Genomic DNA, 72089 nt, shown 5'->3' with positions numbered 1-72089 from the left:
TTTTCTTTTTTTTAACATTTCCATAAGAGAATTTTTTATCAGAATCAACTTCTATATTAGTTATAGTGCTGTATTAGTTATAGTATTTAAGAGCTTGGAGTGGACCATGAAGTCTTGATGTGAATTAGACTTCCATCCCATTGTTAGTTATTGTAATGATAAGTTGCTTTCTTTAGCTTCTTAGTGCCTGTTCTCTCAACTCCTTTGGGAAAGTCCTGTACAGACGATCCTCACTTGATACACAATAAGCACTTAGAATTTACCTGGCATATGAAAAGACACCCATAATATTAACAACATTGGTAGTGAAATACCATTCTTCCTATTGTCATTTTTAGTATCATGACAGTAGTCGTAATTTGTCTCAAATGGCTCCAGTCAGTTCTAATATAGATTTTGGATATTTCTACATAAAATGATTGTGTAAGAATGGTCAAGAAGCTGGGCGCCAGTGGCTCACACCTATAATCCTAGCTACTCAGGAGGCTGAGATCTGAGGATCGTGGTTCAAAGCCAGCCAGAGCAGGAAAGTCCACAAAACTCTTATCTCCAATAAACCACCAGAAAACCAGAAGTAGCACTGTAGCTCAAGTGGTAGAAGAGTGCTCGCCTTGAGCTGAAGAGCTGAGGGACAGCACTCATGCCTGACAAAAAAAATAATAATTCAAGAGTATAATTATCAAAAAAATCAAGGAAGTATTATCAAATACCAAAATCGATTTTTCCAACAGAAAGCTCTAAAAAAGAAGACCCTCATTTTAAGAAAGGTGCATTGGAAAGGCAGGGATCAGAACTTACACTAAAGTAACTTCTGTTCTTGATGCTAATCTTGCTAATATTAGGACCTGACAACTGTGTGAATTTAAATGAAGCCCACTCAGAATTTATTTAAGTGTTCTCATTATCAAATAGCAATCATTACACCTGTGAAATTAAACCTCCCTGCAATTATACATTGTAGGGAGCAGGTGAAAATATCTAATATGTATCTATATGTGTACAATATATATATATCTATATGTGTACAATAACATTAATTTTTACTATTAAAGTTTGCCTAATAAAAGGAAAATCCTATTATATATAAGGTCAGCCCAGGTGTTCATGTAGTGAATAAAGACAGGGAATCCAAAAGCTTTGATTATTCACTGCACAAGCTGGTTGAGTCAAGGCACAAAGACTTGATAACCTTTATCTATAAAGCTGTCCTGGTGATCTGTGACCCATAAATCAGTCAATTAGATTAAGGGTAAGAAAGTGCTTTTAAAAAAAGGAAGTGTTAACATAAAACATTTTTATAATCATTGCTTACACTATTCAAAAATACTAGTTTTAGCAATTGTTGCTAAACCTTAGAGATATAGAAATACATATCTATCGATAAGCTTATATATAATAAATATATAATATAATGAGCTTATAGATGTATAGACATATCTTGGAGAAACATCATCTCAAAGATAAATTGACCCTCAGTAGGCACTATGTTGAAAATGAACTATACAACTTGTGGGCAGGGATGAGAGGGGAAAACTGGGTGAGAGTAAAGGAAGGGGTGACATTGTGCAAAAAGAAACATTCTCCTTACCTGATTTAATGAAACTTAACCCCACTGTATACCACCTTTATAATAACTATTTTAAAATTTAAAAGATAAATTGTCCTACCAAATGACTCATTTGGACTGCAGTTGTAATGGAGTGAATTTACTACCTTACATCTATCCTTTGATTTACAAAATATTGCTTTCTTTACTCAGCATGGATGTGATAGTGGACACCATCAGTTTTGGGGGAAAATGTCTGTACTACTTTTTAGAAGCTTTCACTTTTAAGATAATTCCACCAAAAAGAAAGGATGTTGCTGGAGAGATTGTCCTTATAACAGGAGGTGGAAGTGGACTTGGGAGACAATTGGCCATCCATTTTGCCACCTTGAGAGCCATTATAGTTCTTTGGGACATTAATGAAGAAGGCAATAAGGAGACGTGTAGACTGATCAAAGAAATGAGTAATGTGAAAGTCTTTGCCTATACCTGTGACTGTAGCAAAAGGCAAGAGGTCTACCAAGTTGCTGCTCAGGTAAGCTGACTCGTGTTCAATGCCCCAAAATGCTGCATCTACTATTCACTTTTACAAAAATAGGCTGTCAGAAGATTCCCCCAACATCTTTGTGTGTCTTCATCTTGATTTTGCATGTCAGAAATCATGTCCTCTAAGCTAGGCACCAGTGATTCATCTGTATAATTTTATAATTAGTATATTATATGTTTTATTCATATTATATATTTATAATATAATGTTTATAATTTTAGTTACTCGGGAGGTTAACATCTGAGGATTACAGTTTGAAGCCAACCCAGGCAGGAAAGACCATGAGAATCTTATCTCCAAGTAACCACCAAAAATCCAGAAGTGAAGCTATGGCTCAAGTGGTAGAACACAGCATTGAGCAAAAAAGCTTAAGGGATAGTGCCCAGGCCCTGACTTCAATCTCCAGTATCAGCAAAGAGAGAGAAAAGGAAGAAAGGGAAGAAGGAAGGAAGGAAGGAAGGAAGGAAGGAAGGAAGGAAGGAAGGAAGGAAGGAAGGAAGGAAGGAAAAAGAGAGAGAAAGAAAGAAAGAAAGAAAAAGAAAGAAAGAAAGAAAGAAAGAAAGAAAGAAAGAAAGAAAGAAAGAAAGAAAGAAAGAAAGAAAGAAAGAAAGAAAGAAAACAGAGTCATGACAATAACATCATCATCAAATTCTGAAAATAGAGTGTGAAGCATAGGGTAAAAGCAATTAACTCTGTGTGTGTGTGTGTGTGTGTGTGTGTGTGTGTGTGTGTGTGTGTGTGTGTGTGTGTGTGTGTGTGTGTGTGTGTGTGTGTGTGTGTGTGTACCCATCCTCGGGTTTGAACTCAAGGCCTGAGCACTGACATCGAGCTGTTTTGCTCAAGGCTAACACTGTACCATTTGAACCACAGCTCCATTTCTGGCTTTTTGCTTTTTGGTGGTTAATTTGGGATAAGAGTCTCACAGACTTTCCTGCCCAGGCTGGCTTCAATTTGTGATCCTCAGATCTCAGCCTCCTGTATAGCTAGGATTACAGGCATGAGTCACTGGTGCCCAGTAATTAGCCCATTTTTAAGCCAAGTTTCCTATTAGGTTTGATCCACTGACACCTGTTAATTTCATACTAAATACTGATAAATTCTCTAAGACTAATAGCTAAGGTTGTGTAGTAAGGTACTCTACCATCCCTGAGTAAAAGCTTCAGGGGAGCATTTCAGATACAAATCGTGTGAAGAGTGTGCCTTATGCAGATCAAGAGACAGGGCCAGGACAGAACCTTCCTGCTTTGCTTTACTCACAGTCGCCTGGGAGAGCATGGTGCAGCAAGCAGGGCCACAAAGGGAGGCACAGAGCAGGCCATGCGCCACACCTCGTGTGGGCACCACAGGAAAGAACACTTGGTGCACAAACTGGTTTGTAGTTAATGTGAATAATTCCAGAAAGTTCTAGTATTTAGAGACTATCCTTGGTTTCTGGTAGCTGATAACATTGGAGGTCATACAGCAAGCCAGAGTATAAGAACCCCTTATTATGTTCTGCATGTCTGAACCCAAATAGAATCGGGGTGGGGGGAAGGGAAGTGATTTAGGAAAGTTCGTATCTAAATGCACCACCTCAACTGATTGAACGTTTGCCTCACTTCTGGCCAGGTGAGAGAAGAAGTTGGCAATGTGACCATACTCATTAACAATGCTGGCATTGTAACAGGGAAGAACTTCCTGGACATACCGGATGACATGATCGAAAAATCTTTTGCAGTCAATGCCCTCTCTCATTTCTGGGTAAATCTTTCTTGTTTGCTTTTCTGTGAGTATGAAAAATCCCATGCATTTCTATAAACAGTGTGTCTATATACCAACTGGTGAATTTCCTACCATTAGATTGTTGGGTTCTCATTCTAGATAAGTATCACCCCGCCACACCGAATTTGACTTTTCCTTGTCTTTCCCTATTCCAAATTTGCAAGGAAGTATCTCTTTTCTACCCATTCCACTTTGCTCCCAAGACTTTTATTAGGCTAGTACAGAAATCTTCCTGCACTAATGCAACTTGAAATGTCCCAGCAATTGTACACAAGTGGTTTAACATAGCCATGGGTGAAACAGGAATTTCTGCAAAAGGGGGGCTTATTTTTAGAATGGTGGTGGTCTGAGTACATGCTAACAACATAGGCAAGAAGGAAAGGAAGGTGGGAGAAAAAATAACCAGTGTTTATTGGGTGCGGGCTCTCTATCTGCACTTATAGCCATAGTACTATTTTTATTCTCATGCTACAAATAAAGTAACTAAGGTCCCGAGTATCTAAATGAATTTCTCAAGATCAAGCACCTGCTAAATGGTGTTATAAAGTATTATAAAGGGAAGAAGGGAGAAAGGAAAAATACTTTGCAGAAGGGAAATTAGTAGTATGTCTCAGGAGTGACCCCCTGAGGTGTGGAATGGCTACAGCACTGTTCATTCGATACAGAATCCCTTTGTGCAACTTCTTAAAGATCATTTTTAATTACAAAATAACTAAAAATAATAATAAGAAAATAACAATAATAACAAAGAGAACTGACTTTGACAATGGAAATGTTCTCTATCTGGCTCTGTACACACTTAATTCTCCCAAGGGCCTGATTAAACCCCAGAGCCCTTTCTCACAAGCCGTTCTGTCTCTGACAAGTTTTGTTTTATTTTGTTTTGTTTTTTGGGGGGTCTGGTCGTGGGGCCTGAACTCTGGGCCAGGGTGCTGTCCCTCAGCTCTTCAGCTCAAGGCTAGTGCTCTACCACTTGAGCCACAGCACCACTTCTGGCTTTTTCTTTTTGCTTATGTGGTGCTGAGGAATTGAACCCAGGGCCTCATGCATACAAGGCAAGCGCTCTACCACTGAGACACCTTCCCATCCCCACTCTGACAAGTTTTGTTTCTCTTGCTTCACACAGGAGTTTCTGCACATTTGTCAGGCCTTGCAGAAATCACTGGTCTACTTTTATAATGTGTGTTGATTCAGTTGTTGGTTTTGAATCATTTACACAGTTAACACTAAAACACTATATCAGTAAACACATACAAGCTTTCTTAGTCTATGTTAGCACATTTAGAGACATGCTTCTGAGTGACTCAGAGTCAGGGAATTGACTCCTATCTGAAAATTGTGGAAAGAATCTCAATTCACTACTAGAATTGGGGAGACTAGAGGTTGGAGGCATGGCTCAGATGTTAGAATGCCAACCAATGAGAAAACACATTAGATACCAAGTTCCTGTCTCTCTTAGACAAAACAAAACAAAACAGTATTGGGAGAAGTTGTATTTTTTTCTAAGCTAGTAAAGCAAACTCAGGAAATATGTCTGCACAGGTTTTGCTTGGAGTACTTCTAGTGAGAAATTTTCTTCTCTCAAATCCTCTATAGTGCCTGGCCTGCCAAGCAATGGCCTCTCTTACTAACCATGAGTCAGAAGAAAGGGCAGTGAGCTACAGAACAGGTTGGATTCAGTTCCCTTGGGAAATAGCTCATAGCTATTAGTTCCACCTGTAAACTATAACCGTTGTTCTTCAAGAGTGGGCTTATCATATATTTATTCTGTTAAATGTGATATACCAGTACTGTGGTTGCTCTCTGAAGCTCTTTAATTATATCCTGGGCAAAAGAAGACCTGTTCTTGCCATTCAAAAATACTTGTATTTCAGTTTGCATAAGTATATCTTACTAAAGAATTAGAAATAGATCAAGAAGAAATACAAAGGCTTTCTCATATATTCATTAAATAGCAGAACATCAACCATATTTAAGTGACTCTCGATGATTCTGTAATCCAGCCCTACAGCGTTTACCGACAATAACTAAAAATAACAATAATGACCAAGAGAACTGACTTTGCCCATGGAAATGTTCTCTATCTGGCTCTATGCACATTCAATCCTCCCAAGATCCTCAGAGCCCTTTCTCACAAGCGGTTCTGTCTCTGACAAGTCTTGTTTTTCTTGTTTCACACAGAAGTTTCTCCACATTTGTCAGGCCTTGCAGAGTCACTGGCCTACTTTTATAATCAATTAAATCAATTGCAAAGTGATAACACTTAAACAGGTCATTGTACCTGTACTGTTGTATTGTACCTGTATTATTTCCAAACTAATACAACTGTTGGCAGAGCATTAGCATTGTACTGTACATGATAGTCATGTAAAGGTAATTTAAAATACATAATGATCTTGGAGTTGAGAAAATCCATAGAGGCACAGTCAAAGGTGATGAATGACTTTTATTTGGCCGGCCGGTAACTGCCTTGCCCTGGGCTAAGATCAGAACTAAGAGCAGCAACACCTCCAACAGGGCAGGTTTTATAAAGACCAGAAGCACATGCACGTGGTGGTTTACAGAAGCTCAAAGATCATTAGGGGTAGGGATATTCTTCAGCTGATGGTCAGGACCAGATGGACAACATAGAGATCTGAGACTGGGGGTGGGGGTTGACAAATGGAAAACAAATATACAGGAGGACAGATGCAGCTTCTATGCAAATAATCATCAGGTTGTTTCAAAGACTTAGGTATCCTTGGATTTTGGTATGGGGAGAGGTATCCTAGAATCAATCCCCTCTCTGATATCAAGAAATGACTATATAATCAATTATCTTCTATTCAGTCCTGCTTGAGGTATGCTTTTATGTAGCCATTTTCTTATCACATAAATGTCATCTCATACTGGAAAATCCACACCAGTGAGTCCACTCCTAGCACAACCCAAGCCATAATACAATTTCAAGTGTGTCCATTCGTGTCTTTTTAAAACATGGGGTCAGGCAAATGAGGAAAGCCAGAGACTTCTTACTGCTACTTCAATATCTTACAATGTCAGATTAAAGAAAGCAGAGTGTTTTAGGGTGTACGATATTATTTTATGAGGATTTTGGCCAATTACTTCAATGACAACACTGACAAATCATCTGAGCCTTTCTATCCATCCACACAAATATCTAATGAAATATCTACATTAATACATTTAGCAAGGAAAAGGCCAAATTTCCTCAGGGGAGGTCCTAAAATAAGGCTAATTAAGAAATATGGAGAAACCAAAACCACTTCATCATTTCTAGCATCCTTATTCCTACTAATGTCCACATTGTGAATGTTAAGTGAAGGCATTAGCTTGGATAGTTCATAGCTCCAAATAGGACTGGGAATGTGGCTTAGTGGTAGAGTGCTAGCATGCATGAAGCCCTGGGTTCAATTCCACAGTACCACATAAACAGAAGTCGTGCTGTGGCTCAAGTGGTAGAGTGCTAGCCTTGAGCAAAAGAAGCTCAGGGATAATACCCAGGCCCAGAAAAGGAAGGAGGAGGAGGAGGAGGAGGAGGAGGAGGAGGAGGAGGAGGAGGAGGAGGAGGAGGAGGAGGAGGAGGAGGAGGAGGAGGAGGAGGAGGAGGAGGAGGAGGAGGAGGAGGAGGAGGAGGAGGAGGAGGAGGAGGAGGAGCAGGAGGAGGAGGAGGAGCAGGAGGAGGAGGAGAACCCAAAATAAAGTTGGGTGCTGGTAGCTTTTGCCTGAAATGCTAGGTATTCAAAAGGTTGAGATCCAGAAAAGCCATGAAACTCTTATCTCCAACTAACCACTAAAAAGCTGGAAGTGGAGCTGTGGCTCAGAGTGGTAGAGCACTAACCTTGAATGAAAAAGCTCAGAGACAGCATGCAGGCCCTGAGTTCAAGCCCCATAACTGACAAGAAAAAAAGAAAATGGTCAGCATCCAAGCAGAAATTCAGCCATTTGCTCCACATTTATAGAGCAAGGGTGATGAAGACAAGATAATTTGGATGGTAAAGATGCTATTCTTTAATCAAGTGGATGCTCTCTATAGGTGAAATGCTGACATTGTTTAGGTTGTAAATGTCTTAGAAATTGATGATGATCATTGTCAAACTTTTACATCAGAATGACATAGTTGACAACATGATGATATGAAACATTTTGGTTTTATAATCATTGGAAAGGAATGGTGAAATTAGTGGGTATAATTCTTGCCTTTACTTTATCTTTTCTGTTAAGCCAAAAAGTACATACTTATCTAGTGTTCTGCATGTTTTCATGGTCATTAATGCCTAGACCCTAATCATTGCTATTCAAAGTCACATTGTTGCAGAGAGATAGATCACCTTCAGAAAAATTTATTGGAAAATGTTCTATTTTGATTTTTTTTTTAAAGTCTTGTAAATAGCTCTTCCTCATTGAAAGGATTTGATAACTATGAACAAGGTTTAGAAAAAAGAACTTGGTATTAGGGGAGAAAGAATGGAAATTTTTCCTGAGATTACAAATGAGCATGCAATTACCAGGGCCAGGGAAGCTTCCACTAAAACTCAGTTATCTCGAGCACTGTATCCCATTCCATTAACCCAGATAGGTGAGGAGCAAATCCTCATTATGTAAACTCTATCAGATAAGAGCAGTTAAATTTTCATAAAAATTTCAGAAACGAGCTCTTGGTATTAGAAAAATTAAATGCGAAGATTTTTTTAGTCAACCATAAATATAAAAAGAGTATGTCTTTTAGACTTACAAGGCCTTCCTCCCTGCCATGATTGAGGCTAACCATGGTCACTTGGTCTGCATTTCAAGCCTAGCAGGAACAATTGGACTTAATGGATTATCAGGTGAGTACTTCATTCGACGTGCTTTTGCTTTTACTCTGTCGACAGTACCCAGAAATTAGGACTGTTTAAAGATAGAGAAAAGCTCTTCCTGAACCAAGGAGAACATTTAGCTCTATTTATACATTTAGCCCTATTTATAACATTTAGCTCTTTCTATAGCCCTATCTATAATAGCAATGTAAGGAAAGATATTTCCCTCTTTTAGCAAGAGAAGAATTTATCTATTGATTCCCTGTTCTTGTGTTAAGGAGGAATGAAAAGATTTCTGCCTTCTCATTTGGTATATCAAAGGGAGATATAAGCATGGGAATTTGGCCAACATGAATGACTTAAAAAATTTTTTTTCTTGGTTGTGGGCTTGAACTCTGGGCCTGGGCTCTGTCCCTCAGCTCTTCAGCTCAAGGATAGCACTCTGCCACTTGAGCCACAGAACCACTTCCAGTTTTCTGTGGTTTATTGGAGATAAGAGTATCACAGACTTTTCTGCCCAGGCTGGCTTTGAACTGTGATCCTCAGATCTCAGCCTCCTGAGTAGATAAGATTACAGACATAAGCCACCAGTGCCCTGCTAAAAGAAAAGATTTTTAAAAATAATTCCCAAAAGAAGATCTTCACTAGCCATACAACAGACAAGGGCCTCATATCTAAAATATACTTAGAATTCAAAAAATTAAATCCTCCAACAACAAATCCTCAAAGAAACAACTGCCTGATTAATAAGTGGACTAAAGACTTAAAGAGAGTCTTCTCTGAAGAGGAAAGAAGAAATATTCAACTTCTCTGGCCATAAAAGAAATGCAAATCAAAACAACATTGAGATTCTACCTCATGCAGTTAGAATGTCTATAATCAAGAAATCTAATAACAACAGATACTGGAAGGGATGTGGCCAAAAGGGAACCCTACTACACTATTGGTAGGAGTGTAAACTTGTTCAACCACTCTGGAAAGCAGTATGGAGGTTCCTCAAAAGACTCCACAGAGAGCTCCCCTATGACCCAGCAATCCCACTTCTGGGCATTTACCTTACCCAAATGACCACAAACAAGTCCATACTAAAGCTACCAGTACAGCTATGTTTATTGCATGATTATTCACCATAGTTAAGATTTGGAACCAACACAGATGCCCCTCAGTAGATGAATGGATCAAGGAAATGTGATACACACACACACACACACACACACACACACACACACACACACACACACACACACACACACACACACACACACACACACACACACACAATGGAATTCTATGCCTCCATCAGAAAGAATGACACTGCCCCATTTGTTAGGAAATGGAAAGTCTTGGAAAAAAAATCATATTAAGTGAAGTAAGCCAGACCCAAAGAAACATAGGTCCCATGGTTTCCTTTATTTGCAATAACTAGCATAAGTCTAAGATAATCTTATCAGATGAGCAGAATAGCTCAATAGCTACATACATATGACCATATAAGTGAAATGAACTCTAAGACATGAACACAAGAGGTTTGTTGTTGTTGTTTAATGTACTATGTGTTGTTTCTTTGGTGTGTTCTTCCCCCTATGGTTTATCTCCTATTGTCACTGTATTTGATTTGGGTACTCTGGGTATTGTATATATATATATATATGAATTAGGGAAGGGAAGGGGAACAATAAAATGGTGAGACAAAGGACAAAGGGGGAACCAATACAACAGCAATATACACGAGACAATATGTTGGAAATGATCTATCCAACTTGGTAGGAGGGATTGAGGGGGAGGGAAAGTGGAAGAAAAATGAGGGCTAGAGTAACAAGTTTGATGAGAAGTATACTTTTTACCTTACTTGTGTAACTGTAACCCTTCTGGTTTTTTTTTTTGTGTTTTTTTTTTGTCGGTCGTGGGGCTTGAACTCTGGGCCTGGGCGCTGTCCCTCAGCTCTTCAGCTCAAGGCGAGCGCTCTACCACTTGAGCTACAGCACCACTTCCACTGTAACCCTTCTGTACATCACCTTGACAATAAAAAAATAAATTTAAAAAATCCCCAAAATTAACTTATGAAGCTCTCTACTTTGTTTCAGATTATTGCTCTCTACTTTGTTTCAGATTATTGTGCAACTAAATTTGCAGCCTTTGGTTTTGCTGAGTCTCTCTTCTTTGAATTAGATCTGATCAAGAAAACTAACATTAAAACCACCATTATTTGTCCTTTTCTTATCAACACTGGAATGTTTGATGGCTGTGTATCCAAGTAAGTAAATTCTTTCTGTAATCTTTGCTTCTAATACTTTTCCAATAAATTCCAATTGTCATCTGGTAATTTTGGAGGCTTGAAATATGAACAGTAAGAACAAATAAAACAAATAAAAACAAATTATATATGAGACAGGTGTTGGGGCACATGCCCATAATCCCCACTGAGGCCAGAGGATCTTTAGTTCAAGGCCAACCTTGGATGTGATTGAAAATTCCAGGCCAGCTGGAGTTACATTGTACAACCTAACTCAAAAGAACCAAATTTTTTTTCAATGCAAATGAAGTTAACAAATGTATTTAGTTTTAAAATAATATAATTATGAAGTTTTGTGCTAAAAATATACCTGAAATGCTAATCTAGACAAAGAAAACTTTTTCAAATACTTAGCATTGTGGAGCTGATCATTTTTTTTTCTTGTGGAGTTTGACCTCAGGGCCTGGGCACTGTCCCTGAGCTTCTTACTTCAAGGCTACCTACCACTTCAAGGCACTCTACCACTTTGAGCCACAGTTCCACTTCTAGTTTTTGAGTGGTTGATTGGAGATAAAAGTCTAACGGGGAGTTTTCTGCCAGGGCTGGCTTTGAACTGCAATCTTCAGATCTCAGCCTCTTGCATAGCTAGAATTACAGACATGAACCACCAGCACCCAGAAAGCTGATCTTTTCTTTACTGAAAAGCAGCACAATATCACCAAAGATAAAATATTTTAACACTAATCTACAAAAGGGAAGTATTACAAAGTGATACTTTATGTGTGTTAAGTTTTTCTAGAAAAGTTTAAAATAAAGTATAAATGAAGTATGAGTGTTTTTACAAAAACTAGAATATATCTTTAGTAGAATGGGAACTTCTTTGTACAACTACTTAAAGATAATAAAAAATGAAAAAGAAGAGAATATCAAAAAGTATATATTTAATAGGAAGATTGGTGTGATTATTTCAATGGTTAGAAAATGACCTGACATGAACCAAGACATGTATCAACCACATCTGTAGGAAAGAGTGACAACCAACAAGAAAGCTGGCAAAAGACTATGAGGCTTTAGAGTCCACTGAAGCTTTGAAATAAAACAAATGTCCAAAAATATTTTGAGGGCATATAGAGGGGAAATTTTTCTACCAAAGAGATTATCTGGGTTGTCTAGATGCTGACCCAGGTAAAAATTTATAATCATTTAAAATCTCTGGAGATTTAGGGCCTGGGAAGGTGGCTTAGTGGAAGAGTGCTTGCCTTGTATTCATGAGGCCCTGGGTTCGGTTCCTCAGCACCACATAAGCAGAATGAGCCAGAAGTGGCACTATGGCTCAGGTGGTAGAGCGGTAGCTTTGAGCTGAAGAGCTGAGGGACAGTGCCCAGGCCCAGAGTTCAGGCCCCATGACAGACAAAAACAAAAACAAAAAACAAAACAAAAACCTCTGGAGATTTATCAATGAGTATGCTAAAATCAAGAACCCTTATCCAACAAAACCTTTGGGAACTCAGTAAGCATACTGGGAGGCCATGGCATTTGAACTCAGTATTGTACCCATGCCTTGTGGGACAGCTGTTTCAATGAACAGTTGGTGTTCCACTTCCTTCAGCTTTCACAGGTGGAAGACCCACTCTGAAGCTTGATAGTAGGTAAGCACTGGAAGATCCCATATTCAGTAGCTACATGTAGAAGAAGGCCTATACTGAGTAAGTACCATGATCCATAGAATGCTGCCTCTCATCCAATTCCCACTGGGCAGGGGAGATCTGGAGAGGGGCCACTGGTAAATAGCTCAATTCTTTTTCCCAGAACAGATTGTAGATATAAAATCTGAAGCTAACTCAGCAGTCACATATCTGGTCCTGGCTCCCCAAGCTTCCTAAGTTAAAAGATGAATTATAAGTTAGGAAGTTAATACCAACAGCGGCCCAGCCTCTGAACTCTGAAAACCTATCCAACATGGTGATGACAGCTAGATGGCAGCACTAGTTCCTAACATCCTGCACCTAGGTTCATATCTGTACTAAAAGGGTCAATTGATTCCTTTGTGACTTGTTTCCAAACCTCTCTTCACATTAATGTTGCTACTAGTGAAAGAGATGATTGGAGTGCTAGATACTCTGTGTAACTGTCATTGTCTTTCCAGTCCCCGATAGACCAATAAATGAAACACTCATCAGTGTCCTCTAGAAGGTACTTGACCAATTTGCCTTTGAAATGACAAAGCATGATGTGTGGCTTTTTGTAAAACTATTGTGAACCAAAAGTTGACAAATGTTCCAAAGTTCAGAATTTTAAAAAAATAAATCTAGATATATTCACAGAAAGCTAGTAACCAGTATGACTAGCATATGTCCATGCTACTCAGAATCACTTGTAAATAGTCTGCTTTTAAAGGTTGGCATGCTTAGTTTTCTGTGAACTAAAATGTGCTCATGTGTACATGTGCACACATGCACATACATATTAGCAGAAGGGATTTATTTTATTTTGGGTAAAAATTGAATCTATTTTTCTTTTTTATAACTTTTTATTGAGATTAAGTGATTACATAAATTTCACAAATTTCACAGTATTGTGAGATAGTGATACTTAGTTAAAGTCACAAACACATTCTAACCTTCACGAGGCAAATTGTCATTATTGTGGTCTACAAAGTTTGTGAAGTCTATGAGCTTTGACAATACAACTATTTCTACCATATCAGGTGATATTGTACATTTCTTTCCTTTTGCTTAGTGTCAGCTGTTCCCTCTATCCCTCTCATTCCCTCCCTCTCATTGCTGCCTTTGAGTTGCTTAGTTCATTTTCATCAATGTCCAGTGCAGCTCACGGGCCCCTCTGTTGTATGTTTTCCCCTGTGTCCCTCTGATTCTGTGTCCTCCTCCTTGCTTCCCTCAGATGTGCGCATGTGTGTGTGTATTTCTGTGTGTGTGTGTGTGTATATATATATATATATACACCATATATAAATATATGTACATATATATATATATATATACACCATATATGTGGTCCACAACATGAGGTCATTTAGTAATGATACGAAAAGATGAGTGGAGGTCCTTTGTTTCTCCAGTCCTGTTTATTTTGTCATACTTCCTTGCATTTTGGATTTAACATCCACATATCAGAGAGACCATGTACCATTTGTCTCTTTGCTCTAGGCTTACCTCACTCAGAATGATTTTTTCTAGTTCCATCCATTTCCCTGCAAATGTTATTATTTCGTCCTTTCTAATGGCTGCATAATACTCCATTGTATATAGGTACCACAATTTTTGGATCCATTCATCTGTAGTGGGGCATCTGGGTTGTTTCCATATCATGGCTATTGTGAACATTGCTGCAATGAACATGGAGGTGCATGTGTCCTTGTGTTCCTGTTGCTCATGGTAGATGCCTAGGAGTGGTATGGCTGGGTCATGGGGGGGTCTATATTTAGCTTTCTGAGGTACTTCCAGACTGCTTTCCAAAGTAGTTGTATTTGTGTACATTCCCACCAGGAGTGCAATAGGGTTCCTCTTTCTCCACATCCCCTCCAGCATTTGTCTTTGGCTGAATTTAGGATGTGGGCCATTCTGACCGGGGTAAGGTGGTATCTCAGGGTTGTTTTCATTTGCATTTCCTTTACAGCCAGGGAGGATGAACATTTCCTCATGTGTTTCTTTGCCATTTTTTATCTCTTCTGAGAAGTCTCTCTTTAGTTCCCTTGCCCATTTAGTAATTGGTTTGTTAGGTTTGGAGGGATTAATTTCTTGAGTTCCCTGTATATAGTAGATATTAGGCCTTTATCTGTTATATTGCTTGTGAATATTTTTTCCCAATTAGTTGGCTGTCTTTCTAGTTTGGTTGCTATGTCTTTATCTGTGCAGAAACTTTTTATTTTAAGGTAGTACCATTTGTTGAGTCTCTCTCCAATTTGTTGTGACAAGAAGTTCCTGCCTGTGTCTATAAGTTCAAGTGTCTCTCCTACTCTGTCCTGCAGTAGTTTCAGAGTTTCAGGTTTGATGTTAAGGTTTTTAATCCATTCTGAGTTGATGTTAGTGCATGGTGACAAGCTGGGGTCCACTTTTCGTTTTCTGCATGTGGCTGCCCAATTTTCAACCAGTAGTTGAAGAGGCTGTGCTTCTTCCACTGTATGTCTTCAGCTCCTTTGTCAAATATCAGCTGACTATATTATTTTATTTCTGGATCTTCTAACCTATTCAAATGGTCTTTGGGTCTGTTTTTGTGCCAGTACCAAGCTGTCTTTGTTATAATAGCTCTATAGTAGAGTTTGAAGTCCAGCATCAAGATCCCTCCCGTGTTGTCTTTTTTGCCTAGAATTTATTTTGGCTATTCTAGGTCTTTTGTTGTTTCATATGAATTTTTAGATTGTTTTCCTCTATTTCAGTAAAGTACATCATTGGGATTTTAATGGGAATTGCACTGAATTTTTATATCAATTTTCGGCAGTATGGCCATTTTCACTATATTAATTCTGCTTATCCAAGAATATGGAAGGTCTTTCCATTTCCTGGCATCCTCTATGATTTCTTTCTTTAGGCTTTTATAGTTCATTAAATAGTTCCTTTATATCTTTGGTTAGGTTAATTCCTAGATTTTTTTTGAGGTTATTGTGAATGGGGTTGTTTCCTTGATTTCTCTTTCTGCTTGTACATTGTTGGTGTACAGAAAGGTAACTGATTTTTGTGGGTTAATTTTGTATCCTGCTATTTTGCCAAAGTGATTTATAAGTACTAAGAGTTTGGGGGTAGAGTTTTTGGGATCATTGAGGTATAATATCATGTCATCTGCAAAAAGAGATAGTTTAATTTCTTCTTTCCCAATGCGGATCCCTATAATGTCTTTTTCTTGCCTTATTGTTTGGGCTAAGGATTCCAGAACTATATTGAAGAAGAGTGAAGACAGTGGGTATCCTTGCCTTGTTTCTGTTTTTAGGTAAACTAGGGATTTATTTTAATATCCCCCACCACTACCTCTGGCCTTCTTACTGTCTATTGCTCCCTTTTCCTGTTTTCAGTGTTGTTGAACTGAAAACTGGACTACTGTAAATACTGTGTTTATGCTAAATGCATAAGAGTTGATATAAGTAGTAGTGAACAAAGGAATAAATAGTAGGCCGTGGGTGTGTACCTCCTGTAACTAAGTCAGGTCTAACTGCAGTTGCTGACTCCTGGGGACAACTCTCGTTCTGTGGTGTCCATGAGCAGATAGCAGTACTGGAGTATATGTGGACCATTCAGAAAGATGAAAGGAAAGGGAAGGAGAAAGAAAGAAAAAGGGGAAGGGGTAGAGGAAAGGGAAGCAAAAGAAGGAAAGGAAAAGAAAGGAAAGGAAAGGAAAAGAAAAGAAAAGAAAGGGATTTGAGCTGCTACGTATAAGCAGAGGTGGTCTATTCTTTATTTATTTTTGTGGTGATAATGGTGGTACTTACAATAATACAAACATGCTCTTCCTTGAACTCAATTGAAAATAAGAGAATGCACTGAGTGAGCAAGACCAGTGGAGAATATTTAATGACTGTACTTTGTAAATGACATGCCAGTAGTGTTGAAAGTTGTATTTTTTAAAGATAAATATTCATTTTATGCCTCAACAAATAAAAAAAATAAAAGTGTGAATGTGGATGAGGTAGTCAGAGAAGAGTTGTCACCCTCATAATACAGGTGGCAGTCAAAGTCAGTCTCAGAGACAGGCATCTCTCATTCCTTGCCCTGGCCACTGAGTTTACTCATATCAGACCAGAAAACAGACTATTGGGGAAAAAAATAGTGCCACCAGTTAGCAACCTGGGCAGGAAGGGCTAGGGGTGAGGGTAGGGCACAGGGGAGGCTTAAAGCCTAGATATGATATGACAAGGAACAAATAACATAGATTATACCATAAATAAATACAGAATGGAAAACTAGAGAAAAAATCAATAAATCTAAAAGCTAGTTCTTTGAAAAGACTGACAAAATTAATGAAGCTTCAGGTAGAATGACAAACAAGAAAAGAAAAAGAAAACACTCAAACTAGTAAAATCAAGAATAAAAGGACAGCTATGTGCATATGACCATAGAAGATGATGCTAAGCAAAATGAACACCAAGATAGGGACACAAGAAGTTTTATCTTTGTTGCTGTTATTTTTAATGTAATTATAATATACTATGTGCTTTTTTTGTTTCTTTTGTATGTTCTTCCCCCATGGCATAATCCCTGTTGCCACTGTATTTGATTCCAGTGTCCTGCAACTTGTGTATACATTTTTCTAATTTGAGGAGGGGAAGGGAAATAAAATGCTGAAATAAGGATACAGGTTGACCCATTATAACAATGAGATGTACAAAACACTATGTTGAAAATGAACTTTACAGCTTTGGAGGAGTATGAAGGGAGAGAGAAGTTGGAGAGGTAGAGAGGGAAGGGATGATAGGGGAAAAACAAAGGAGGGGGTAACAATGCTCGATAGGAAATGTACTCATTACCTTACTCATGTAGCTGTAACCCCTTTGCACAGTATCTTTACAATTAAAAATATATTTAAAAAAGAATAAAAGGACATTAATACTGTTCTGCAAAAAAAACTAACCATAAGAAATATGAATGCTCATTTGCCAATAAACTTGACTTTGATCAAATGGAAAAATTCCTAGTGACATAGACCTGAGTTTAACTACTTACAAAGGAAATCATGGATAGAAGTGAAATATTCAATCAGTAACCTAAAAACTTCACACACAGGGCTGAGAAGATGGCTCAGTGGTAGGGTGCTTGCCTGGCATGCATGAGGCCCTGAGTTTGATTCCTCAGCACCACATAAGCAGAAAAAAACAAAAGTGGTGCTGTGGCTCAAGTGGTAGAGCACTAGCCTTGAGCTGAAGAGCTGAAGGACAGTGCCCACGCCCAGAGTTCAAGCCCCACGACCGACCAAAAAAAATCACACACAAAATCTCCTCATCCCTACAGCTTCCTAAGAAATTCTATCCAACATCTGAAAAGGGATTAAATATCAATTTTTTGAAAAATTCCCAAAACAAGATGACTGAATACTTCCCAACTTTCTTGTTGAATACAATTACTACCTTGATATTAAAACCAGAAAAAAAAATCACAAGGGGAATGTAAAACACAGAACTACTAATTTTGGTTCAATTTACAGCTGCATATTACAATTAAATACCTATGTATGACAATCAATGCTCATGATGACACTTTTATAATGTAATTTTTGTCATTCCAGGTATCCTCTCCTGTTACCTATACTGGAACCTAAGTATGTAGCCCAAAAGATTATTGATGCTATTTTACAGGAAAAAGTATACTGCACTTTACCCAAATCTGCAAGTTTCATATTGTATCTTAAACAGTAAGTTAATTATGACTAATATCCTTTAGGTTAGTTGTGAACAAATTGTCCAGTCACTGCTATTCTTTGATCCAGAAAGTAATTTGCTGCTTTTTTTAAAAGGATAGGAAGGAGAACTTTAATAGTACAAGCACAATTTATTGGCATATTAATAGCTGTGCTGTTTACTTAAAAACTTGGCAAACTTTAGCAACTATTTAGACCTTGCAGAGAAAGGCCTTGCTAATCCAACACAGAAACAAAACAAATAGCACAAATAGTTTGGAAGGTTTGGGGTTATATGTTGTTGTTTAGGCACTATTTCTTGTTTTATTGACTTTGTGTGGGTTTTACTTTAGTCTTGCTTAAGGGGGGAAGGTGTATTGTTTTGATTTGGAGGATTGTGCTGTGTGATCAATCACTTGTGCTGACATCAACCTCACTATGGGCATAGGCAGGCTTCAAACTCATGATTCTCTGCATTAGCCTCCCAAGTGCTGTGATTACAGGCATGATCCACCACACAAGGCTCTTTTGGATTTTAAGAGATTACATAATTTTATTAATACAATTTTGTTTTAAAACCAAAAAAACCTAAAGGTCTAAGTGTTTCTGGAAAAAAAATACTAAACGTAGTAAAAAATTCAGTATTTCAGGCTAGGTGCTGGTGGTTTATACCTGTAATCCTAGCTACTCAGGAAGCTGAGATCTGAGGATCAGTATCTGAAGCCAGTCCAGATAGGGAAAGCTATGAGATGAAACTCTTCTTCCCAATTAATCACCAGAAAACTGGAAGTGGAGCTGTGCCTCAAAGTGGTAGAAGACTAGCCTTAAGCAAAAGAGTTCAGGGGCAGCACCCAGGCTCTGAGTTCAAGCCCCATGACTGAAAAAAATTCAACATTTTATTTAACTTCCTAAAACCCCATGCAATGAGATCTAGGGCACTAGAGGATCGATTCTGCCAAGGTTCACATTTAAATTTATGGAGTACCTACTGTGTCCCAGCTACTGCACTAAAAGCCTCACGTGAATTATATTACATTAAGAAAAACCAATATCTAAAAAAGAATTTTTGCATGGATAAACAGCTAAAATATGCTGGAATAAAGTTTCAAACCTGCTTACAGAGCTGATACTTTGAACATTAGCATATTATGCCTTCCCTTACCCAAAATGCTTAGGGCCAGAAGTGTTCTGGATTTCAGGTTTCTTCAGACTTGGTATTATTTTGCATATCATTTACATAATGACAACATGGTATTACATAATGTTTACATATGAAATTCATTTGTTTCCCATACACCTCACATGCCTACACTGGAAGCAATATCATATACTCTGTTCTGTTCAGTCCCACCTGCATTTTGGTTGTGACTTATCACCTGAGATTAGGTGTGGAATTTTCCACCTGTGACATCATGTAGATATTTTAAAAGTTCCAGAACAATTGGCATTATATTATTGGCAAACACTGTGCTTTCTTTACTATGTACAACTACCCAGAATTCCATCCAGCTGTAGCTGGCCTGATTTCTCAGGTAGGACAAAGGCCCTCACTGCATGAACCCATCACACCTGTTCCTGCTTTTCTTATCACTCAGGACACAGGTAACTAGCCAGTTTGCTTGCTTCCTGGGGGCAGAATGGATTTTTCTGAATGTCTCCTGCTCCCTGTTGCTGCCTAGAATAGGACTTAACAGATAACAAGCATGGAAAACATGTTTGCCAAGTTGGATTGAAGAAAACAGGGCTGAAGTAAGCAGAAATGATCAGCAACCATAGCCTCTACCTCAGGAACTGATGTAAAATGATTCCAAACATCAGGTGCACATTGAAATAGTCAAGACCACATTTAAAACTACGGGTTGGAATTGCTTCCTTATTACTAACCTATATATAATCATATATATATATATATATATATATATATATAATCTTAATTGGTCTGGTTTTCTTACTAGTTTTCACTACTGTTCTTAGTCTATACATTAAAATATATGGAGTAAATCAGAGGTCAATTAGACTGTTAACGACCAAGATAATAGGCATTAGGTTTGAGCACCATGTTGCCCTCCGCTGCAACACAGTAGCACTCTCTGTGATACTTTGCCTTAAGTAACACACAGTGCAGATCACCAGTGTGGAAGTTGCACTCCACCTCTAAGAAGCCATCACTTTGACTGCTCAGAGGATCATAACTTTTTTCTGTTTTTCTCTAGAATAATGGCTCCGAAAATGACAGTTGCCATGGTTAAGTACCTTGGTGGGGAGACTATCATGGCTTCTTTCAAAGGGCGAATGAAACCAAATACACTTCCACCTGAAACTGAGGAGAAACATCAGTAGCTCAAGCCTCAAAAGTGCTAATCAAATAAAAATACTAGATGATAGACTATTTGGAATTCCTCCTGACATTTAAAGCACTGCAGTATATACAGAATTGCTGAAGCCAGATGTTGGTAGTTCACACCTGCAATCCTAGCAACTCAGGAGGTTAAGATCTGAAGATCATTGTTCAAAGCCAGCCCAGACAGCAAAGTCTGTGAGATTCTTATCTCCAATTAACCACCAGAAAACCAGAAATGGTGCTGTGGCTCCAATGATAGAGTACTAGCCTTGAGCAAAAAGGGTCCAGAGATAGTGCCCAGCCCTGAGTCCAAGCCCCATAACAGACAAAAAAAATAATTGCTTAAGCTTTCAAAATTGTCAGTCTGCCAGTCTGCCATACCTGCTGGCACTTGCCTATAATCCCAGCAACTCAGGTGGAAGACAGAAGGATCACTGCCAAAGGTGAGCCTGGGTACAAACATGAAACTGTAGCTGACAATTCACTAAGGATGGAGAATTGCGTAATAAAGTGGTAGAGCATTTGCATAAAGCCCTGGGTCCAAGCTCCAGTTCTGCCCTCCACCCTCCCACCTACACCCTTTCCCCCAAAAAATAAGGACCAACCTTACTTCCAGGTGACAGTGTACACTAGTTACTACTTTCTCTTTTTTCTTATATTTTTTATGTTTTTTATTGTAAAAATACAGAGGGGTTACAGTTACATGAGTAAGGTCATGAGTACATTTCCTATTGAGCATTGTTACCTCCTCCTTTGCTTTTCCCCTACCATCTCTTCCCTCCCACCTCCCCAACTCCCCCCCCCAAAGTTGTAATGTTTGATTTCAACGTGGTGTCTTGTACATCTCATTGTTACAATGGTTCAACCTGTATCCTTATTTCAGCATTTTGTTATTTCCCTTCCCCTCCCTAAATTAGAAAAATGTATATACAAGATGCAGGGCACTGACATCTAATACAGTGAAAATAGGGGTTATACCATAGGGGAAGAACATAGAAGAGAAGCAAAAAAAAATCACATAGTACATTTTAAATATGTTTAAAAAAAATAGCAAGAAAGAAAAAAAACCCTGTGTCCCTATCTTGGGGTTCATTTTACTTAACATCATCTTATATGGTCATATATACATAGCTTTTGACTTTTTCTGCTTGTCCTAGACTTATACTAGTTATTGTGAATAGAGGAAACCATAGGACCTATGTTTCTTTGGGCCTGGCTTACTTGACTCAGTATAATTTTTTCCAAGTCTTTCCATTTCCTAACAAATGGGGCAATGTCATTCTTTCTGATGGAGGCATGGAATTCCATTGTATAAATATACCACATTTTTTGATCCACTCATCTACTGAGGGCATCTGGATTGGTTCCATATCTTAGCTATGGTAAATAATGCTGTGATAAACACAGTTGTGCTGGTAGCTTTAGTATAGCCTTATTTGTGATCATTTGGGTAAATGTCCAAAAGTGGGATTGCTGGGTCATAAGGAAGGTCTATGTGAAGTCTTTTTTTTTTTTTTGCTTTCTTTTTTTTCTTCTATTTTTTATTGTGAAAATACTGTACAGAGGGGTTACAATTACATGAGCAAGATAATGAGTACATTTCTCATCAAGCATTGTAGGCTCCTCCTTTGTTTCCCCTTCCCATCCCATCCTCCCTCTGCCCCCCCATGCAACTATCCCCCCCCAAAGTTGTAAAGTTCGTTTTCGACATAACGACTTGTACATCTCATTGTTGCAATGGGTCCACCTGTATCCCTATTTAAACGATTTGTTTTTCCCTTCCCCTCCACAAATTATACCAGCATCAAATACAGTGAAAGCAGGGGTTATACTGTGGGGGAGGGACATACAAAGCAACAAAGAAATAATCTTATAAATGTGTTAGAAACAATCATATGAAAGAAAAAACATTTGAATACATATCTTAGGGTTCATTTCCCTAAAATCAACTTATCTGACCTTTTCTGCTTGACTCAGACATATACTAGATATTGCAAATAAGGGAAACCATGGGAACCTATGTTTCTTTGGATCTGACTTACTTCACTTAATATAATTTTTTCCAAGTCTTTCCATTTCCTAACAAATGGGGCAAGGTCATTCTTTCTGATGGAGGCATAGAATTCCATTGTGTATATATACCACATTTTCTTGATCCATTCATCTACTGAGGGGCATCTGGGTTGGTTCCATATCTTAGCTATGGTAAATAATGCTGCAATAAGCATAGCTGTGCTGGTAGCTTTAGTGTGGTCTTGTTTGTGAACATTTGGGTAAATGCCCAAAAGTGGGATTGCTGGGTCATAGGGGGGCTCTATGTGGAGTCTTTTGAGGAACCTCCATACTGCTTTCCAAAGTGGTTGAACAAGTTTATGCTCCCACCAATACAGTAGGGTTCCCTTTTGGCCACATCCCTTCCAGCTCTGTTGTTATTAGATTTCTTGATTATAGACATTCTAACTGGGGTGAGGTGGAATCTCAATGTTGTTTTGATTTGCATTTCTCTTATGGCCAGAAAAGTTGAGCATTTCTTCATGTGTCTATAACCATTCTTATTTGCTCTTCAGAGAAGCTTTTTTAAGTCTTTAGCCCACTTATTAATGGGGTAGTTGTTTCTTTGAGGATTTGTTGTTGGGAGATTTAGTTTTTGAGTTCTAAGTATATTTTAGATATGAGACTCTTTTTTTGGGCGGGGGGGGGGGTCCAGTCGTGGGGCCTGAACTCTGGGTCTGTGTGCTGTCCTTCAGCTCTTCAGCTCAAGGCTAGCGCTCTACCACTTGAGCCACAGTGCTACTTCCAGCTTTTTCTGCTTATGTGGTGCTGAGGAATCGAACTCAGGGCCTCATGCATGCAAGGCAAGCACTCTCCCACTGAGCCACCTTCCCAGCCCCTAGATATGGGACTCTTGTCTGTTGTATTCTTTTTGTTTTTTAGACATAGGGTCTATATAGCAAGGCTGGCCTTGAATTTGCAATCTTCCTGCCTCTGTCTCCCAAGAACTGGGATTATAGATGTATGCCACCTTAGCAGATCATATTGACATTTATCTAAACACCTAAATTATCCAAGTTTCTTCTCTCGTTATTTGGAGTTTGAACTGAGGGCCTCCTCTTTGCCAAGCAAGGACTACACAACTTAAGCCAGACTCCCAACCCTTGATGCTTCTGTTACTTTTCAAAAAGGCCCTCATTTTTATGCCAAGACCCCCTTGGATAATGATCCTTGTATTTGTATTTACCTCATAGTTGGGATGGCAGGTTCACACCACTGTATCTAGCTGTGTGTGTGTGTGTGTGTGTGTGTGTGTGTGTATGCAAATGCACACATGTGCATGTGCATTCCTGGGCCTTTAATTCAAGACCTATGTGCTATTCCTGGGGGTGTTTTTGCTCAAGGCTAGCACACTCTACCACTTGAGGCTCTGTTTCCGGCATTTTGGTGAGTAATTGGAGATAAGAGTTTCATGGACTTTTCTGCCCAAGCTGACTTCAAACTATGATCCTCAGATCTTAGTTTCCTGAGAAGCAAGTGTTAAGTGGGACTTCAATCATGAGATACAGAGAAGCTATGTTTTGAGAGGGTGAATTGGGACTCTTGGAAAGCCAGAAACTAAAAGTGGACTCCTGTCCCAAATACCTGCAGCCCAGAAAGTTGCTTGTACAAAACATTTTTTTATTAGTAAGTTTTTTGTGAAAATACCATACAGAGGGGTTACAATTACATGAGCAAGGTAATAAGTACATTTCTTATCAAGAATTGTTGCCTCCTCCTTTGTTTTCCCCTACCATCCCTGCCCTCCGATCTCTGCGACTACATTCCCCCAAAACCCCACCCCCGCCACCAAAGTTGTAAAATTTGTTTTTAACATAGCATTTTGTACATCTCATTGTTGCGATGGGTCCATCTGTATCCCTATTTAAACAATTTGTTTTTAAAGGCAAAAAACACACGTTTGGGGTGGGTCCTAAACCCAACGAAAGCATTAAGCAAAGCAAACCATATAAGAGAACCATGAAGAGAAGGCATTCTCTGTAGCAAAACTTTCCTGGGGAAAGTCCAGCATGTCACATATGCAATTCAAAGAATGGCCTGCCTTACAACTAGGCTTTTCAGAACTGGGTGAAAAGTCCTACCACCCAGCAAGGCACCAGCACGGCTATGAGGACAAGGCAGGTTACTTAGACAGAGTATCCTTGTTTCACTAAGTTTACAGGCATGAGCCACTGGTGCTGAGGGGCATCCAGCATTCTATTGCTTGAGATTGGGTCTTTCAAACTTTTCATCTGGACTGGTCCTGCTGTTCACAGCCTCCCAAGTAATTAAGATTGGCTTGAGCCACCATACCTACCCTTCTTATCATTTTTAGTTCAATAACTAAAACCATCGACTTTTCAATAAACTATAAACATAAATTTATAAAACTACATTAATGCAAATTGGTCCTAACTTAATTTTAAGAATATAAAATATTTTTTAAAAGCAGTAATTTTAAGTAATGACTTTATATATCAATGTTTTAAGCTGATAATTTTTCAACATATTTAAGATGCACATTAATTTTTTGGGCGGGGGTCTGGTCGTGGGGCCTGAACTCTGGGCCTGGGCACTGTCCCTCAGCTCTTCAGCTCAAGGCTAGCACTCTACCACTTGAGCCACAGCGCCACTTCCGGCTTTTTTCTTTTTGCTTATGTGGTGCTGAGGAATCGATCCCAGGGCCTCAGGCATGCAAGGCAAGTGCTCTGTCACTGAGCCACCTTCCCAGCCCCAAGATGCATATTAATTTTATCGTTAGGAAAAACAATGCTTATTTCATAAAGTGAAAACTTATTTCTGTTGCCTATTAGTTCCTGTCAGATCATATGAAAGCTCTTAGTAGAATTAAATCTGCATAATATAATATATATCATATCATATAATATATAAGTCTGTAACACACCAATTTGGCCTGCATACCAATGTGTTGAGCAATTGTTTACTCTTTTACTATATAAGAAAAAAAGTACACATTATACAGGTGAAGTGGCTCAAACCTGTAATCCTTGCTGCTTGTGAGGCTGAGATTACTAAAATCATGATTCAGAGCTAATACCAGCAGAAAGTTAGGGCGACTCTATCTGAACAAACAAGCCAGGCAATGGTGGCATAATCCTGCAGTCTCAGCTACAAAGGAAGGAGTAGGTAGGCAAACCTAGGTCCAGACATTTGGGCAAGACCTTACATGGAAAACAACAAAGTTCTCCAGGGTGGGGCTCACATGTTAGAGCGTCTGCCTAGCAAGTGTAAGGCTCTCAGTTCAAACTCCAGTACTGCCACAAAAAAATACATTAAACTTACATATTACTGGTTTGCAAACAAAATTTATCATTCATAATAAAGTCAATAAAATGCTGTTTTAATGGATGTATTTTTGAAGATTTAGTCCAAAAAAATGTGCATCCCACAAGCTGGCATGTGTGAGCTTTCTAACAATGACACTTCCTGCCTAGAGATGTTTGTTTCAATTTCTAAATGTCCATTCAGCTTTGTCTCTGTTAGGTTCAAGGGATTGAACTAAATAAGACTTAAAACCTGATACTTCAAGTATATTACATCGATTCTGTTAACTAGAGCCAGTACTCGTTGCATAAGATCAATGCTTTTATTGACACATTCATGCAAAAACAACATAGTTTATTTTGAGGTTTAAAAAATGAGAATAAGAATTTGTAAAGAAATGAATTTTTTCTTTTAATAGTTTCATGAGTCAAGCTTCCTAAAATGTTGACATCTCTTTGCCTTTTAAAGCAAATACTTGAAGCATAATCCGAATTTTTATTAACACCCTAGGAGTATTAGCGTATTTTCATCTAACTTGGCAGCCAACAGTATCTTTTAGTTATCTCTAAATAAAATGGTCCCAAACTCATCAACAAGAATGTACTACACTACTTCCAAAATCAGAACTGTTTTGCTTCCAACCATTGATCCTAAGAAGCCTTTTTTCTAGTCAGTACATATTTACTAATACCTACTATCAAGGACACTAGAAATTGAGTAGTAAATAAATATTAACCCTTTCTCATTTTCATTCCCCTTCCTTCTCCCTTTTGCATGTTCCATTATCATCATCTTCCTCCTCCTCTTCTTCCTCCTCCTCATCATCATCATTTCAAGTCAAGATACCATATATAAGTGAAACATGAAAAATTGTCTTCCTATGCTTAGCTAAAGCTCAACATAATGATCTCCAATTCTATAATTTTCTGCAAATGACATAGTTTCATTTTTCTTTGTGGCTCAATAATACTCCATGGCATATGTATACATACATATATTACATTTTCATTATTTGTTCATTAGTTGTTGACATACAGCTTCACTGTTATGAATAGTGCTGAGATAAAAGTAGGTGCTCCTGCCAGGTGCAGTGGCTCACACCTGTAATCCTAGCTACTCAGGAGGCTGAGATCTGAGGATCATGGTTTAGAGCAGTCCTGGCAAGAAAGTCTATGATACTCTTATCTCCAATTAACCACCAGAAAATGGGAAGTGGTGCTGTGCTGAGGGACAGCACCCAGGTCCAGAGTTCAAGCCCCATGACCAACAAAAAAAAAGTAGGTGCTCCTTTGGATATATGCCCAAGAGTATATAGAAAGTCATATGATAGATCTATTTTATTCCTGTCAATTGAACTCCATACTGATTTCCATAGTGACTTCACTAGTATACCTTCCCACTAGCAGTGTATAAACATTCTTTTCTCCCTGCATCCTAAATAGCATTTGTTCTTGTTTCTTTTCTTGACCATTACCATTCTGCCATTGCAGAGAGGGGATAAAATCTTTTTTTTTTTTTCTGTTAGTATTTCCTTTATAATTAAACATGTTGGAGATTTCTTAATGGACTTAAGAGCCATTTGAACTCTTTCTTTGAGAAATGTCTGTTCAATTTATTTGCTAATTTCTTAACTATTATTTCTTCTTTTTGTTCATTTTTGAGCTCTTTATGTATTCTGTATATCAATCTTTTTTTGCCAGTTCTATGGCTTAAACTCAGGGCCTGGGCACTGTCCCTGAGCCTCTCTGTGTTCAAGGCTAGTGCTCTCCCGCTTGGGCCACAGCACCACTTCTGGCTTTTTCTGTTTATGTGGTACTGATGAATTGAGCACAGGGCTTCATGCACACTAGGCAAGCTCTGTACCACTAAGCCACATTCCCAGCCCAATATTAATCTTTTTTTTTTTTTTTTTGGTCGGCTGTGAGGCTTGAACTCTGGGCCTCAGCTCTTCAGCTCAAGGTGAGCGCTCTACCACTTGAGCCACAGCGCCACTTCCAGTTTTCTGAGTGGTTTATTAGAGATAGGAGTCTCACGGACTTTCCTACCTGGGCTGGCTTTGAACCATGACCTTCAGATCTCAGCCTCCTGAGTAGCTAGGATTACAGGTGTGAGCCACTGGTACCCAGCCCAATATTAATCTTTTATCCATTAAACTCAAATATTTTTCTCCCATTCTTTAGATTGTCTCTTACAGAACCTTAATTTGATAACAGTTCCATTTATTGATTCTTGGTCTTATTTCCGGGTAAATACTGGAATCCTATTGAGACAATAAATGCATATCCAGTTCTTTTCCTGTTTTCCTGAAGTCACTTCAAAGTTCCAGGTCTTACATTAAGATGTTTTATCTATTTGACATTGAATCCAAATGTGCCCTTTACTCACAACTAATACTCAATAAAAGGAAACAGGAATGTCAAAGTGCAAAATTAAAAAGAAAAACAATGAGAAAACAAAGATGAAAAAGAAAAAATGGACTCTTTTCTTAGAAGAACTTGCTATGCCATGGAATGAATGAAGCATGCTTTTTCTAGGGAAAATTTTCTAAAAACTTCTTGGATGGAGCCCCCCCTGAACCCGAAGCAGAAATGAGACCTACAGGTGCCTTTGGTTTCTTCATGAGTATGAGACATTAGAAGTGTTTTTCAGAGATTGTGAGAAAGAAAATTGCTGTCAACAAGCAAGATAGAGAGAAGCAGAGCTTCAAAGGGAGGACAAAGTATAAAATGAGGATTTTACTGTATTTCTGCTGTGTGCTGAATGATATTAATTATCTTTTACGTGTACTCACAAAAGTCCTGAGGACATGGTTATGGCCCTTGAGAGATGTCTTTAGCATGCCCCAAATGGCATCAAATGCATCCAGGATGAAAGCAGAATCAGTCCATGAAATTCTCCTAAATCTAGGTCACAGAACTGACACAGAGAGACAAACACTACCACAGGCAAGTCTAAGAAATTGGTTCAATGCAATAATAATTTGTGAATATTCATTATAAAATGAATATGTATATTCATTAGAGAATTCTTCTGACTCACTTTTCTGCCAATTCATTTGTTAGAGCATCAAAATGTATATGTGTACCAGCAATTTCCCTTTCAATTACTATAACTGAAAGTTATAGTTAATTTCTGGCAATGCAACTATAGAAGAAAGTTATATAGTACAACAATACGAATCAATTACTTCCACACATACTTTAATACACATACAGCAAATGCATCCCATAGGACAAGTTATTTAAAAAAGATCCCTGACACAGGTAAGTCCAGTTCTAAACACAAATCTACTCTGGTAACTTGAAGAAGTACAAAGTGGCCTCATTTTTGTACATAGTACAAAATGCCTGTTTATGCATTTTGTCACCATATCTTTAATTGTAAGGGAAGAATTAATTTTACAATTGACTCCCTCACTTGTTTTGTGTCATTTCAGATTTTTAAAAACTGGTATTTCTTACGCTTTAAACTTATCTTTAAGTAGTTGTACAAAGGGGTTTCAATTCGTCCTTTTATGAGTACAATATGCTCAATGTCACCCCTTCCATCCTTCTCCTCCATCTAAACTAGATATCCACATATAGAATACTGCAACTACACCCATCTCTCACTGTGCACAAACATTCATTCAGAAGAGACGAAAGATCTAAATAGAAGGCCTAAAATTTTGCAGCTACCACAGGGAAACATAGGAAGATATTCCTAAAATCTCTGACTTTTCAAAATGTTCAGGAAACATAAGCAAAACATTGACAAGTGGGATTGCATCAAATTAAAAGTTTCTCTGCAGAAAAGGAAATAATTAGTTGAATCAGGAGAATCCTAAAGAATGGGAGGAAATCTTTGCCAGATGTTCATAGGATAAAGGATTAATGCTCAGAATATATGAAAAAGCTCAAAAAATTAAATACAAACAATCAAATTTAAAAATGGGCAAATATAATTGAACAGGTAGTTCTCCTAAGAGGAAGTACAAATGGCTAATAAACACATGAGGGAATTTTCAACAGACTTAGCTATAAAAAATATGAGACATACAAGTTGTTATGTGGAAAACGAACTTTACAACTTTTGTGGGGCGGGGGAGGGTTGGGGGGGAGGATGGGATGGGAAGGGGAAACAAAGGAAGAGGCTACAATGCTTGATAAGAAATGTACTCATTATCTTGCCCATGTAATTGTAACCCTTCTGTAGAGTATTTTCACAATAAAAATTTTAAAATGTAAATCAAAATGATAGCGAGATGCCGTCCCATCCCCAAATGGACAATCATTAAGAAAACAAGCAAAAAAATGTTGGCAAGGATGTGGGGGGCTTAAAGGGGAGGGAGAAAAGAAACGCTTATATGCTGTTGGTGGAAATGTAAATTAGTGTAGCCACTATAGAAGTCAGTATGGAAGGTACTCCAAGAACAAAAATAGAACTACCCTATAGCCCTGCTATACCACTACTGGGCATATATCCAAATGAATACATGTCGCATTCAGAGATATCACTGTTCACCCATGTTGATAGCAACATTATTCACAATAGCCTAATTGTCCATTAATAAATGAACAGAAAATGTAGTCTATACAATAAACCCTGAAGAAGAATTAAATAATGTCATTTTTAGAAAAAGAGATGTATCTAGAAATCATTATCTTAGGTGCAATAAGCTAAAGTGAGAAAGACAAATATTGCATGTTCTCTCTCATATCACAACATCTAGTACATAACAAAAGACACTTGCACACTTGCTTTATTATTCACAATAGCCAAGTTGTGGAAACATCCCAGATGTCCTAGAATAGATATGTGGATCCAAAAAATGTGGTACCTTACACAGTGGAATTTTATACAGCCATTAGAACAATATCATGCCATTTTCAGGGAAATGGATGTACCTAGAATAAATCATGTTAAGTGAGGTAGGTCAATCTCAGAGACAATTGTAATTCCTTAGAGAATTCTGACATCTTTCAGGTTCCTAATATCTATTAAGGATTTTCCAGGTAGCAATGACTTATGCCTATAATCTGTTTATTCAGGAGGCTGAGATCTGCGGATCACAGTTTAAAGCCAGCCCGGGCAGGAAAGTCTCTGAGAGTTATCTCCAATTAATTACCAAAAAGCCAAAAGTGGAGTTCTGGCCCAAGTGATAAAGTGATAGCTTGAGCAAAAAACCTCAGGGACAGCACCCAAGCCCTGAGTTCAATCCTCAGGACTGGCACACACACACACACACACACACACACACACACACACACACACACACACACACACACACACACACGCATGCACATACACACACATCTCAGGGTAACAACATAGCAATGAATTTTTTTTCATTATCACAGTTTATTCCTCATAACAACCCATATAGGTATGTACTGTTGTGCTCACTGATGCTTGGTTGTTTGAGGAGTTGTGATGAAGCAGAATAACCCGTCAGGAGAATATGGTAGAGAGAAAAGTTCTCAATTGATGGCAGCCATACTGCCAAACAATCACAGACTGCCATCTCTGAAATTGTGAGTCAAGTTAAATCTACTTTTAATTTGACTACCTCAGCATCACAGTGATGAAAAACCAATACCATTTCTATTCCTGGCAAACATATTTCAGGAAGAAGTCAGGCTGAGTTCCAGACTCATCCAAGAGTTGCACATGGGTAGAGATGGAGAGGGCAAAGAAAGGTGGGAGGGAAATCAGGTAGGCTGGCCTTTTATCCTGGCAGGAAACTATGTCCTTGAACGCATTTGGGGACGTTTAGATCATCATCCAGATGACTTGAAGGGACGGACTTTCTCTTATGGCAGATCTAAGTCAAGTGTGTCCAAATGTTACTATTCATTTTTAGATTATGAACATAAGGCATAACATATGCAGAATTCATATTCTGAAATTTGGTCATGTGTGTGCTCTCAATGAATGAACATGAATCTACCTTTAAAGGTTTGTGGAATCAAATATCAAGGTAAGAGATTCCATTTGGCACTTGAAGTTCCTACGTTACATAGGTAGGTACTCCACTATGGCCATTGTGGGGAGAGTAAAGGGATGGAGTAGAGAATGATAAAGACTAGGGGATGTCACCCCCTAGTGGGTGACTGGGAGTAAGGATGGACCTGCCTATACAGGAGCACACACACACACACACACACACACACACACACACACACACACACACACACACACACACACACACACACACACACACACACACACACACACACACACACACACACACACACACACACACACACTTCTGCCTAAAGCTTGGTCCTCTGTGCTTGGGTGTCTTTCTGGACAACTGGCTCAGTCCCCAAAGGGCCTAGAGAGGAAGTTCACAAGCTCTGTACCAAGGACATATCTTCATAATTAAGCAAGAAATCCTCCCATGGTATTATCAAATTCTTCCTCCTTCCTCCGAGATATGAGAAGTGTCCCAAGAAACAGAGTTCAGGTGAAAGTTGGTTACATAATAATCCTAACACAAAAGGTCAGATAAGGTGATGTTAGGGAAATGAACCCTAAGATATGTATTCAGATGTTTCTTTTTCATTGATGCAATTGTTTCTAACACATTTATAAGATTATTTCTTTGTTGCTTTGTATGTCCCTCCCCCACATTATAACCCTTGCTTTCACTGTATTTGATGTCGGTATAATTTGTGGAGGGGAAGGGGAAAAACAAATAATTTAATAGGGATACAGGTGGACCCATTGCAACAATGAGAAGTACAAGTCGTTATGTCAAAAACGAACTTTACAACTTTGGGGGGGGCAGGGAGGATAGGATGGGGGGGTGGGGGAGGATGGGATGGGAAAGGGAAACAAAGGAGGAGGCTACAATGGTTGATAAGAAATGTACTCATTATCTTGCCCATGTAATTGTAACCCCTCTGTACAGTATTTTCACAATAAAAAATAATAAAAAATAATCCTAACACAATTACACCTACCTAGCAGTGACAGCCTGCACAAGGGCTTCAGAGGGACATGAATCCTTGGGAAGTGTCACCTGAAGATGTCACATTACCTGCACAAGTTATAGCTAATATTCCAAATGGCAGAATGGTCACTCAGGTGACTAAGTATGGAGAGCTTACCTAATAGGTACAAGGTCCTGGTTCAGTGAACAAAGTCCTGCTTCAATCTCCAGTATCATTCATGAATGACTAAAAAAAAAAACAATTCAAAATAATTTCCCCATTGTCTTTTGACCACCAGAACCATGTCTTTTTATATTTAATATTTTTATTATCTTTAGGCAGTTGCACAAAGGAATTGCCATTCAACAAAGTAATGTCCTTTTTAATTAATCTTTTTTAAACTTTATTTTCTTGTAAAGATGCTGTACAGAGGGGTGACAGTTATGCGTCAGGTAATGAGTACATTTCTTGTCAAACATTGTTACCTCTCACTTGTTTTTCTCATACTATCCCTTCCCACCCCCACCTCTCCCATTCCTCACTGTCCCCCAAAGCTATAAAGTTCATTTCCAGCATAGTGTCTTGTGAGTATCATTGTTGCAGTCGGTCATCCTGTGTCCTTGTTTCAGCATTTTGTTATTCTCCTTCCTCTCCCCAAATTAGATAATTGTATATACAAGATGCAGGGTACCAAAATCAAATACAGTGACAACAGGGGATATATCATAGGGGGAAGAACATACAAAAGAAACAAAAAAAACCACATAGTACATTAAAAACAACAACAAAGAAAAACCTCTTGTGTCCATATATGGTCATATGCACAATACTTTTGAACTTTTCTGCTCATCTGATAAGTTTATCCTAGACATATACTAATTATTACAAATAAGGGAAACACCATGGGACCTATAGTTCTTTGGGTCTGGCTTACTACACTTAATATGATTTTTTTCCAAGTCTTTCCATTTCCTAACAAATGGGGGCAGTGTCATTCTTTCTGATAGAAGCATAGAATTCCAGAATTTCATATATGTATATGTATATATATATGTATATATATATATATATATGTCACATTTTCTTGATCCATTCATCTACTAAGGGGGATCTGGGTTGGTTCCATATCTTAGCTACGGGGAATTCCATATATGTATGTATATATATATATATATATATATATATATATATATATATATATATATATCACATTTTCTTGATCCATTCATCTACTGAGGGGCATCTGTGTTGGTTCCAGATCTTAACTATGGTGAATAATCATGCAATAAACATCATTGTGCTGGTAGCTTTAGTATGGCCTTATTTGTGATCATGTCGGTAAATGCCCAGAAGTGGGATTGCTGGGTCATAGGGGAGCTCTATGTGGAGTCTCTGAGGAACCTCCATACTGCTTTCCAAAGTGTTTGAACAAGTTTACACTCCCACCAACAATGCAGTTGGGTCCCCTTTTGGCCACATCCCCTCCAGTGTCTGTTATTATTAAATTTCTTGACAATGGTCATTCTAACTGAAGTGAGGTAGAATCTCAATGTTGTTTTCATTTGCATTTCTTTTATGGCTAGAAAAGTTCAGCATTTCTTTGTTGTCTATTGTCCATTCTTCTTTCCTCTTCAGAGAAATCTCTCCTTAAGTCTTTAGTCCATTTATTTATCGGGCAGTTGTTTCTTTGAGGATTTGTTGTTGGGGGATTTAATCTTTTGAGTTTGAAGTATATTTTAGATATGAGACCCTTGTCCGTTGTATGGCTAGTGAAGATCTTTTCCCAATAGGTGGGCTTTTTATTAATCTTGCTAGTGATGTCCTTTGCCGTGCAGAAGCTCTGCAGTTTAATGCAATCCCATTTGTCCAACCTTTCTTTAATTTGTTGTGTTTCTGGATCTTCATTAAGAAAATTTTGAGCTGTGCCAAGGAGACCTTGGCTTGCTCCTATTCCTTCCTGTAATATTTTTAGGGTGTCTGCTTTTACTTCGAGGTCTTTGATCCAGTTGGAGTTGATTCTGGTACAGGGTGATATATAAAGATCTAACTTTTAGTGAATCTTTAAAACATATATTCTGGGCTGGGAAGGTGGCTCAGTGGTAGGTGCTTGCCTAGCATGCATGAGGCCCTGGGTTCGATTCCTCAGTACCACATAAGTAGAAAAAAAAAAACAGAAGTGGCTCTGTGGCTCAAGAAATAGCACTAGCTTTGAGCTGAGTTGCTCAGGGACAGCACCCAGGCCCAGAGTTCAGGTCCCATGAAAAAAAAAAAAAAACATACATTCAGAAAAGTACACACCAATGTGTATTCCTACCAGTATCTACACCTAGGCAGGTGGGTTTAACATAGTGCACAAGACAGTATAGCCACTATTCTAGTCTAAAGGAGGACCATGGGAAGATATCAGAAACTTCCTGGTAAACTCTTCCAGCCATGACTCCATAGATTTGTACTGCTAGGTTTGAACTTTATGTACATGGAATCATATAGTATGTATTTGCATGTGTCATTCTTTGGCTCAACATTGTTTGTGGGAGTCATCCACAAATGTCTGGCTATAGTCCACTCCTTTCCATAGTCAAATACCATTCCACTGCAGGTCTCTGAATAATTGTTTCAGCTTTGGCCATCTAAAGATAAGAGTAAAATGACTACTTGGTATTTGTGATTTATGATAATGACTTAAATAACAGGATTACAGTCATGCACTACTAGCTCCCTGCAACTCTAAATTTTTACAAATTAAAACTGGGTGCTAGTGACTCATGCCTGTTCTCCTACCTATTCAGGCTGAGATTTGAGGGTCTTAGTTTGAAGCCAAGATACATCTGTGAGATGCTTATCTCCAAATAACCAGCAAAAACTCAGAAGGGGAAATGTAGCTCAGGTAGCTGAGGGCCAGTTTTAAGCAAAAATGCCAAGCAAGAGTGTGAGGCCCTGAGTTCAAGCTCCAGTACAAGAATATATACATACAGATTAAGAACCATAAATCCCAAAATTCATTATTGAAATGACCAAAATGACCTTCTAAAAACTGAAACTAATCATTGTAAAGGCAATAAAAAGATAAAAAAATCTAAGAAAGAAAAACTATGGCATATGTCAATAGCATTCCAACTTCATTAATCTTAAAACAACATGTTTTAAGATGTCGTGGGGCCTGAACTCTGGGCCTGGGCGCTATCCCTCTGCTTTTCAGCTCAAGACTAGCACTCTACCACTTGAGCCATAGCACCACTTCTGGATTTTTTTCTCCTTACATGGTACCGAGGAATCAAACCCAGGGCCTCATGCATGGGAGGCAACACTCTACCACTGAGCCACCTTCCCAGCCCCCACATTACATATAATTTAAGACTATTTTTCATCATATGCTTGAAGCTATGTATTTAGTTCAATCAACCCATGCAGAAGGTCTGCTCCATAATCAAAAGCACCAATGCTAGTCTTGAATGCCAAACTAGTGAGTCTAAACAATTATGAATTTATTGTTAGAAATTGTTTGTCCTTGATTTGGAACTGAGAGTTAACAGGAGATACCATGACAGCAATCTCACCTCCCTCTTGCTCTAAGACAGAGAAGACATGAAGCAGCATGTGATGAGCCTCCTACACATATGAGGAAATGCAGTGCCCTCATAAGCACTTTGCAATGTGCCTACTTTGGCTTTCACATTGAGGATTTCTTCTTTTGGAACTATGCACTTGTGATTTAGCCAACTTTTGCCCACATTTTGTATAATAGGTCAAGGTTGAGCAGGAGAGGTGAGAGAGTAGATCACAGGTAATTCCCAGGCAGGTCTGCCTCAGAACAGATTACACATGGAGTTTAAAGACATGGAAATCAATTTCTCTTAAGGATTCGATTCTATATACCTTCTTGGAAGTCTTCATGTATCCAGTTGTACATGGGAGTATAGCACAGCTGTCATCCATGTACACCCAACCTGGAGACTCCTGGCATATTCTCTATTTTATGTTTAAATGCAAAATATTTTTTGAAAAGTTTAAATAAATAAATTGATGACTTCCATGTCTTGATACATAGATAGCCACATGTTCAGAGAAAATCAGTTGTGGATTTGAAGGTTATAAACAACTTTTATATCTTTTTTAAACAACTGGCTGACTATTTGGGGAGTAAGATCCAAACTATATCCTAGACAATTAAAAAAGCCAGAGTCCTAGCCAGGCTTATAATCCTACCTACTCAGCAGGCTGAGTTCAGAGGATCCTGGTTCAAAGCCAGCCCAGACAGACAAATCAAAGAGATTCTTATCTCCAAAAAACAGCAAAAAGCTAGAGTTGTAGCTCAAGGGATAGAGCATCAGTCTTGAGTGAAAAAGCCAAGGGAGACGCCTGTCCCCACCCATAAGACATCCAGTTCATTTTCTACATAGTTTCTGGTGAGTATCACTGTTGCATTTGTTCATCCTTGTTCCACTTTTTATGTGCCCTCCTTTACCCTCCCAAATACAAGCAAACAAAACAAAAGGAAGAGAATGAAAACAGCAGCAATGGCAACTGAAGAATGTCTCCTTTTTCTGGAATTCATTTCATAGAATATTATTTTATACGATCATCTGCACATAGATATTGAATCTTTGCCCACTATTCCTATGCTTAGCCTCCTTTGACCTCTGAATATTAATGACTAGAGTCCTTTTTAATTTATCATGCCCGGGTCTTATTTATTTGCTTTGGTCATTCAGTGTGTTTACATGGAGATTTACCACAAATGAGGGAAACCCTGCAGCCTATGTTTCTTTGGCTCTGGCTTACTTTGTTTACTATAGTATTTTCCCAGTCTTTCCATTTCTTTACAGATGGTAGCATATCATTCTTTCTGATGGATTAGTAGAATTCCATTGTACGTTTTTATATATATATATATATATATACATATATATATATACATATATATCATTCATTTTTATAAATTTGGAACCTGGGATAAATTGAGTTTGCACATTATTTCTATTTTTCTTTGTCTATGAAATAATTTTTGTACTTGGTAAAGTGTAGAGCTCATTGTACTTTCAGCTATTTGAGATTGTACATGGCACGTCTTTTGAAACTGGATTCATTTAACTTTCATGAGGCTTTACATTGACTAATAAATTTGAATTTAAATTTAAAAAAGAAAAAACAAGCCAAGGGAGAGCATGAGGCTCTGATTTCAAGCCCTATTACTGGCATAAACACAAAAGTCCTGCGCTTTTAAGCCTCTCATGTAGTGGTGCTTGTGAAGAGGTGGTAGACAAGGTTATACTGATGATCCTAAGTGCTCATACAATGAAAGAATAGATGAAGTATGAAGCTTGGGTTTCATTTGCATTTTCTGCTGCTTTGTAGTAGAAAACACTGACTGAGTGAATTATAAAGGAGAGAAATTTCTCACAGTTCTTCAGAGTGGGAGGTCCAGGAGCATGGCATCAGCATTTGGGGAGGGGCTTCTTGATACAACTTAGCACTCTGGAAAGCATCCCGAGGAAACGATTGTCAAAGCACGTGTTCTCAGGCCTCTTTCCACTTATGAGGTCACAACTCCTACTCCAGGGGCCCCAGCCTCATGACCATACCGAATCCTGACTGCCCCACCAACAAACCTCATCAATGCATGAATCTGAGGAGAAACTTCATGTGGACTTTTAGGAAACACATTCAGACGTTAGCAGCTTGTAAAACCCTAGAAGATAGACTGAAAAACAAAAACAGACAAAAGCACACACAGGAAGCCAGAATCACAAAAAGTCAGTATGGTGAAAAGATTGAACTAGGAATTAAGTAAGGGGTATCAAGGAGAGGGTGGTAGAGACACTGGAAAAATGTACTCCTCACCTTAGATTTAAGTGAAGAATAAAAGGGAGGGGAAAATTCCTTGGAAAAAAACCTAATCATATGTATGTTATCATATGTGCCTGGACCAGAATCTCTATTATTTATGTTACCTTTACTTCCCAATTTTAAGCCAAATATTTAGTGATATAATGCTCCCAACAAAGTATATTGATGTTATAAAATCCAATCAAACTCTGGGTTGTGTTAACGCACAGTTGCACACATATGTGTATTTGTTAAAAACCTAGATGGCAAACTTATAATGGGTGGGGGTTTGCACATTTAAATTACACCACAATGAAACATTAAGAGAGAAAGAAAGAGGGAGAGTAGCCATCATCACCTGATCATTGGTAATTCTTCCTGGAGATAATTCTATCTTAAGTTCACTTCACTAGTAGGTACTCTGTCCATTAAAGACAGAAGCCCAGGGGAAAAGAAATCCCAGAAAAAAAGAAAAGGAAAAGAAGAGAAACCTTTCCTAGACTTTAACACACTAGTTCTATTTGAATTCTCTTCCAACGTGGCTTTGGCAAACTTTGAACAACAATCTAGGTCAGATCGACATAAATTCCTTACCATGCCATTCATGCTGTGATTATTCAGCAGGGAAAAGAGTAATTATCATTTTTCAGTGATAATGATCTTAAAATAAGTAGAAGAGGACCAGACAATATGTCCTTGTCTTCTCAGTGAGCAGTGAAATGAATGTTTGGCTTCCTGCCCAGCATTCCTGAGTAATGCTCTACATAGGGAAGTATAATCCCTCCTGTCATTGTCTTTCATGAGTCCTAGTTTACTGAAATGTCTGCATTTCTTTGTCATGTGATTACTTACCTCCAACAAGGTAGCAAATACTCCTGCCTCCTCACCTCCTCATTACCTACTTGCTTTGTTCAACCTCCTCTTTCTTATGACTCAGACTTGTGTGCTTCCTACTTTTGTTCCAGCTAACAATGTTTTCTTTTTGTCTTAGAATAAGCAAATGTGCCTTTCACCACACAAATGTTATTAGGAATTCAGTCATGAGAAACAGAGAAGCCGCATCTCGAGAGATCAAATCTGGAGTCTTCATTAGAAAGCAAGCTCATCTACCCCACCTACCTTGTCAGTCTTTTGTCTGATCTTACCAATCTTTTGCCTGAAGTTTCTCTTTAATGGCCACAATCAAGACGCCCCTGAGGAATAAGCCATGGCCATCCTATTACTGCAGGCAAACCAGAAACTTCACTTACAATTGCCCTGCCTTGTCCAGTGCAGACCCTAACCCTGAGGACCCCAGGGACTCCTCAATGCCTCATGCCAGCAGGAAGTGGCCAGAAAAGGTCATGATGCCCATTGGCTCTGGTGGCTTCAGGACCTTAGCCCTGCTAGGACCCATTACTTCCTGGCTCATGCCACTCCTGGGCCCTCTAATTGCCCTACTAACATTGGCATTCCATTTGTAAGGAAATGGAAAGACTTGGAAAAAAACCTTGATAGTGAAGTAAGCCAGACCCAAAGAAACATAGGTCCCATAGTTTCCCTTACTTGCAATATATAGTATAGATATAGGATAATCTTAGCAGATGAGCAGAATAGCTCAATAGCTATACACATATGACCGTATAAGATGATGCTAAGCGAAACGAACTCTGGACATGGACACAAGAGGTTTTTCTTTGTTGGTGTTGTTTTTAATGTACTATGTGATTTGGGGGGGGGTGTATGTTCTTCCCCCTGTAGTATATCCCCTGTTGTCACTGTATTTGATTTCGGTACCCTGGTATTGTATATACATTTATTTGAATTGGGGAAGGGAAGGGGAACAACAGATTGGTGAGACAAAGGATGGGGAGCAGGAAACCAATGCAACAGCAATATACAGAAGACAATATGTTGGAAATAATCTAACAACTTGGGGGAGGCTTGGGAAAGTAGGAGAAAAATTGGGGAAGGAGTAACAAATTTGACAAGAAACATACTTATTACCTTACTTACGAAACTGTGACCTCTCTGTATATCACCTGACAATAAAATTTTTTTTTAATTTTAAATTCCAAAAAAAACCAAATTGGCTTTTTTGCTACCCTGTCTCTTTACAGGAGGTGCTTCTGGAATGAGCCAGAGTCTTCACCAGATGATCCTTCCTACGTAGCAGGTAGGGAGGCTACAGTCAACTTTCCACCCATGAGTTCAATGGATGCCCAGAGCTTCAGGAGGCCATCCCATAGGGTCATCGCCCCTTTTCAGCAGGAAGCAGCTTCAGAAGATCAACCACCATCCCTTATTCTGTCTGACACAAAAGGATAGAATGCTAACTGGGGTGAAGTCATTCTGTGACATTCCAGCAGCCAAGGTTCTGCCTAGCTGTCTGTAACTCAAGGTAGCCCTGGCTCAGCCTGACCCCTGGCCTGGTCACAAATATTAACCTTGCCTCCTACTCACAATGCAGTCCTTCATCTTCTTGCAGGCTTCCTCCCTGTAAATACCCCTCTCTAACTGCTGCTCTTTGTTCTGATGGAGTCAGCCTGCCAGTCTCTTTTTGGCATTAAACTTTTCCTCCCTTCTTGGATATGTGGTATGCTTTATCTGGCAGAGACATTTGACACATATGTCCCCAGGAGAGTTGTAGCCCTAAATACACTTTACACTGGTAAAAAGGTGACTCATGAGGGTAGTGAAGTAAAAAAAGAGCAGAAAAACAATACCAAAAAAACAGATCAACTCCAATGGAGAACAGAAGTAGGATGCCATAGTGACTGGAGGAGAGCCAGGATACATAAGATATGGCACAATGGCATCTGAGCTGGTCTAGGCCTAAATAGAGCTCTGGCCAAGGGGCAGGGTCACAGGATATTCAGAGAGTCTCACAAGTTCATGACACATTGGCAGGTCCAGTAACCTATTGTCCAAGTCCTTGCCCCTGCCTCTAAGAATTCAGACATGCCCATCACCTGGGATGGGACGTCCCTGCCTCTACCATGAAGACAAAATGGCACCAGTTAAACCCAACTCTCTATCATCCACCACATGGCCAAGATGGTGCTGGTTAGACCCATTTTTTCTTATTTCAGTGTTTCTGTGGATCTAATCATTTACATCTACCAACAACACATTTTGGAAAAACTGATGTATTTTTAATATATCATCTGATGACTATACTTTTTCCACTATTTTACAAAGAAATCCCCAAAGATAATATGTTCTTTAAAATGAAGCCTTCTAAAACAGAAAGTATGTATATTTGTTTTGCTGTTATCATTTTGTTTGGTTCATTTCTGTTAGTATATGCTTCAACTCAGGGCCTCTCACTTGCTTGGATTTCTTGCTAGTCTTCAACCACTTGGAGCCACAACTCCAGTCCTGCATTCTGCTAGTTAATTGGAGATGGAGTCTTGAATATTTTTCTTCTCAGAATGTCTTCAAATCATGATCCTCCAGGTCTCAACCCCCTGAGTAGCTAGGATTACAAATAAGAGCACTGGTACCTTGTTGCATATTTTATTTTTATTGGGTGTGTGTGTGTGTGTGTGTGTGTGTGTGTGTGTGTGTGTGTGTGTGAGTCATGGTACCTGAACTCTGGGCCTGGATGCTGTCCCTCAGCTCTTCAGCTCAAGGCTTCCACTTCCAGCTTTTTCTGCTTATGTGGTGCTGAGGAATCGAACCCAGGGCCTCAGGCATGCAAGGCAAGCACTCCATCACTAAGCCACCTTCCCAGCCCTTTACTGGTATTCTTAATGTCACAAAATAATGCTTGACATTTGTAAAATGTGAAACACTATAGAAATAAATCTCATAACACAGGAAGGCACTTGTCAATGTGTTCTTCCCCCTACCCTACCCCAACCCTTAGAAGAAACCACTGTGAGCCATGTAGTATGTGCACCTCCATCTATAATATACACAACATACACACACACACACCACATACACAGTAGAATCACACATTTAGCTTAATGGAATAATTCTTTTTTTCACTTACACATCCTGGGTATCTCTCCCTGTCAGTGAGTACAGGGCTTAACTTCTGTTTTCTTGTTGGCTTTATGGAATTCTACTATATGACTATATCATGGTTAACAAAATAGATGTATGTTTAAGTTGCCTCTGTCTCCATTGCTCTTGCAAACAAGCTTTAATGAAATTTTTTATTTATTTTTATTGTCAAGGTGATTTACAGAGGGGCTACAGTTACATGAGTCAGGTAATGAGTACATTTCTTTTTGAACAGTGTCACTCATTCTCTGATTTTCTCCCAGCGTTTCCCTCCCAATCCCCTGCATCACGAGTTGAATAGTTCATTTCAACATAGTATCTAGTGAGTATCACTGCTAAATTAGTTCACCCTTTGTACCACCATTTCTCTGTTTCCCCTTACCCTCCCCAAATCAGATAAACTTGCATACAAGACAAAAGGTACAGAAGTCACAGTGATAAAAGGGGGAAAACAGTAATAAAACAAAAAAAAGTAAAATAAAATACCTCTTGCTTCCATTTCTTATAGTTAATTTCAATAAGCATCATTTTATATGATCATATGTACATAGCTATTCAGCCCTTGTGATCCTCTCCTAAGAATATCCTCCTTTTGTCATTAAATACTGTGTGAATGTTTAGAGTCCTGTTTAACTTATCCTGTCCAACCGTAATATTTTGTCTTTTACTATCCATTGTGTTTACCTGTAGATTTATAGGCACATTCTAATTATTACATATGAGAGAAACCGTACAACTTATGTTTCTTTGGATCTGGCTTACTTCACTTAATATGACCCAGAAATTCTACTCCTACACATTTATCCAGTTGGCCACAAACAAGGCCACACTACAGCTACCAGTACAATGTCATTCTTTGCAGCACTGTTTACCATAGCCACAGATGCTTCCCAGTGAATGAGTGAATCAAGGAAAAAAAGAAGAAGAAAGAATTTCTTTATAAGTATCAATATTCCCACAAGACAGGTTCTTACCCATGAACTAAAAATCTGAAGTTATGATAGCAACTGTCCATATAGAACATATCTGTTTATTCTTTTACATTAGAGGGTATGGGAACAATTCTAGATTCTAATTTAAGTTTTTGGAAGGAAGATTTGAACTATATGGGACTTCATGCTCACTTTCCTTGCTTGCTCATGGCTGGTGCCCTACCACGTGAGTAATGCTGCAAGCTCAGCTTTTCTCTGGTTAAGGGAGATTGAGTCTCTCAGGCTTTTTTCTTCCTGGGATGGCTTCAAACCTTGAACCTCTGGATCTCAACCTCCTGAACAGCTGGAATGACAGGTGTGAGCCACCAGCAGCTGGGTTATGTAACTTCTTAATATGTGGATTTTGATAGAGGAGAAAACAGACATTCCTTCTCAATATAACTTATAAATATCAATGAAATTTTGCATTTTTTCAGAAGTTTTCAATTCTTTTATGTAGTTGTGAATTATTTGTGCATTTATTTATCCAGTCTTACTCAAACTGGCTATAGAGATGCTATATAGTATGGCTAGTGACAAATGGTCAATTTTGTATACAAAAAAAAAAATGCCTGTTAGCATTCTGTTTCTTGCCCTACAGAAGTTTATATGGTTTATTTAGGCACATCAGGAATTTATTCTTTCTGAATTATCTTGCTTAGTCTCACATTACAAGACAAATTCCCTGTTTTCTTCAAATTTTAAATAATTCATTAATAAAAATTATTTTTGTTCTATCTGAGAGCTCAATGTCCCATTTTCATTCTTTGTCTTTTTTACTGAATGGGAATATCTTTGTGTTTCTGTACAAAAGAATGATTCATTTTTTTTGCAACACCTTCTCTGGGTGTGTTTAGCTTATGGGATCTTTGGCTCTGATTGCTAGGAATAAGATCCACCTGCTTGCCAAACCCTAGTCAGCCACCACCCATACCTTCCCTCCACACCCCACCCCCCTACACACACTCCTCCTTTTGCTAGCACTGTCAGGTTTTTATTCACATTTTTATATTTTTCTCATTTCAATGGATATATACCTTGAAGGAACGTTTTGAAAATGCAAATAAAGCCCCAAGAAAATAAAGGAAAAATCAGATTTCCACTGTTCAATTAAATAAAAATATGAAGATAAGGAAGAAGTGCTTTCATTATTTTTAATTTCTATGATTAAAATGTCATTAAAAACTTGGATCATATCATGTATTTAACTTACTACTACATCTCCAAAACCCCAGTTATGTGAAGAGCATTTCCCATAGCCTTGATAAACATGACTATGAAGACAGATATAAGGGACTCAATCTGAACACACTTATTAAAAATTCATGACAAAAGACTTTTACTTCCAGAATACAAACCACAGTTTGATTGGATGAAAAGTTCTTTCATATCCTGGGCTCCTATTTTCTTTTCTGAGGGTAACCAATGGCACCTGATGCTTTGACAACGTCTCATGGTACCCATGAATTGGGCCAAAAAGTATATATAGATTTCTAAATCATGATCAATATATGTTCTCAAGAAATGCATAATTGGGGCTGGGAAGGTAGCTCAGTGGTAGAGCACTTGCCTTGCATGCCTGAGGCCCTGGGTTCGATTCCTCAGCACCACATGAGCAAAAAGAAAAAAAGCCGGAAGTGGCGCTGTGACTCAAGTGGTAGAGCGCTAGCCTTGAGCTGAAGAGCTGAGGGATAGTGCCCAGGCCCAGAGTTCAGGCCCCACAACTGGACCCCCCCCCAAAAAAAAAAAAAGAAATGCATAATTTATACCATCATATGAAAACATTCTTCTTTCTCAAGATATCTGGCAATCCTAAAGGCAATTATCTTTCTAATATGAGTTTCTTGGGCTCTATGGGCCAAGAAATTGAGAATGTGGGTAAGATCATTTTTTTTTCATGTTAATTAGGTCATTAAACATTTTCCATCACAAACTGTCCATTTCTTGCCTTGATCCAAAAAGGTCCTTTTTTAAAATCCTGCCTCAGCTTTCAGGTTGATGAAGAATTCTCCGTTTCCCTACATTAAGTCAAAGCTGTTAGGAAAAATGGAGGAGAACAGAAAAGGAATAGACTGGACTTGATTCTCAACAGATTAGGACTGTTTGCCAGTGAGAATCACAGACCTTCCCAAGGGTATGAAGGTTATACACAGGGCTATATTTGGGGTCTGGTTTATGTGGGTCTTAGCAAGGAAGCAGAAAGTAAAAGATAGGCAATGGTTTCTTTGGGGCCACGGGTAGTGCCCTTAGCCAGGCCCAGAATGGAATGCTTCATGTGGGGTAAGGAGGCTTTCAGCTAAGCCAAGGTCAGAGTAATCTGACTGGGGACAAGCATGTGAGCACACCTGGTGTTTTGCTTGACCTGGAAGAATAAGGCAGGAACCAAACCTTCATATTTCATCCTTAGATATTGGGCTGAGATTGGGCTGAGAGGGGAGAGGTAAATCCTTCATATTGGGTCTTTGGCTAGATAAAAAGATTGAGTTAGAACAGGAGATTGGGAAATGGGTCAGTGGTGGTCTTTTTGGTTAATTCCTGCTGACATGGGGGCATCAAGGAGTCACTGGGGCTAGGGTCTTCAGGGTCCAGGTCTGCACAGGGAAAGGCAGGGTGGTGTAAGTGAAGCCTCCAGTTGCCTACAGTAATAGGATGGCCTTGACTTGCTCCCAGGTAGTGTCCTAAGTGTTATCCTGTTAAAGAGAAACCTTTGAAAACAGTTAAGAAAATAGGATTCAAGAAGGGTGAATTTCCATATAACTGGACTAGGGGTCGGAAGGGAGCGTCTAGGGCTTCTAGCAGACTGAGTAGGGGAGAGCATAGTGAACTGGTGAAGAATAAGCAGTCCGAAACTGGGGCTGGATTGAAGTAGTTAAGGGTGTGGTGAGAGGCCTTAATCATTTCCTATAATTGGACTATAGTTGACTGGACTTACGGATATCTGGACTATAGCGCATGGATAGGAGACCGGGTAAGGTGCCAGGGAAAACTGTTCTATATCTAACACTCACTATAAATAGAAATAGCAGGTAACAGAAGCAAAAATGTAAGTTCCTGTCCAGTTAGAAGGTAGACAATTACAGACATCAGATAGGCATGTTTATTAGCTATTTTCTTTTGCTTTCCTGGCTCTGGTTAATTTTGAAAGGGCACGCACAAAATGACTCCACAGGGGGTCTAGGTGCTTGTCGCTGGGATGGCTTGTCCCAGTTGGCATCTCTTGCCAGTCACGGAGTTTGAACTCAAAGCCTGGGCACAGTCCCTGAGCACTTCTGCCCAAGGCTAGCACTCTACCATTTTGAGCCACAGCACCACTTCCAGGATTTTGCTGGTTAGTTAGAGATGAGACTCACATAGGGATCTTTCTGCCTAGGGCTGGCTTTGAACCATGATGCCTAGATTGCCCCTTACTCCCAATTGAAGCAACAAGGAGATCAAATACAAATATATTTATTCATAGTTGCATATAACACTTTAGGATACTAATTGAGGTTAAGACATTGTAGGTGTCACTAAGCCTTTGTAATTACCACAAAGAATGTAGGAGTTGGTGTCCTTTTAAGTCTATATCCAAGGCAGCTTACATACTAAACAGGGAAAAATGGCTGTAAGATGAAAGGTCTTCTTTTGAAGGACCTTGACATAAACAAACACTTAAGTGAACTTTGGTTTACACAAACAATTACTTTCCTAGATGGACATAAAAAATGAGATGCTAGTTTTCAGTGTAAATCACAGCCAACTTAATTACATACCAACTTTACTCATAAGCTCTATCTTTTAAGATATACTCATACCTTCTGGAGTTCTACTTCTCAAATCCTTTCTTATCCAAAGGAAACCATTTTTTGTTTCCTCAATTGCTTTCCCAAGGATTTCTTTACTAACTTTCCTCTTTCTTTACATTTCTCCTTACTGGCTAGGAGAAGGTTGGATCACATTTCTTTTTCTACTTTCATTGGTAAAGATTTTTCCTTTCAACATGCAGCACACTTGTTAATTAACTCCTTTAACACAAGATTCACAGTTTCTTCTCATTCAAATACGAGCAAATGTGCAGTTCCTCCCACTCCCAAATCTGCCCTCCTATAAAGGTCAATTAAGGCTGTTCCCCTCTAGCTTCGCTACTTCTCCTGTCCAGCCTCAGGTGAATTCCAACCCTAAGATCATCCTGATCCTGTTTACCTTTTGATATCCCACAACTTCCTGCCATCTCTGCTCCTAGTGTTACCAAATTCTACCCTCTCTTACAAGCATTTCCAACATAACATACTCTTATTAGGTCACTTGCTAATTTTATTCATGCAAAAATATGCTTTTCTTGACCTATAACATATTCTTTGGGGGCTTCATAGACAAGTGATGCTCAGGAAACATTATTCTATTGACTCTTACTCTACCATCTTAACAATCTTGTGACAACAAACTCCTGCCAACCTGCCAACATTCTCACGAATCACTGTAACATCCACCCACCTACTTGCATCTCCCAAACTCAGGCAACTCATCTTACCAACACCAGCCTGGGAAGTTGACTTTGTGTCAGACCCTACTGGAACTCTTCTGCACTGTGTCCCATCTGCTGGCCACTAAGGTATGACATAGCCCCTCCCCACTCATGAACGCCAGAATGCTTTTTTCAGATTTTTTTCCCTCAATGCTAGGGATCCCGGGAATCGGGGCTGGGCTTAGCAACTGGGGCTGGGAATTTTCCTAATGCCAATATCTGGATCCCTTCCAACCTAGAAATGCTGATTTAATAATCCTGAGTGCAGTTTAAGCATGGGAAATTTCAAACTAAAAAAGAAATTCGCTACTCTTAGGATGGAACACAAAGGCACCAGTGCCAGTGTGCGTCGGATCACACAAAATAATATTTATCCAAATGAACGCCAAGAAACGGAAACAAGAGGTTTTTTTCTTTGCTGTTGTTTTTGTTTTCTTTTTGTCTTGTGTGTTCATTTACCTGCCTTTGGGAGGGTAAAACTAGACTCTATGCTGAAAATAAACTATACACTTGTGGGTGGGATGGGGGGAGGGGGGAAACGGAGAGAGCCAGGGATGGGGTGACATTGTCCAAAAAGAAATGGACTCATTACCCCACTATTTAAATGTAACCCCTCTGTACATGACCTTTAAAATAACAGTTAAAACCAGCTCTTAAAAATGCCTGTGCACCCCCATCCTCCTCGACCCAATTCCCACCTCCAGACTCTGCCTGTCCTTGAAAAGCCAGAAAACGAGGGCTGGGGACAGGGTGGTGGCCACGCCCAGGACGCCGTGGTGGCCACGCCCACTTCCCTTCCCCGCCCCGCCCCTGCGCAACCGCCCCGCCCCTAGACGCGGGCTTTGGCGGGCGGAGGGATAAATACTTGGTTCTGGCCGAGCGTCGGGAGTGAGGCGCTGGGGTTCCGGAAGCGCACCAGGCCGGCTTCTGCGAGGCGGACGGTGAGGGGAGTGTGTCCGAGGTGAGTTTCCAAGGTCCGGTGCTCCCAGGGAAGGGGGTTGACGCCCGCCGGCCATGTGTCCCGACCCCATTCTGGCGGTGCGCGGCGCGCGGGGCAGTGGCAGCCGCGTCGGGCTCGGGGCCAACTCCGGGACTGCAGCGCTTCCCCCGGGATCTCAGCGCGGCAGCTCTGGCAAGGTCTCCGCCCTACGCCCGCTAGCCCGCCGGCTCTCCCCGTCCACAACCGAGCCTGGAGCCTCCCCGGACGGCGGCTCTTCCGTCTGTGCAGTCCAGAGCTTGCTTGCACTCAGTCTGATCTCTTGCATGCCCCTCCGGAAATGCAGCTCTTTCCCCAGAAGCTGTCAGTCTTTCTGTCCTCCATCTCCATCTACTCCCTTTCCCCAGGTGACTTTACCAGGACGGAATTGCTGTCCTGTGTGCTGGCCTGGGAATCAGGTGGTGCTTGCTTACCTGGGCATTGAGTTAGCTCAGCTTTTGGACCAATAGACGATAGGATGAAAAACACCAAACAACTCCTCAGCCTGATTACATTCAGTAAAAAGCCTTTACAATAAAAATAGAAACAGGCATTTACTTTGGCTTTCTCTATAACCATCTTTCAATGGTATAGCCAAGAATCATGCATTCATATGCTATCCCAAATAACCGCCACAGTTGTACTGGATCATTATTTTGCGGTGTATCACTACAGTCTGGGCACTGTTCTGGCAGAGCATCCACGTTATGGTTGTGCCACCTGGGGAGCAGTGGGGGAGAGCATGGGCAGCCTAGTAAGAGCAGCAGTCCAGCCAGCTCCTCCCCCCTTGTCCAACCCATGTACCTAGGGGAGGGCTGTTAGCAAGGCAATGGCTACCTTTACTTTTTCCTTATTTGTTCATATGTTTTATATGTGCTAGTGGTGACAATATGAGGCTCCTCATACTTGGCCTGCATTAACTTGCTGACTCCCACAGTTCTTTGTGTGTTGAATAGTTGTTGTGTTAAATAGAAACCCCCCTTTTTACAGAAAGAAAAAGTACCGAGATGGAATAATTGTTTACCACAGTTGCAGAGAAAGTCACTGACAGATACAGAATTCTATCCCAGACTTTAATTTTTAGACATCACCTCCTGTGTGAGTGTCAGACATACACTGCAACCCCAGATGGGAGCCATTTCATGCTACCAAGCTCCTAATGACTAGGAAGCCATCTGCTAAGACAAAGACACACGTGTTCTAGGTCTGGTGGCAATGACATTGAAAGATTGGAGTACTGAAGTCTAGAATGCCAGGACACAGAGTTTTTAATCCCACTCAGGTCAAAGATGAGACTCCAAGCATCACCACAAGGCTGAGTAGACCTCTGTCTTGTCCTAGCCTGGACCCATATAGTGGGGCCACTATATGGACTCCATATGATGAAAGAGGACATTAGTGGTCTCTGGGTCATCTGGTGTGGGTTTTGTTGTTGTTGTTGGCACTGGTTTGAACTTAAGGCTTTATGCTTGCTAAGTAGGCTGTCTAACATTTGGGCTATGCCTCCAGCCCTTTCTGTTCTGATGACTTGAGATAGTTCTCACTTTTTGCTTGGACCATGAACCTCCTTGTTTTTATTCCTTTTTCCCTAGCTGGGATGACAGGCAGATACCACCATGTCCAGGCTTTTCTGTTGGTATGTGTATGCTACTCCATCCAACTGTTGGTTTAGATGGGATATCAAAACATTTTTACCTGGGATGGCCTGGAACTTCTCTTCCTATATGAGGCTCCTGAATAAGTAGAATTACTGGAATGAGCCACCACACCCAGATGTAAATTTTCTAGTAGAAGGAAGTACTGACAGTGCCCAGGCTGCTGTGTATGGAAGGTGGTCAGGGTACCCCTTCACTGCCTTCCCCATAACCTGGCAAGCCTCCTGTCCCCTTGAGTATTTACAATGAAAGGCTTCGGTAGCCTGAGAGGCTCAGTCAGCCCTCCTGGATTGCTCTGTGGAAATAAATCAGAGCAAAGTTGGCAGAGTTTGAGCCTGTAGCATCTAGAGCATGATGAACCAAGCACCCTTGGTTTGACTAGAAATCTCAGGCCACACAAAGCCAGTCTTATTCCCTAGATAGACCTGGATACACAGATCAAAACAACCTTGAGTCTAGAACTATCTTGTCCCCTTGCCAGCAAACCTACTGCCAATCTCTCTAATTCATGCCAGTCATCATTTGTGTGTCTGTTAAAAGGTTGCTTCCTCCCAAGTCCCAGTCTGGATCAGTTCTCCCAGAGCCCCTTTCCCTGTACCCCCCATCTGCATCCCCACATCATACCCTCCACATTTTGTGCCACTATGGCTTACAATGATGGGAGTTGTCCCTTTACATTCTGCCTCTTCAACTAGCCCAGTTTGCGCACCAGGCCATAGCTTCAGGACCCAATGTAGAAGCACCTGCGGTTTGAGCTCAGTAGTCATAATGAATCAGTAATTGTAATGATTGAACCAAGCTGATGCTACACTCATGAGCACAGAGACTCCAGACAGGTCACATGCATATTCTGTCTGGTTGTCAGTCTTATCTGTAGAATAATCCAGAAATCAAGTCTAGGTGACATCAATTGGTCTTGCCTACGGATCTGGCTATATGCCAAGCCCTCCTATAGATAAATCTGGCCATTGATGGTCAATAGCAGCCCACAAAGTAAAGATTTACTGCTGTCTTGTTCCTCTCCTTCTATATCCTGATCCCTGAGCCCTCATCTGAACATCTTCACACAAGGAAGTCCCTTGCCCCCTGAATAGTGTGCCTTCTGCTAAACATGTATTCTCATCCTGAGAAAATAAGACTTGTCTTCCCTTCTTTCTTAGCATCATATGAATTTACTCTCACTAAAGTATGAGTAACTGACAGCAGAATGCTAGAAGCCTGGAGCCTTTTTTATTCTAGGAAAACCTGTTGGATGCCTTCTTGGCAGTATTGTGAATCTGAAAAACACAATGGCATCTATAAAGTACTTCTCCTGAGCCAGGACCATAGAACATTCTCACAGCTTGTCTAAGACAGAGAGATCAGAAATCTCAATCTGTCCTGTCTTCACCTGATGATGTTGGGGAGTTGGCCTCTGAGGTCCTGGCAAGAAGTCTTATGGTGCTGAGGATGACTCAGTTTAACACATCTCCTCAAAAACTTTTATTTACAAACAGGATTTTATATCTTCCTCTTTTATTTCAGATTTTAAATAACATGCAAAATTGAAGAATCATAGTGGATAAGAAGTAAAAACCAGAGGGGCTGGAGGCTTGACTAAAGTGGTAGAGCACCTACCTAGTAAACACACAGCCCTGTTAGCCTTGAGCTGAAGAGCTGAAGGACAGTGTCCAGGCCCCACGACCAGCAAAGAAAATAAATAAATAAAAAATAAACACATGGCCCTGAGTTCAAATCCCAGTACCTCTAAAAAAATTTTAAAAATAAAAACTAGAAAGGTAGCAGTTATGTCCTAAACACCATAGTGTGGCCAAGATTTTGAACATAGAATCAGCCAATAGGTCTCCTAGTTCTATAGAGAAAAGTTAACTTGGACAAAATTATGAATCAATCCATTTGGGCATGGTAGTTACAGTTACTGATTAACAAACACTTCTATCTTATACAATATATAGTGGGTGCGCATACCCACACAGAACTTGAGGCAGCATAGGGTAGTGGACAAGATGTCGTCCTTGAGGTCCCCTGCCCCTGTGTGACAGGTGTTTAGATCTCATCTCTCAATTATGTATGTTCAGTACTTAAGAAGTGCAACCCCATGTAGTAAACAAGCTCTCTCTTGCTTTATAGGTATCAGTCTGAACATGTCTATCAACTTGGAATCAGTGAAGGAATTGCTTATTTTCTTAGGGAAATCACTCTTTAGTGTTCTGGAGGCTCTGGTTTTTACTTTAATCTCAAAGCCCCAGAAGAATGTTGCTGGTGAAATAGTGCTTATAACAGGCTCTGGAAGTGGACTTGGAAGACTCTTAGCCTTGCACTTTGCCCGCCTCGGGTCTGTGCTTGTCCTCTGGGATATCAACATTGAGGGCAATGAAAAGACATGCCAGATGGCTCTGGAAGCTGGAGCCACCAGAGTATATACCTATACCTGTGATTGCAGCCAAAAGGAAGAGGTGTACAGAATGGCTGAACAGGTAAGACTTATTGGAGACTTACTTGGTCTTACTTTGGTGGGTTCCCTATGCACATACTTGGCGAACATCATTGTCATTGTCCATTTGCCTTTCTGTCTCCAGTTTCCTGTACCTTACTATGGGAGGGGAATGTGAAATTGAATGTTTGAGTTTTTACTGTATACACAGTGATATACTAAGTACCCTACATGGATTGTATCATATCATATGACACTGTACAGTCAAACATCGTTGTTCCCTTTCCACAAAGAAGCACACAGAGGCTTTTGACAGACATGTGCAGCCTCCCTAATCAGTGGCAAAGCTATAGCTGCTTTGACTTTGTGGACTCCTCTAAGTTTTGCTCCCAATCTCTGTACTGTCCTGATGGTATTGACCCCCATTGCCCTGTAAATAGAAAGAGAATGAAGTGGAAACCCTTTTGAGGATTAAGAAACCACTTTTGAGGCTAAGTACTAGTAGCTCACACCTATAATCCTAGCTACTCAGGAGGCTGAAATTCAGAGAATCACAGTTCAAGATCAGCCCAGCAGAACAATCTGCTAAAACTCCATCTCCACAATACTTAGCAAAAAACTGAGCTAGCAGTATGTCCCGAGTGGTAAGACCACCAGCCCAGCAAGTAAGCCAAGTGAGCACCAAGCTCTGAGTTCAAACCCCAGTACTAGCACACAAAAAAAGAAATATTGAATACCCTGTCTAGGGTTGCCCATTTACTGTGCAGTTCAGCCCAGATTTGTACTTATATTTAGTCTGATATAAAATCCAGTCTGTATTTACCCCATACCTTCATTTCAATGTGTATTTTAATAATCATTAAAAAATCAGAATGCTCATTCTAAAGACTCATATATGCATTTGTTTCTTTAACAATTATAGAGACATACATATAAAAATTCAGGAAACCTCAATTCCAGTATGTTAATGGTGAGAAGGTCCTTAGCTCATAGAGTCACATCCCTCATCCTAATCCTCCTCAAAGGAGTTAAGTATTTATTTGCCCTTAAGTATTTATGTGCCCTTGCTCCACTTAATGCAGGGAAGAACCAAACAAGCCACTGCAAGCCACCCAACAACTTTACAACGTTCTTCCACAGTTTCAGATAACACTAGGATCAGGTTTTACTACTTGCTCACCTCCCGTTGGGAAGATTTTCAAATCCCACCCAGATGAGTTTTTGTCCTTCTGTTTTTCATCTTTCTTAGCATCAACTCCAATTACAAGCTGCTTAGGATAACCTGGAGTTCTGAATCTGACCAGATCTTATAGGTGCACACTGGGACCCTCTTCCAAGTGCATCTAACCTCCCAGCCTCATCTTTTTACATGTGAAGAACCCATCCTCTGACATATTGGTGCACACTAGCAACAAATAACATCTCAGCTAATTATCAGCAGTACCTGGTACACATCCAAGCACTAAAGTCCTTCCCCAGGTGCTAGGCAAAAGACTACAGAGTACTCTATAGATAACTACCTCCCTCTGCCCTGGGTCAATGGTTTTATTCCTATCCTAGATGCTTGGGAATCAAACATATCATATGACCTGCTCATCACTCAGCTTTTATTGCTCTGGTATCTTGGAAACGATTAAGCATAGGCTCTTCAAAATTCAGGAGAATCAAGTTCTTCCTCATTGTAAACCCACCCTTTCTACTTCTTATTCCGGATAACAGGAACATATACAGAATTAATATTCCCCAGGAGAGGACCAAGGAAGGAGTCTTTAGAGTAGTACATCTGTTTTGGTCTCTGTTGAGGCTTTGGAGAGATTGTGTCTGGGTCATAAAAAGTCCAGTGTTACTACACCATACCCTGGGTGGGAGGTTATTTTGTGCAATCCCATAAGAGTAGGCTGAAGCTAGGTCATGGTCATTTGTCTTTGAGACATCATGTAGAAGAATCCTGTCTCATGACTAAGCTCCTTAGATGAGCAGATAAGAGTCAGTTTGGCTTAGTATACTTCCAGAGATCCAGAGCCATGGTGTCCATGATCTCTGAGACAAGCAGATGTTTCCTGCTATCTGCTACTATTGAACTGTCTCAGCAGTTCAGAGTTAGATGCTGGCATGCATGACAATCCATGGGCTTTCTAGAATGTTCTTCATTTCATAGTGTGAGTATTATAGTGAGAGTCTACCTAACAAATACTTACAACTTATGTGTGAGCCTTGTGAAAATTGTCATACACAACTAACTGACATGAATTATTCTTTTCGGTTTTTCTGGCCAGTCCTGGAGTTTGCACTTAGGGCCTTGGCACTGTCCTTGAGCATTTTTGCTCAAAGCTGGGTCTCTACCACTTCAGCTACAGCTCCACTTCCTGATTTTTAGGTACTTTTATTGAAGGTAAGAGTTTCACAGACTTTCCTGCCCACACTGGCTTTGAATGACAATCCTCAGATCTCAGCCTCCTGAGTAGTTAGGATTACAGGAGTGAGCCACTGGCATCTAGAGACATGACTCATTCTTACACTGAGGATAATAATAAATTCAGGGGGAAAAATGAACTTGAACTTGTTGCATTCTGTCTTAAATATAACCTTAAGGAATACTTTCCTAACTAGTTAAATTTCCATGTCAAGCATGAACATTTTACTGGGTTAGCCTATTTAGCTCTCTTTAACGTAGCCCCTGGCTTTTCCATCCTTGACTGAGCCATGTCCTCACAACATCTTAATACTGGTTTCTGATTTTGCTTCTAGTAAGGTTGTTTATTGTTTCTACCCTTGACTTCCTATTCAAGTTAGGTTTAATGAAATATTATAGCCACTTGGCAAATCAGACTTGTAATTGTTATTTCCAGTGCTTTTGTTCTGAAAACAGAAGCATGAAATGTGATGTTCTCCTCCTGAGACCCTGTTGGCTAGAAGCAATGCCTAATACACATATGTACCATAATGCTCCAACCCAGGCCTGCCATTCCACAGGTGAGAAGATGGCAACTTTTACCTGATCCCTGTAATATACCTTCCTTGTGTCACACTACAGTGGCATAACTTGTCCCATACACATGCAGACATACAGCTGGAGGGTATGCCACCATGTACAAGCCTCCTGGGGGAGCATTGTAGCTACAGTGAACACAGCACCCCTCCTGTTATCAAGCCTGGAAAGATCATGCCCACTTGTGACATAATAGCCAAGATTATACAATCATTTTCTAGAGGGGAAAGATTCAGTGTTACAACAGAACATTTCTTTCCTACATAAAAGTGCTTTCATACCCGTTTGGCCGGTATTACAGCAACAAGTAGAACTCTTAGATGTTGTGCCTAATAGGTTGAGGTGAAGGGAAAGAAAACCAGCCTGTTGAGTAACCAAGATAGGCAGATTCTAATCTGTGTTGTGTGTTTAAAATATATGGTATCCTCCCTCTGTTCCCATCTCCACCCCAGCTCCATATGGGCTGTCTTCATCTCTATGCTCTGGTATTATATGTCTCCATGTTTCCACATTGATTAAAATGATATACTACTAATGCATAACACTGAACAAAATTTACTAATAGCAATGTATGAGGACAGCTGTAAGAATGAAAGGAAAGTAACATTTTAGCATTGCAAGCATCTGATCAGGAAGAAAAGCATCTAACTGAATCTCTAGGGAGCTGTATACTCCCAGGAAACAAAACAATGGGCTTTTAGAGTGCATGAATTCAGTCTAGAGCTTAGAAGGAATTATTATTTGGGTGGTCTCTCTCTTATTCTTCACACAGGTTAAAAAAGAAGTTGGAGACGTTTCCATCTTAATCAACAATGCTGGCATTGTAACAGGCAAAAAGTTCCCTGACTGCCCAGATGAGCTTATGGAAAAATCATTCGATGTGAATTTCAAAGCACATTTATGGGTAATTTTTTTATTGTCATAATAAGTATAAAGTTTACTCTGGCATTCTGAAGTTTTTCCTCTTGCTATTTAACAACATTGTCAACCTCTAGTTCAAGCACAGTCGTCATAATTGGATTTTCGAATGTTGTATAGGAGATGGAATGCAAGATGGTGTACAAGCTAGGCAAGTGCTCTACCACTGAGCTACACCTCCAGCATTGTCATTTTACTTTTGGGCTTTTTCTGGTCTCGCCATTTGTGTATTTCTCCTCCTCCCCTTCCCTGTCACTCTCCTTCCCTCCCCATGCTCCTCTGTCTTTTGAAACAGGGTTTCATTATGTAGCGCAGGCTAGCCTGTAACTTGAGATTTCCCTGCCTCAGCCTCCTAAGCACTGAGATTGTAGACTTGTGCCACCACACCTAGCTTCAGTTTTCTTCCCTTGATCGAACTGAATCTTCAGCTTAAGCAATCCCACAGCCCTCATAGTGGAGCCATTTATCATTTGCTGGCAAATGTTAGAGACTGTCCAAGGTGGCTCACATTTACAGGCAGTTCTCTATATGTGTCTGTTCCACATCCCTGATCCAACCAATCACAGATCAAAATTACATTTTAGGGCTGGATACATGGCTTGTGTGGTAGAATACCTGTTTAGCAAGTGTGAGGCCTTAAGTTAAAAACCCCAGGCCCTGGGAAGGGGAAACAAAGTAGGAGGCTACAATGCTTGATAAGAAATGTACTCATTATCATGCCCATGTAATTGTAACCCCTCTGTACAATATTTTCACAATAAAAAAAAAACCCAGGCCCTAACTTCAAAACCCCAATGCTGCCCCCCAAAAAAGCAATTTTTTAATTGTACCAAACAAGTACAGACATTTTTCTTTATCAATATCACTAAATAATATATCAACTATTTTAACAGCATTTACAAGTATATTAGGGATTATGACTAATGTGGTCATGATTTGAAATGTATTGGGAGGCTATCCATAGGTTATATGCAGGTACTATATAGAATTTTATGTAAGAGACTTGCACATGCATGGATTTGGTATCTCTGGAGGATACTGGAATCAATCCTCCACCCAGATACTAAGGGCTGACGTTATTGCTTAAAAGAGGTCTAGTCAAGAGCATATAGTGAGCAAGGTGCTAGTGACTTACACCTAACTAGTTACTCAGTAGGCTGAGTAGTGGTTCAAAGCCAGCTTGTGCAGAAAAGTGTGTGATATTCTTATCTCCAAAACACTAAAAAAATAAGCTGGAAGTGCAGCTATGGCTCAAGTGGTAGAGTGCTTGAAAGTGATTCCCTATTCCTAGAAGCTGGAAGAACATTCTGTCTTCTGCAACACTAGCTATTTACAGCTTCTTCCTATCATGCATGTGGGCTCTCACCTCCTTTTTCAGCTTGTGATCCGTTTCCAGCCTTGCTCCCAGCTGTTCACCCCCTGCGTAGAGCTCTCTCCTTCTGGATGTGTTCACTGAAGAGTTTTGAGCTCCCCCAACTCTTCCTTCAGTAGCCTTCAAATCTCATCTAGAGCTTATAGGTTTTCTGTTCCCTGCTTTCATCCAAAGTGTAATTGTTCTGGTGTTATTATTGGCGTCCTGTATTGTCTGTGGGGTGGGGAGATGGAATGATTAAGAACTTAATGTCCCTGAGCTTCCTACAGGAATTATTGCAAAGATTTGTTTCTACCTTGTGATAGATAGGTAAGTAGATCAATAAGAAACAGAAAGATAAATGTGTATGTAAATATTAATAAACACATAAAGCACAAAGTGCTTTGAAACATAAATTATATGTATGAAAAACAATCCAAAAAACAGTTAAATACGTGTTTAATATACATAAGTGTATATATTATATACATACACAGATATTATATATCTGTGTAAATGCATATGTATATACACATTTATTCTAGCTGTCTATCTATCTATATAGAGCAACCCTCTTTACATTCTATTCCTGGGACTCTCAGGTCCTTTTCCTCCCTCTATACTCCCCCCATCTCCTTCGTGGTCTCCCCTTTCTCCCTTTTCTTTCTTGTCCAAGTTGTTCCTAAATGTTGATATATTTCTAGCTTCTGTCCTCTCAGTCCACTCTTTCTGGGCAAATGTTCCTGTATTCTTATGACCCCTGCATGTGACCTAATTGCCCTAGTGCTCAAGAACTACAGGATTGCAGAGCTCCAGCTTGTACTGGCAGTGACCCAGCTGGGAGGTAGAGACACTCATCCTGAACCCTATGCAAAGTGCCCCTCATTAGGCTGTGCTGTTTTTTTGTCTTTCATTTGCATCTTCCACTTCTCTTTGAAATCATGCAAAGCAGGCAACTGAAGAAGGTGTGGACTCTCTTTGTCCACATATGTGCTTAATTACTTCTTTGTTGCCTGAGACATCCTCCTCTAAAACACTTTGTTCTCTCTCTACCTCCTTTCTCCAGGTTCTCAAACAAAAGTGAAGGTGAAGCCAGGTACTAGTTGCTCACACCTGTAATATTAGCTACTTAGGAAGCTGAGATCAGGAGGATCACAGTTTAGAAAATTCTAAGAGACTCCAATTAACCAGCAAAAAGCTAGGCTGGAGTTATGGCTTATATGGTAGAGCACCAGCCAAGCAAACCAAGGTGAGAGTGGGGCCCTGAATTCATACCCCAGTACCACTACCAAAAAAAAAAAAATGAAGGTGTTCTACAGGACTGAGATATAGTCTTCATTCTGTCTTACTAAAAAAAACACTCTGTTTTATCAATTAAAATAGTAAAACATTATTTAAAATGAGCTTAGAGCAAAGTGCTCTTCTTCAACAAGAGCTATCAACAAGATGTCCTGTGAATAGTATTCAGGAAAACTTTAAGAACTTTACAATTCAAAATTAAGGTAATGGGCATTGGGAGAAGAGAGATAGGAACAATATACACTTTATCTTATCTTACATTTCTGTTATTGTTCCTTGGATGGTGCTTGCCACACCTAAGATTTTCCTATACTACTTTGAATATTACATTTCTAAAGAAAAATGGAAGCAAAACCAAAAACTAAAATCTGCATACATTTTGTTTAATAATACTGAAATTGTATGGGAAGAAATGAGCAAATTAAACATGTTAAAATGTTTAAGACATGTTTTAAGTCTGTATATCCCAATACTTGCAGGTATTTTTATGAGCTAACTACAATTTTTTTGAATCACAATAATCCTAGAAACATCTGAGAAAATCATACAATGTGCTATTAAAGGTTACATGTTTTTCTTTGCCCTCCTTAGACTTACAAAGCCTTTCTTCCTGCCATGATTGCTAAAAACCATGGACATTTGGTATGCATTTCAAGTTCAGCTGGATTAGTTGGAGTAAACGGGCTAGCAGGTAACGAACTTCCCTGTTATCTTAACTGTGAGTAATAGTGCTGAGTAATCACTATTGATTTCATGTCCTAAAATTGTAAAAGTGAATAAAGGTAAGTTAGACACCCATATTTCCTGTCAGTTAAATTTACAGGAAGCCAGATTGCACATTTGGGAATCATTCTTTTTTTTTTTTTTCTTCCTCTTCCAGAAGAGTCCTGAAGTGGTATCCCTTGCTATGAATTTAGAGGCTTCTTCCAAGAAACCTGAAATTGACCTTTTGCTTTTCCATTGATGGAAGATCTGCAGAATGTGGTGGGGGGATCATTTTCATCTCCTTTGTGACACCTACTGGCTTGAGAATAGCAAAGAGATGCACTGGGATCTTTGAACCTTGGCTGCAGTGGCCTCTCACTGGTTAGACAGCTGATTACAACAAAATAAGTCCTGAGAGAGCAGTTTCCTAGATGGCTCTGTGCCGGCAGAGGGTACCCTGGCTCACTTCTCAAATACAAGTTTTTGAGGCTGGTGTGAGCAAGGCCTTGAGGATTCCTAAGATCTCAGGGCATCTGTTGTACTGGTACAAGGTACTTGGCTTCCTTTTATGGTGCTAATCTCTCTAACAACTGCAGTCTTTTCTGCTTTAAACACTTTAAACCTTTTTATTCTGACCAAACTTCAAGTTTTCAAATTTTTCATTCTGGCTTTTTGTTCTCAATTGTAAGTCTAGGTTGGCCACCCAGTGGAGCCAGGCATACTAATCATGCCTATAATCGTAGGTGATTGAGAGGCAGAGAAAGGAAGATCAGGAGTTCAGGGCCAACCCTAGCAAATATTATTAAGAGCCTATCTCAAAAACAAGCCAGTGTGGTGGTACGGTGTAGTAGAAGTAGAATTATGTTCAAGACTAGCCCTAGGTTTTCTCTGTCCATATTCTATAAATTTTTCAAAGTTTCTCCTGCAAAATAGTTGCACATTAACAGGTTAACACAACAACTCCACTTTATAGCACTAATTTCCTCATTAACTTTTAAGTTGAAAGGTTTATTACTTAAAGTGTGACATCACTGAATAATTAGAATCATCATTTTCCTTTTCAAAATTATTATGTTATTTACTCCTCACATTAGTAATATGAGAATTATAGTTAGAAATTTTAATCTGAGGATCACAACCCATGTTGAACTCTCTTGCTTAGCTTCTGAAATCTCCAATTATCCACCAAAAACCAGAAGTGAAACTGTAGCTGAAATGACAGAATGTCAGCCTTGAGCAAAAAAGATAAGGGACAGGGTCTAGACCCCTGAGTTCAAGCCCCACTATATGGTATGTATATGTATACACATACACACATATTATAAACATACACATACACACACACACACACACACACACACACACACACACACACACACACACACACACACACACACACACACACACACACACACACACACAATGCTGTCCCAACAAAACAGTGCTGACAGTCACCTAAGCTGTTGGAAAAAAGGAGCCAATAGACATACTTAGTGCGAAGTTGCTGTATATCTTCAGCTTATAAAAAGTCCATTATCTGAAGTGAAATGCAGTAAAGTCATGTGCACTTTTATACATTACCATTGTTTGTCTCTTTCAGATTATTGTGCAAGTAAATTTGCAGCCCTTGGATTTGCTGAATCTGTGCTTCTAGAAATGTATGCCCAAAATTACAGGGGCATCAAAACCACAATCATATGTCCATTTTTTATAAAAACTGGAATGTTTGAAGGTTGTACAACTGGGTAAGTATCCTTTTTATTTCAAAGAAATAAAAAAATGACTGGCTATCTATTGTTCTCTTTTTAAGAGTTGTTTAGAAGATATTTTATCCAATTGAGCTTGATTTATAAATGGTTTCAAACTTTTTATTCTGCATGTTTGTGTTTACAATGGTGAATTGAATGCAAATGATTTATCAAGCCAAGTCTAGCTAGTAGCCACTCTGTAGTTCCACATCTGCTTGTTTGTCTCCCAGGCTGTCTGGCTACCGCTTCTCTCTGCCATTCATGGTGGTCCCAAGAAGATTGAAAAATCATTGAAGAAAAATTTAATTCAGGCTTCTATGCCACAATACCATACACTCTGTGGCTGGAACAGGAGGCTTGTCTTACTCAGTTCTGGAGACTGAGAGTCAGTCCTATATCCAGTGTCTGGTGGAAGCCATCTTCTCATTACTGTTTCCTCACTTAGCAGACAGGAAAGGTGGGGGAAGAGAGAGACATTATCTCTTTCTCTCATGGCTCTTCTGCTAAGGAAACTAATCTCATGCATGAATGTTATACTGTCATGACCCAGTTACTTGCCAAAGACCCCATCTCCTATTACCATCTCATTGAGGGCCAATGGACATGCTCCATCACTAGCAGGCACAAATGCCCAGTTCTGTACCCCCTGGAGAAAAGCAGAAAATTTGCTTTCGGTGTCTTGCTTTACAACATTTTGGCCATTTGTTCACTGTGATTTTACATAGACATTTACTTGTAACATCAGTATACTAATTAGAATCGTCATTTTCCACTTCAAATTTTAGTTATGCTTGTTACCACACCAGTCATGAGTAAAAATCTAGAAATAGATCAGCTGTGAAAGAAAAAGGAATGTGATGTCTTAAAACCTTTAATCCCTTACTTGAAAGAATTATTTTTTATTAAATTTATTTTTTTTATTAATACTTTAGGTGTCCTACTCTGTTACCAATTCTGGAACCTGAATACGCAGTACAAAAAATAGTGGAAGCTATCCTGCAGGAAAAGGTGTACTTGTATTTGCCAAAGTTTTTATACTTCTTGATGTTCTTGAAAAGGTAACTACTTCTATTATTTTCCCAATTTGCCAGATGATGGTTTCCTTCAGATTCCACTTAACAGATTATTTGTATCTGTTGAATTAATGAATTTTAGAGAGGAAGTTCTTTAGATACTATGAATCCATCTTTGGACCTGTTCTTTGACACAGTGCCAAATTTGCACTATAATAGGTCCCCCAGTCCAGGAAAAGGGGACCACCATCTGTCATTTAGGTATTGCATTATTGTCAAAATGAAGTGGAGTTACAGAATGAGCTGTGGACAGATTACAAATACTTTTTTTTTTTTTTTTTTGGTCCAGTTGTGGGGCCTGAACTCTGGGCCTGAGCACTGTCCCTCAGCTCTTCAGCTCAAGGCTAGTGCCCTACCACTTGAGCCACAGCGCCACTTCTGGCTTTTTCCTTTTTGCTTATGTGGTGCTGAGGAATCGAACCCAGGGCCTCAGGCATACAAGGCAAGCGCTCTACCACTGAGCCAACTTCCCAGCCCCTACAAATACTTTTTAAAGATTTTTTTTTCTTGTACCCATCATAAAACAATCATGTTGGGCCAGCCACCAGTAGTTCATACCTGTAATCCTAGCTACACAGGAGGCTGAGATCCAGAAGATCATGGTTTGAGACCAGCCATGACAATCTTTGAAGATGGTATTCTATCTCCAAAATAACTAGCAAAAATCCAAGCTGAGGTATGACTCAAGTGGCAAAGCCTCAACTGAGCAAGCACAATCTCAAGTTCAAACCCCAGTACCAGCAAGAAAGAAAAACATCATTTGGAATAGAAACCATACCCACGCTTCTTCCAGTGCAAGGTCCCAAAGTCAGAACCAATCATCTAGATACCTCAAAAACTTTTAAGATAGGTAAAGTTAGCAGGAGAGAATCAATTTGATTTGTAAGATTAGAAAATTTGAGGAAAAAATTTAGAAAAAAAAACCCACCTCTTAAAAAGAGAGGACAAAAAATTAAAATAAAACAAATAAGAAAGAAAAGAAAAAAAGAGGGCTAGAAGCTGGACACCAGTGGCTCAAGCCTGTTATCCTAGCTACTCAGGAGGCTAAGATCTGAGGACTGAGGTTCAAAGCTGCCTTGGGCAGGAAAATCCACGAGACTCTTATCAACAACTCCCAAAAAAATCAAGAAAAAGAAAGAAAGAAAGAAAGAAAGAAAGAAAGAAAGAAAGAAAGAAAGAAAGAAAGAAAGAAAGAAAGAAGAAAAGAAAAAGCTAGAATTATATCTCAAGTAGCAGAGCACTTCCAAGCATGCTTAAGGTCCTGGGTTTGATTTCCAGCACCATAAAGGGATTGGGGGATGTAAGAAATGCTATTGCTGGCTCTTCTGTGCTCTCCATTGGGTATCAGTAAGGAAAGTCATCAGCTGTAGCTTATGAGCATTTGACCTAGTTTGGGGATGATAAGTACTGAACTGCTCCACAGGTTCCTATGCTCACACTGTAGACTATGAAGGGTTATCTATTTCCACTTCCTCATAGAAGTTCTCCTTTACAAAGAAGCACATTCCACTGTCGGTCCACTGCCCTGTGGTGAACTGAAACTGGTCACTTACCTGTGTTTGATCCCTTTGTCTACAGCTCCATGTATAATTTCACTCCTCTGGACAGTAACTGATCTCTAGTTATTTGAATACGGGCATTATACTTCATGATTACCATATGGCTAATAGCCACTGCCCTATGATAGTTTCTTTCCTCATTAGCTAGTTAACCTATTTTGCCCAATGAACCAAAAGTCATTCACATCCTATCCTTTTTCCAGGCTTCATCTGTGTGGCTGGCTGAGGCCTTGTAAGACATTGACTGTAGTTTTAAATGCAAGGCTCTGATCCTGCTGTTTATAAACACTGTGACTCAGTATCCTCTGTGTTTCTTGAGCCTCAGTTTCCTCTCTATATTGGAAAGATATGTTAGTGTGTAACTTGGTTTCTGCTCTGCTTATTGGACAGTATATATATTCATATCACAGTAGATATTTTTTGCCTAGTAGCAGATTGTATTATAACAAAGCCAACTCGAATACATGAGGCTTAATTTTTCTACTCTGAATAACTGTAGACGTTACATATATTTTCATGGCATGTTCTTTTATTGTAAGTAGAATTATTATCTCCAAGTAGCTGCACAAGGGAGTTTCAGTCCAATAGGTCAGTTTATGAGTACAGTGCATCTTGATCAGTGTCACCCATTCCATCATCCTCTCCCATCACTGCCAGCCCTACCCATCCCCTCAAGTTGTCAGTCAGCTGCTAGTTCCATTTTCTCACATGTACATTGAATATCTTGTAATTGTTTCATAGTATATTGTAGGCCATATTAGAGAGAAGGATAGATAGTACATGAGAAGGCTAGATTAATCAGGAAGGGTCTTAGAGAAGATCACATCAATCATTCAACAAACATGAGAGTGCCATTTGTCACTCACTATCCTGGGATCTGAGGTTCCAGCAAAGAACAAGACACACAACAGTCTCTGTCATTCTTGGTTGGGTGGGTGACAAGGAAGAAACAGAAAAAAATTAAAAGATAAAAAAATACACATGGGCTATAAGTGCTGTGAAGAAACACAAGCCGGAGCCAGATGCTAACAGCTCATGCCTGAAATCTTAGCTATTCAGGAGGCTGAGATTGTGGATTGTGGTTTGAAGTCAGCCTGGGCAGGAAAGCCCATGAGACTCTTATCTCCGGTTAACCCCAAAAAAGCCACAAATAGATCTGTGGCTCAAGTGGTAGAGCATTAGCTTTGAGCAAAAAAGCTCAGGGACAGTGCCCAGGCCCTGAGTTCAAGCCCTAAGACCCAGCACACACCAATAAATAAATAAAGCCAGAACAATGAATCTCAGAAGGCTCAGAGAAAAGCAACTTGAGATTTAAGTGTGGTACTGAAGCAGTTAACACTTGACCAGATTCCAAATGTTGGAGAGCACTAGAAGCACACAGTGATTCTGTTGTGTCCACAAAAATGGATAGTGAGTACAAGATCCTCTTTTGTTACCTGACCCATAACACAAGTCTCAGATTGGTACTTCCCACATCATCCTTTTCCTCACTGTCAAGAGTTGACGTCAAGATCATCAGGATTTGAGTGTGCCATCTGAGGGATGGTCCCAAGTATCTGTGGGCTTAAGAGGGCCAAGTTGGGATGGAGGTGATAAACTGCCTTAGTTTTGTCTTGCTAAAAGACTTAGCAACTATTGTATCTCATGCTCACATAAACCTCTGGTGCCCCTGTGTTACACTTGAGTAAACTGAGGTCTGCAAGCTAAGTAAATTGCCTGAGCCAGGACTGCAGCCTAGATGCATGTGCTACCAAACATGTGCCTAAAGATTCCTTCTAGTCACCAGACAGATAAGGGAGTGGAAACAAATGAGAACTGAAATGAGTTAAATTAAATAGAGCCAGAAGAGCTAGAGAGGCCTTGAGTAAGTGGTTCCCATAGTCATCTTGCATGGACCAGGACTGGTGATCCTGAAGCACGAAGTAGCCTGAGAATATGTGATGAGTGCATGAATAAGTGACTTCGTCTGTGACAGGAAGTGACAGTTTTCAACTGAGTTGTCAAAGTTGTTTTCATGAATGATAACCAAGAAAGTTTATTCTGTGTTCTCTAGTTTCTTACCCATCAAGACGGGACTGCTTATAGGTGACTATTTGGGCATCTTCCAAGCAATGGATGGCTTCATTGGGAAAAAGAAAGTCTAGAGACCAGTTATATGGCTGATATCATCTGAGATCCAATGTCACTTCATACTTACTTCAAAGAAGAAAAGTCATTATATCCTGTGGTAGAATGTATCTGAAGATGAATACTAGTTGTATTCTGCTACCTGGACTAGAGTTTTCAACTGATAACCTTCAAAAATAATACTATTATCTCCTTTTTTGATTGAGTTTTGTTTTTATTTTTGGTTGTTTTTTTAAATAATAATAAAGATAGCCCGCATTTGTCATTTCCATTTGCAACAAATATGAGAGAGAAATGGGCTTCTTGTATGAGCTGCCTTAGGCTTTGGCTGTTGGGAGGGTTATCCCCATAGAAAGGTTGTGGGTAAGCCTGCATGGGGAGAGGATGCACAGTTTGCCTTTCTGGAGGGAGGACATTCCCGCCAGAAGAGCTCTGGAGTCCATTGCCATCTCGCAGCTTTGGTAACTTTGGACCAGGGTCATAGACCATCCTCTGTGCTTTTCTTTCCAGAGCAGCTTCATACAGGCTTACTACTCCTTACCCTTGATACTCAGAGCATGTGCCAGTTGGCACTTGCTGAAGCCCAATCAGGCACCTTTGTCTCAGGGAACCTTGCTTGGCAATGATTCTATACTGATCTCAGATGGGATCACATTGTTTGCTGAGAAGTCAAAGAATGGTTGCTTCTTACTCTGAAAATGAACTTCTATGGAGATGTATTTTTTTAAATCTTTCATGTTGGCTAATTGTCAGTATTGAACTTAATAGCTCCAGTTGGACTTCGTGTAGAGATATTTTTCCACAGCATGAACAATTTCACGCATCTGTATTCATGAGGGCTGCCCTCACCTCTGAGCAAGTGTGTTCTTATAGTTTAATCAACTGGCAAACTGCTTTCATGCTTTGGAGATTAACTATAAAAGCAAGATTAAGAAAAATACATTAATTACCATATCCCTGGAACTCCTTCCCAGGCTGGTGGGGGCACTTGCCCAGTTAGAAAAACAGCAGACTGTTTGTCCCTGGCCCTTTTATTGGGAACAGATTGGGATGAGAGGCCTTGGAAGACACTGAGCTCCAAAAGAATCAGGATTCTGATGTGTTGAAGTTAAGATGCTCTTCAGAAACAATGGTCTCTACCAGTATGGGATCTGGAATACACCGGGGACAGACTGTATAACTCCTGTTCCTCTGTTTCCACTCAGCCTTAAAATTTGTGTTATGATGCTAATGATGGTAACTGTTTACTCTGTTCAGCACCATGATAAACGCTACACAAATGTTATTCCATCAAACAAGGGTATCGTGTCATGAATCAGAATGAAAAAGAATTTGGTGTATGCCAAAGAACACAAGGCATTTCATTTCCCAGGAGCATCTTGGTAGATGTATACCAAGATCAAAGGTTCTTTTAGACTACCCAAATGAAGTTCCCAAATCCTTGGTTAACAAGGTTAATTAAGAGAGAGGCACAATATTACTTCTATATTACAGTTCTAAGAGCATGCATTCTGGGAGCTGTCTATTTAGTTGAAGAATAAAGAAGAGACTCAGGGGATTTAGCAGAACAAAGGTCAGGAGGGGGGGTTGCATAGCATCAGCACATCATAACAACATTAACCGCAATTATTTCTAATTGGAGTGCATCTCAGCTGGGCTACTCCAAAGGCCTGAAATTCAATTGTGGTTTTATAAAAACCCATAAAATGTTCTAAATAGATTTACTTGAAGCAGAGTGCCTATGAGAAGAGACCACATGTAAATTTCTAGAAGGTAATATAATAAATAACAAGGTGTTTAATTATCCTGGGGAGCAAATGTTCTCAGCATGTAGTTAGTCCGCATGTTCAACATTAGGATATAGTCTAATGAAGCCATAATGGAGAACCCAGCACCTAGCTAAGCCAGGCTGACGGGATTGGTTGGTGGGGGTGGGGGGTGGGGGGAGAGATAGTGAGGCATTTGGTAGAAGCAAGCTCAACCCCAGGACCTAACATTTGTTCATGATGCATCCTCCCAAATACTGGCTACCACGTTGCTCGAAATCCAAGCAGAATCTTTGCTAGTAGGAAGATTATTTGTGGAGAAATATGTGACCTTATTTTTCATTGTTTTGGTTTTCCTGTTAACTTTGCGATGTGGTCTTCGTCTGAGCTGCCATAATCAAATACCACAGGCTGGGTGCTTTCTACAATAAGAATTTATTTCTGACAGTTCCAAGAGAGAGGACCAAGATCAAGGTGCTGTTTATTTTCTCATGAGGACTCTTCATGGCTTACAAATTAGCCAGTTTCTTGTGTCCTTACATAGCTTGTCCTCAAAAGCATAAAGACAATCAAATCTCCCTACAGGGACAAGAATTCCTCGTGAGGGTGCTGTCCTCATGTCCCTCCCAAAGCCCCTACCTCCTAATACATCACATTGCAAGTTCGGGCTTCCTTTTGCTGTCAGTGAAAAATGCACAACCAGGACAGCAAAGAGGGTCTCTCATCTCAGTTCATTTCTCGTGAGAAGAGAAAGGGTTGAGAGGGAGAAGCCCAAACATGCAGACCATAACAGATATCAAGTGGAAAAGGGGAAGGTCATACTTCACCTTCAGACCTCTTGTAGAGCCCTGAGTCTGAGGTGATCACAGTCCATCTAAGGAAACATTCAGATGAAATCTTGGAGACAAGTGGACTTGAATATACTTGAAAAACCATAATTCAGACCACTGAAAGTCAGCCCTTGAAAAAAAATATGACAATGCTGGGCCACTAAATAAAACCAACATGACAGGACCTCCGAGTAGAGCCACTTTGTGAGGAGAGTAAGTGGTTGTCTTTCATATTATCAGACTGGTGATCTGGCTTGCGCTTATCCAAGACTACTGCAAGATTCTCAAGGATTTCTTTTAGATGTCAGTGAACAAACCATAACCTGGCCATTGAGGAGGGCTTCTCATCTCAAATCTCCCTCCCCCTCCCCCCCCCCAACTTCATTACCATATTGGAAACTAATAAATACTCCAGCCATTGGGGCTCCTCCCTTGGGGGAAGGGAAGACATGGAGGTGACCTTGCCGTTGTATATGTATGCTGCAAACTGAGGCAAGTGCTGGCAGAGGTGGTATTAGGTCATCTCAGTGTCCTTAGTTACTACTCCTACACCTAGGACAACACTGGTAGGTCTTGTGTTTGTCTCACAACATTCCCTAAAGGACATCATTCTGTCCTACATAAGAAAGGAAAATAAAGCTGGAAAGTGTAACATCCCCAGCCCCTCACCTCCAACTAGCATTAATTTCCAGCTCGGGTAGAGCTTCTCGGCATCATTGGATGCAGTGCATCTGCTTAAGGTTGATCCAAAGCCATTGCCTTCCACCTGGTGCTTCCAGTGTCAAGTCCTAGGTTTTCTCTCCCATATCTTAGCCTTTCACCAACAACTGTTTTCTTGCATCCTACAAATACACTAAACAGGATGTGAAGCTTAAAAGTGAATAGATTTTCACTGTATTTGATGTTGGCATAATTTGGGGAGAGGGGGGGAAACAAATTGTTTAAATAGGGATACAGGTGGACCCATTGCAACGATGAGATGTACAAGACGTTATGTCGAAAAACTAACTTTACAGTTTTGGCACGCAGAGGGGGGTGGGGGTGACAGGGGGCAGGGGTAGGGGGAGATGGGAAGAGATGGGAAGGGGAAACAAAGTAGGAGGCAACAAGACTGATAAGAAATGCTTGATAAGAAATGTACTCATTACCTTGCTCATGTAATTGTAACCCCTCTGTACGGTATTTTCACAATTAAAAAAAAAAAAGTGAATAGACCAGGTATTGGTGGCTCATTTCTGTAATCCTAAATATTCAGGAGGTTGAGATCTAAGGATTGGGGTTTGAAGCCAGCTCAGGCAGGAAAGTCCATGAATCTCATCTCCAGTTAAGCACCAAAAAAGCTGGAAGTGGAGTTGTGGTTCAAGTGGTAGAGTGGTTAGCCTTTAAAAAAGGAGCTAAACTCAGGGACAGTGCCCAAGCCTGAGTTTAAGCCCCAGCACTGGCAAAAAGAAAAAAGACTAAAGAAAAAAAAAGAACAAGTTTGGCACCAGTGGCTCATGCTTGTAATTCTAGCTACTTAGAATGCCGAGATTTGAGGATTATAGTTCAAAGCCAACCAAGACTGGAAAGTCTTTACAAGACTCTTATTTTCAATTAACCACAAAAAGCCATAAATGGAGCTATGGCTCACATGGTAGAGTGTTAACTTTGAGCAAAGAAGCTCAGGGACAATGCCAAGACCCTGAATTCAAGGAGTAGTGTGCACACACATGCACGCGCACACACACACACACACACACACACACACACACACACACTTACCAAAAACTTCTGTTCCTGTGACAGTAGCACTGTGTCCTCTCTATCAGCACTATTCAAAGTTGAGCCTAGTGTCACTATCTTTCTCTTTATATTGATACCTAAGCCATGAGCTTTCCTATCACAATGAATTTTCTGAATATTGCTGCAAGAGTTGCAGTCCATCTTATTTTACTTCCCACAACTGACCACATTCAGTCCTTTTTTCTAGGGACCTCTCTGGATACCAGCCTATGCCAATGCTCACTCCTTGGTTTGTCAGTGTTTCTCAAGATCTCATCCTTGGATTTCTCACTTCATAGATTCCTCTGAGCAATGTTCTTCAATGCCAGCCAATCCAGAACCCAGGAACAATGCTGGACTTTTGCTTCACCTTATCCCTCACTTCACACCCAATTAGTTATCAAGTCCTATCAACTCTACTTCTCCACCTGGCTGTTTTCCCAGCCATCTCCAGTCCTACTGTGTTCATTTCGGCTTTCATCTCATAGTCAATCTATTAGGGAGGATGACATTCAACTGGGCTGAGAAACTTAATGGGACAAGAGCTTGAAAAAGTGTCTACTCTCATAAGTTTAAAAGGCAATAGTGTTGAAGGTTAGACAGTGACAAAGTCTGCTAGACTTGGGGCCTGGAATGTTCTCTAGAGACCTCTGTGCTGAAATCCTTGGTCTGCAACTTTGTGCTCTTAGAAAAAGATAGAAAACTTTAAGAGCTAGGCCTGCATCTTCATGGAAGGAAATGGGAGTCCGGCTCTTCTTCTTTCACTTCTGAAATATTACATGAGTGATTTTGCTTCACCACAC

The 72089-nt window shown here is 39.8% G+C and overlaps 2 protein-coding genes across 2 annotated transcripts; both read left to right on the top strand.

Moving 5' to 3' along the window:
• The first annotated feature begins 1760 nt into the window (after positions 1–1760).
• On the top strand, positions 1761–20567 carry LOC138806237 (short-chain dehydrogenase/reductase family 16C member 6-like). The gene is made up of 6 exons (XM_069991778.1): positions 1761–2081; positions 3702–3833; positions 8584–8683; positions 10763–10907; positions 18117–18242; positions 20441–20567. The coding sequence occupies exons 1-6, from the start codon at positions 1761–1763 to the stop codon at positions 20565–20567; spliced, it is 951 nt and encodes a 316-aa protein (XP_069847879.1).
• Positions 20568–48925: 28358 nt separating this feature from the next.
• On the top strand, positions 48926–67124 carry LOC138806236 (epidermal retinol dehydrogenase 2). Its single transcript, XM_069991776.1, has 7 exons — positions 48926–49056; positions 52857–53203; positions 56922–57053; positions 60309–60408; positions 62023–62167; positions 63103–63228; positions 66856–67124. Exons 2-7 carry the CDS (start codon positions 52871–52873, stop codon positions 66944–66946), a joined length of 927 nt encoding a protein of 308 aa, XP_069847877.1. The 5' UTR covers positions 48926–49056; positions 52857–52870; the 3' UTR covers positions 66947–67124.
• Positions 67125–72089: the final 4965 nt, after the last annotated feature.

This window comes from Dipodomys merriami, unplaced genomic scaffold, assembly GCF_024711535.1.
Source record: "Dipodomys merriami isolate MVZ:Mamm:240054 unplaced genomic scaffold, mDipMer1.0.p SCAF_4, whole genome shotgun sequence".
In the NCBI taxonomy this organism is placed as follows: Eukaryota; Metazoa; Chordata; class Mammalia; order Rodentia; family Heteromyidae; genus Dipodomys; species Dipodomys merriami.
The sequence above is the reverse complement of the archived record's forward strand: the minus strand, read 5'-3'. Positions and strand labels throughout refer to the sequence as shown.

Bases quoted from the DNA above. Each gene is read 5' to 3' on its own strand.
- LOC138806237 (XM_069991778.1), top strand. From the start codon at position 1,761: ATGGATGTGATAGTGGACACCATCAGTTTTGGGGGAAAATGTCTGTAC. The intron at 2,082-3,701 runs GTAAGCTGACTC...ACTTCTGGCCAG, and splicing joins TCTACCAAGTTGCTGCTCAG to GTGAGAGAAGAAGTTGGCAA. The intron at 18,243-20,440 runs GTAAGTTAATTA...GTTTTTCTCTAG, and splicing joins TTCATATTGTATCTTAAACA to AATAATGGCTCCGAAAATGA.
- LOC138806236 (XM_069991776.1), top strand. From the start codon at position 52,871: ATGTCTATCAACTTGGAATCAGTGAAGGAATTGCTTATTTTCTTAGGG. The intron at 53,204-56,921 runs GTAAGACTTATT...TTCTTCACACAG, and splicing joins TGTACAGAATGGCTGAACAG to GTTAAAAAAGAAGTTGGAGA. The intron at 63,229-66,855 runs GTAACTACTTCT...TGTGTTCTCTAG, and splicing joins TTCTTGATGTTCTTGAAAAG to TTTCTTACCCATCAAGACGG.